We start from the raw sequence: 64,212 nt of genomic DNA on the forward strand, positions 1-64,212 counted from the left end.
TATTAAAAATCAGAGACATCACTTTGCTGACAAAGGTCCATGTAGTCAAAGCTGTGCTTTTTCCAGTAGCCATGTACAGATGTGAGAGTGGGTCCATAAAAAATGCTGAGTGCTAAAGAATTGATGCCTTGAATTATGATGCTGGAGAAGACTCTTGAGAGTCCATTAGGCTGCAAGGAGATCAAACCAGTTAATCCTAAGGGAAATGAATCCTGAATATTCATTGCAAGGACTGATGCTGAAGCTGAAGCTCCAATACTTTGGCTACCTGATGACAGGAGCTGACTTATTGGAAAATACCCTGATGCTGGGAAAGATTGAAGGCAGGAGGAGAAGGGGACGACAGAGGATGAGGTGGTTGGATGGCATCACCAACTCGACGGACATGAGTTTGAGTAAACTTTGGGAGTTGGTGATGGACAAAGAGGCCTGGCGTGCTGCAGTCCATGGGGTCGCAAAGAATCAGACACGACTTAGTGATTGAACAACAACAACATGTTCAGGAGACTGAAGGCCAGAATGTTTGGAGAAGCAACAGGTGAGGCTACATTAGGGATCAGAAGTGGCAAAGAGCAATTTTAACTAAAAAATGCTGTAGAAAGACATTGCAAATTTATAAATAAGGGATTACATGCCATTTAATAATGCATATATTTTCTCTCTCGAAGCTTGCATAGTTGGTACTACTGTATTTGCTGTCTTCCTTTTTCCAAGTGATAAGCTACTTTTGTGCTAAGGCCTGGTCATTACCTACAAGGTCTTTTTCTAGTCTATAGAAAATAGATGTTTATGAAAGAGTTGCTGAATTGAAACAACTAATTTACTTATTTTTCTCAGCTCTATCCATTGTTTGATTGTATATTTTATCTTGTGCTATAAAACAGATCTTCCCAAAACTTAGTGCCTAAGCCAGCAATCAGTTCAGTTCAGTCACTTAGTCATGTCTGACTCTTTGTGGTCCCATGGACTACAGTGTGCCATGCTTCTCTGTCCATCATCGACTCCCAGAGCTTGCTCAAACTCATGTCCATTGAATTGGTGATGCCATCCAATGGTCTCATCCTCTGTACTCCCCTTCTCCTCCTGCCTTCAATCTTTCCCAGCATTAGGATCTTTTTAATGAGTTAGTTTTCACATCAGGTGGCCAAAGCATTGGAGTTATCAGTCCTTCCAATGAACATTTTAGGACTGATCTCCTCTAGAATGGACTGGTTTGATCTCCTCGCAGCCCAAGGGATTCTCAAGAGTCTTCTAAAACTCCACATTTCAAAAGCATCAGTTCTTTGGTGCTCTACTTTTTTATAGTCCAATTCTCACATCCAAGGAGCAAGCATCTTTTATTTCATGGCTGCAGTCACCATCTGCAGTGATTTTGGAACCAATAAAATACAGTCTGTCACTGTTTCCATTGTTTCTCCAATCTATTTGCTGTGAAGTGATAATCATTTATTATTTCCCACAGTTTCTGTGGATCAGGATTTCAGTAGCAGCTCGTTTGAGAAATTCTGGCATGGAGTCTCTCATTAGGATGTGGTGGACTGGGGCTGCAGTCATCTGAAGGCTTGCTTGGGACGGAAGCATCTATTTATAAGATGGCTTATGTGTGGGGCTGCAAAGTCGATGCTGATTGCCAGTGCAATGTCACAGTTTCTCTTCATCCGAGCCTCTCACAGGATGCTTTAGTGTTCTCCAGTCATTGCTTGGTTTTCCTGGTTGAGCAATTCTAGAGACCAAGGTGGAAGTTGCAGTCGTTTTTAAGAATTAGTTCTGATTCATTGTAAATAAACAATCACAAGAATATGGATTTGAGGAAATAAAGCTACCTGGTATCTAGAAGCCACCTTGGAGGCTGGGTACGACAAGATGTAAGTACTTTGTACAAAATTTGTTTGCCGTAGATTGCTCAGGACTCTTCATACCTTGTTCTCTCTTTGCTTCATTGGCTATGCCCCAGTAGTGCGTGCATGCTAAGTCACTTCTGTAGTGTCCAACTCTTTGCAACCCTATGGACTGTAGCCTGCCAGGCTCCTCTGTCCATTGGATTCTCCAGGTAAGAATACTGGAGTGGGTTGGCATGCCCTCCTCCAGGGGATCTTCCTGACCCAGGGATCAAACCTGGATCTCCTGCGTAACAAGTGAATTCTTTACTGCTGAGCCACCAGGGAAGCCCATACGTCAGCAGGGAGACAAGCAAAACTAAATTCTCCGTTGCAAAGATGATCTAGAGATTATAATTGATGCTCTATTCTGTGCAGAAGTTGACCTCTGGCTGCTGAATCCAATTTAGTCACCCTTCTGCTCTCAGTTCCACTTCCTTTTTGCCACCACGAGAGCCTCTCAGGAGCACTGGTGACTTTTAAACCATGTTTAGAAGATTACATCAGACAGCATGTCTTTAATTTGCTACTTAGCTGAAGAGTAATACATTTCTCTATTTGGAAAATGGTCTCAAGGTATCAGAACAAGGGATAAGAAGTTAGGATTTCTAGAATCCACTTGCTAACTGACTTAGGAGTTGTATGTGTACCCTTCAGCATAGCACCTAATGTGCTTGTCTGTAAAACAGGGATATGAAGAATAAATCCCTACATCAAGGGAATATATCACAGTTGAATTCATATTAATGTAATAGGCTTTGAAAATTTTCACAAGAAAAATGCTATGGAATGCAAATTATTATGGTGTAAAGCACTGTGGAATACAAGTTGCCATATGCTAGCAAAATACTAAATCTCTGTTTTATTTGCGTTATGATATGATTTTTTAACTTCAAAAAATATTCCATTTTCTTAAATTTTGACAGGACAAAGGGCACATGCAAATCTCATTTTGTTAGTGATATATTGTTTGGGTAGCTATCTTTCATATAAACGGCTTTGTCATTCTCATATAGAACTCATCCTTATAATCAAATAACACAATTCAAAGATGATAATTGCCTTCTATTTCTGATGCTAACAATAAAGGTATATCATGTAATGCCTACTTTCTAATTTTACTATTTTAAGTGTAATTTTAATAGTTATGGAAGTCTGGGTCAGGAAAATCCCCTGGAGGAGAAAATGGTAACCCACTCCAGTATTCTTTTTTTTTTTTTAATTTTATTTTATTTTTAAGCTTTACATAATTGTATTAGTTTTGCCAAACCTGGAAAATTCCATGGGTAGAGGAGTCTGGCGGGCTATAGTCCACTGAGTCACAAAAGAGTCAGACATGACTTAGCAACTAAACAACAACAATATAATAGGTTCTCATCATGTTCTTGTCAATTATTTTGAGGTTATCTTGTCTTAGAAAAAGAAAGAACAAATGGTTGACATATAATATTATAGAAGTTTTACACACAATTCAATCATAGGAAATGTCCACAGTATTTATGTGATATGAACATATCAAAATTCACTGCTGTCAAAATTTAGAATAGTTGGATTTTTCTTTTAGAGTTCTCTCCCTTCCCCAATACAATTTCCTATTTCTAATCAGTTTTACTGACACTCTCTACCTTTAAGCAACCATTAGTCTCACACTGTTTCACTATTAAAATCCCCTTTTGAGAATGGAGCTAAGAGTTCTCATGAAAAGCAAAAGTGACAGAAAACCATTTAAAATATGACCTCCACCTCGGGAATTTGCAATTTAAACAAGCATGAAGGTCCTCCGGTAGAAGTTGACAAATGATCCTAAAGTGTTTCTTAGCGACAAGGAAGTTTCTTTACCCATACCAAATATCACTGGCTCTGCCCAGGGCCAATTGGGAATCCTGGGAAGAAAGGGATGAGGGAGAAATCATGAAGAGGACATCAGATTAAGAAAAGAGCTGGAGTGAGAGCATCTCAAACAATTCTTTTCATCTTCCATGTATTCTTGTCACCTCTAACATGTATGCATTATTTTTCTTTTCTTTTTTTTAGCAAGAAGGCAAAAACTCTACTAACAGGAAAAAAAATGTGTTTCATTTATCAGATATTTTTGGATACACACCAAATCATTCCAAGACCTTGTATTTAAGACAACAAACATTTATATTGTTTTTCATGGTTTTGTGGATCAACCATGTGTCTTCTGGTCTGGGTCAAGTTACTTGAGATGGGAGGATTTTGGATCTCTTCATGAACATATCTGGTGGCTGGCAGTGGTTAGTCGAGGGAAACTGTACTTACCTGTCTGATAGCTGGCTTAAATTACAAGGGACAAGTCCACATTGATCTCATCATTATTCAGCAGACTAGCCCAGATTCACTTTTACAGAGGTGGAAAGCCCCCCAACAACAAGAATAGATAAGCCGCCAATGCACACGACTTTGCCTACATTACCCTTGCATATACCCCACTGTACCAAGTAAGACAATGGCTAGGTCTTGGACGAAGGGGTTGAGAAATTGACTACTTTTTGATGAAAGGAGTCTCAAAGAATTTGTGGCCAGTTTTTTTTTTTCTTCAATCTGCACAGATTGTAAATTCTATTAACATATCCCAAATCATTCCTTTCTTATTGGTCCTCTCAATATGGAATATATATTTCTTCACTGTTTCCCAGTGGATACCCAGTACCAAAGATTGAAGGCAAAAGGAGAAGAGGGCCATAGAGGAAAGCATCACTGACTCAGTGGACATCAATTTGAGCAAACTCAAGGAGACAGTGGAGGACAGAGGAACCTGCTTACTGTCCATGGGGTCACAGAGTTGGGCACAACATAGTGACTGAACAATAATAACCTGGTACCAAAGTTCTCTCCTTTGGTCCTCTCAAATAAAACTATTTTCTTGAAAAGGGGTATATAATTTTTGTTTACACTGAGGTGAGTCATTGTCTTCTTCCTTAGTGGCCTATCAACTTCCTAGGTTTTTCATATGAAAATGTGTATTGAAAGTAATGTCATCACTTTATGAATAGAATCATAGATTTCTACAGACTGATCTGGAGAGAGAGATTTGAGTGTAAACCTAGGATTTCCTTTGGATTCTGAAATACTATCATATATGTTCAAAGTGGTAACAAGCAGTGTTTTTAAAGAGTTACTGCTTGTCTTGAGAAGCCAGACTCATGCCTATTCTTTGAAAGTAGTCCTGGCAAAGAAAGACACCATCTACTGGAAATCAACTCCTGTAATATCAATTTGTCATTTTCCCTATGTCTTTTTGCCTTATCTATTTGTGTTTTTCCCGATGCGTAGCTACATATCTTTAATCTCCAATATGTCCAACCATCAATACAGTCATTGATCCCTCTGTGTGTTTGTGGCTCAGTCGTGTCCGACTCTTTGCGACCCCAAGGACTGTAGCTCACCAGGCTCCTCTGTCTATGTGATTCTCCAGGCAAGAATACTGGAGTGGGGTGCCATTTCCTTCTCCAGGGGATCTTCCCAACCCAGGGATTGAACCCAGGTCTCCTTCACTACAGGCAGATGCTTTACCATCTGAGCTACGAGGGAAGCCCTATACAACAATATTCATGTAGCGTATACCACATGGCCATTACCATTCACGTGTTTGGATATATCGGGGAAGCCAATAGACAATATCGCTGCCATCATGCAGCTCACCGTCTAATTGGTGAAGCTTTTTCCTTTTGCTGTTCCAGATTAACTCCCTATCCTTTCTCACCCTGCTCTGTACTCCAGACTCTGTCAATGTGATCTATTAACCTTTGGCTTTCAGAGACGTTTGAACTGTGAGAGGCATTAGCAAGAAATCAACGGGCATCATTCCTGGGACTCAATTTTTGCTAGAGTGCCACAGGTTGCCTCACCTTTCCACCAAAGGTTCAGAGGCAGCATTTATCATTAAGGAGAAAGGTGGGCACAATTATCATGATAAGCCACTGGGCAAAGTGGTATTCAGAGATTTTGGACCCAGCAGAGTCTGTTGTGACAGCTAACTTATCATAGAGTCCTGAAGAATCAGATAGATGGGAAGCCTCCTGAGATACTGCTTGACATGTATGTAAACAGACATTGCCTAAGTCTGATAGAAAGAACCCAATTCGAGCCCCTTTCTTAGAGATCATTAGAAATTAGTCTCTCAGTTGTCTCTGACTCTTTGCGACATCATGGACTGTAGCCCACCAGGCTCCCCTGTCCATTGAATTCTCCAGGCAAGAATACTGGAGGGGGTAGCCATTCCCTTCTCCAGGGATCTTCCTGACCCAGGGATCAAACCCGAGTCTCCTGCATACCAGCAGATACTTTACCATCTGAACCACCAGGGCAGCCTTCAGTAGAGATCATGGTCCTTCCCAAAAGACATAAACCAGTTAATAGCTCTAGATTGCTTGATGTAAAACTCTGGTCCCTTTGAGGAAGACCCTGTACGTGGTCACAGATATACACTCTGCATCTTCCCTTAAGACTTCCCCAAAGTAGTCCATGGCCGTTTCCAGAGTGACAGTGACCTTAAAAAGTAAATTCTTGGTCTTTGTTGTTGTTTTTGTTGGTATTACATAGTGGCTTTGAACTTATAAAAAGCATCAGACCTGAAACACCACTCTGGCCCACTGGCTGTAGTGGTTTATGAAGATTATGTGGTAATTGGAGTCTTATAAATCTCATAATCTCTCCAGTGCCACTGAGGGTCCATTCATTGTTTCCTTATGTTTCTCAGATTCAGACTACATGGTAAAAATAAATACACTAAGTACATACTTAAAGTAATCTCCTCAATTATTCTCTGAACTATATTCTTTTATAGTAGGAAAGCTTGTGGAAATCCCTAAGACATTCCCCTCACAAGACAGTGATCCAAAAGCTATATAGGATTTTAAGGAGAAGAGCAAATTAGTACTTTTATGAAAGTCTTGATAGATGTAAAAGTCTTGATTACCATCTCATCACTGTTTAACATGCACATTTTGGTCAGTAAAGAAGCTGGATTGTTCATGAAAAGTGAGTTAGATTATTATGGACATAACGAGGTCATGCTATAATTCACAGTTATAAATCCAAATGTGGTGCTCTTACTGAAGCAAATAAACAGAAACTTTAGAACCTAGTACATGCAATTATTGGCCTAGAAAATTATTTTCTCTCATCCCTAGTGTCAAAGATAATCAGAAATAATCTTCAACAGGCAAGGACTCTAATATACCCCTGCTCTCGTGCCTCTGGGTTATGGCAGCTCTCTTGTTATCTCGTTTTACAATCTGGATGGGATTTGGTAAATTCTTCCCCCTCAGCTTTTGTAGGTATAATTGATAAATAAAAATTGTATATATTTATAGTGTACTACCTGATGTTTCGATATATGTATACATTGGGAAATGATTACCACAATCAAGATAATCAGCATGTTTATCATTTTTTTATTTACCATTTATTTGTATGTGTGGTGAGAATGCTTAAAATATACTCTGTTAACAAGTGAATAATACATTATTACTAACAACGGGTCACAATGCTATATATTAGGTCTCCAGAACATATTCATCTTAGAACTGGAAGATTGCACCCTTTAGCCAGTAATATCTCCCCATTTCTCCTACCTGGTTATGTCCTTGTACGAACTGTTGTAAACTGTTTCTATGAATTAACATTCAACTCTTTTTGATTCCACATATCAGTGAAATCACGCAGTAAGTCTTTCTGAGCCTGGTTTAGTTTACTTCACATAATGTCCTCCAGGTTAATCCCTGCTGCGACAAATGACAGGATGTCTTCCTTTTAAAAGGCTGGATAGTACTCCATTGTGTTTATATACTGCATTTTCCATATATCCACCGACAGTTTGTTTCTATGTCTTGGCAATGAACATGGCAGTGCAGATATCTCTTTAACATAGTGACTTTATTTTCTTTAGGGCTTCCATAGGGCTTAGTGGTAAACAACCTACTTGCCAATGCAGGAGACTTAAGAGATGAGGGTTCAATCCCTGGGTAACTGAGCATGCACTCATCATGAAATACAGTTGCTTCTTTTTCACAAATATCAGCCTGATAGTCTCTGCCTTTAGTGAAGGTCTATTCAATTTATATTTAACATAATTTTTATATACTTTTACTTATGGCTACCATTTCAAATTTTTCTTTTATTCTTTTTCTGCATTTCTAAAAAATTAATCAAGCATATTTAGGATTCCAATTCTCTTTTAGTAACTAGCAGTTATCTAGAAATTATATGCTACTTCAAATCATTACATTTACTTAGTGGCAATAGTGATCTTATAGAGTTCATAAGCTCGACAAATCAGGGTTACAAGTGTTGCTTCATACAGCCATGTTTTATTTAACTGAGATAAAAAGAAGAAATATATATATATATATATATACACAAATATATATTCTTATGTAGCCTTTTATATACCAATTTAATCTTCGTTGTTTCCTAGAGCTTTGAATTGTCCTAAGCGCACTTGAGACTGAAAAACTCCATCATTCCTGGCTTGTTGGAAATGCTGTTATTCTGTCTTCATCTCTAGTGGATCGTTTTATTTGATAGAATTTCGGGGTGCAGGTCTTTCTTCTTCTCCCATCACTTTGTAAATGTTGTTCCAGTTTCTTCTGGTCTTCTTGGTTTCTGATGATAAATCAATCATTTACTATAATTATTGTTCCTTTATATAAAAAGTGTCTGTGTTTGGCTACTTTGGGGATTGTCATTTAATTTTTGACTTTCAGCATTCTGAATATGTTGTGCTTAGAACTGGTATTTATCTTGTCAGAGTTTTCTGCCACTCTTGGGTGTGGAAGTATTCACTTAGTTTTCCGCCAAATTTGACAGTTTTGTTCATTATGTCTTTTTCCTGCCCTTTTCAATCCTCTCCTTCTGGAACTCAAATTATGTTTTTGATTAATCCTTTTGAAAATGTCCACAGGTTGGATTGCAAGGCTTCAAGTCTCTGAGCCTCTCTGTTTATCTTTACTTTTAATTTTACCGATTTTTCTCTTTTCTTTGAATTGGTACTTTCTATTCATGTCTCTTAAGTTTTCTGGGATTATTTTTTCTGCTATCTCCAATTTGTTATTAAGATCATCTAGTGAACTTCTGGGAGTCTCAGGTGACTCAGTGGTAAAGAGTTCACCAGCCAATGCAGGAAATGCAGGAGACATGGGCTTGATCCCTGGGTGGGGAAGATCCCTTGGAGAAGGAAATGGCAACCCACTCCATATTCTTGCCTGAACAATTCTGTGGATAGACGAGTTTGGCGGACGACAGTCTGTGGGGTTGCAAAGAGTCAGACATGACTGAGCGTGCAGGGACGGGGAGCTTTTATTGTCAGTTATTTTACTTTTCACCAAGCTTATTTCCACTTTTGATGTTTTACATTTCCCTGTTGAGATTTCCTGTTTGTTAATACTTTGATATCACATGTTCCTTTAATTGTTTCATCATATTTAAAATAACTGCTATGAAGTTGTTGCCTGTTAAAGTTCACATCTAGTTCCCCTTAGATTCAGATTATTTTAATTGGTTTTCTTCCTCACTAACAGAATTATTTTCTGAGCTTCTTTTTCCCCATATCTAGCTTTCATTCGAAAGGTGGATATTGTCAATAACATATTGTAACATCACTGAATTTTGTTGTATTCTGAGAATTACTGTTTTTTGACTACAAAGCAATTAATTTGCTTGAGTTGATACTAAAAACATTGTCTCCTTCACAGTATACAGCAGCTCATATTTCTGTTGTGTTTTTGTCTTCCAATTCCTACCTTTCTATTGTCTTGTCTATGTTTGCACAGTTTGATGGTCAACCAAAATTTTGGGCAGAGGTTATTCTCAGATGAAAGGATTTAATGCCTGTGGTTTTCTGCTTCCAGGAATTCTCCCCACATTTCCAGATTCTCTGTCAGCCTTGGGCTGTATTCTTTAATGCCTCAGGCTGGTAAGCTCAAACTTTATCCTAATTACGCTGCAGACAACTGCAAATTCTCTCAGTTAAAAAAGCCACAAATTTGAAGAATTTGCCTAAGTGTTTCTTAAGCTACTGGAAGCAAATTAATCTTTCATCACTGTCTTTGTCCATAACCCTGGGACCTTTGTGCATGGGTATTTTCTTTATGAGCTATTGATTTGAGCAGAGTATTCTTGGTTTCATGATTGTTATCTGTGGGGTGGGGGGGGCGGTTCGCATGCCCATTTCATGCCACCACTTTCATCCAGGGTTCTTCTTTCCCTTGTGAATTTGCCTCAATTTCCCCAAGATCATCCTACTGAAGATGTAATATTAAGCCTAGTAGAAGTTTCCAGGACCCTGTTATAGCACTATGGTGTTTATTTTAATTGCCCATTCTTCTGTCATACCCATCGCTAAATCTTAATGTCATTCCTGGTCATATAAATGCCATGAAATGCCCCCCTCCAATAGGAAGAGCTAGAAAAAATAAATGTCACTCTTATCATTGTAAAAAAATTATTGTTAAAGTGAATATTTTAAAATACACCTTGTCAAATTACTTTGCTACATGAAATTTATCTATAGCTTTCTAATTTCCATTATATGCAGAGTACATCATGAGAAACGCTATACTGGAAGAAACACAAGCTGGAATCAAGATTGCCAGGAGAAATATCAATAACCTCAGATATGCAGATGATACCACCTTTATGGCAGAAAGTGAAGAGGAACTCAAAAGCCTCTTGATGAAAGTGAAAGAGGAGAGTGAAAAAGTTGGCTTAAAGCTCAACATTCAGAAAACAAAGATCATGGCATCTGGTCCCATTACTCCATGGCAAATAGATGGGGAAACAGTGGAGACAGTGTCAGACTTTATTTTTCTGGGCTCCAAAATCACTGCAGATGGTGACTGCAGCCATGAAATTAAAAGATGCTTACTCCTTGGAAGGAAAGTTAAGACCAATCTAGATAGCATATTCAAAAGCAGAGACATTACTTTGCCAACAAAGGTCTGTCTAATCAAGGCTATGGTTTTTCCTGTGGTCATGTATGGATGTGAGAGTTGGACTGTGAAGAAAGCTGAGCACTGAAGAATTGATGCTTTTGAACTGTGGTGTTGGAGAAGACTCTTGAGAGTCCCTTGGGCTGCAAGGAGATCCAACCAGTTCTTTCTGAAGGAGATCAGCCCTGGGATTTCTTTGGAAGGAATGATGCTAAAGCTGAAACTCCAGTACTTTGGCCACCTCATGCGAAGAGTTGACTCATTGGAAAAGACTCTGATGCTGGGAGGGATTGGGTGCAGGAGAAGAAGGGGACAACAGAGGATGAGATGGCTGGATGGCATCACTGACTCGATGGATGTGAGTCTGAGTGAACTCCGGGAGTTGGTGATGGAGAGGGAGGCCTGGCGTGCTGCAATTCATGGGGTCGCAAAGAATCAGACACGACTGAGCGACTGAACTGAACTGAACTGAACTGAAAGTCTATATCATATAAGACTTAGAAGGTCTCTATCATATAATGTGAAGTATACGTTGTATTGATGCGTATTCGCTGTTTATAATGATGGACTAGGTTCAATGCACAGTGTACGACATGGTGGAACCTCAGTAAATTCCTGACCAGAGTTGTGCACAGAATTTGGATGGTACTACTCACTTCCTAGCAAGAAGAAGAAATGCAAAATGGCAAAATGGTTGTCTGAGGAGTCCTTACAAATGAGAAGTGAAAGGCAAAGGAGAAAAAAAAAGGATACATCCTTCAGAATGTAGAGTTCCAAAGAATAGTGAGCAGAGATAAGAAAACCTTTCTAGGTGATCAGTACAAAGAAATAGAGGAAAACAATAGAATGGGAAAGACTAAAGATCTCTTCAAGAAAATTAGAGATACCAAGGGAACATTTTGTGCAAAGATGGGTACAGTAAAGGACAGAAATGGTTAGGGACCTAACAGAAGCAGAATATATTAAGAGGTGGCAAAAATATGTAGAAGAACTATACAAAAAATATCTTAATGACCCAGAAAACCACAATGGTGTGATCACAAACCTACAGTCAGATATTCTGAAATGTGAAGTCAAGTGGGCCTTAGGAAGCATCACTACGGACAAAGGTAGTGGAGATGATGGAATTCCAGTTGAACTATTTCAAGTCCTAAAAGATGATGTTGTGAAAGTGCTGCACTCAATATGCCAGCAAATTTGGAAAACCCAGCAGTGGTCGCAGGATTGGAAAAAATCAGTTTTCATTCCAATCACAAAGAAATGCAATGCCAATAATTTTTCAAACTACCACAAAATTGCACTCGTCTCACACGCTAGCAAAGTAATGCTCAAAATTCTCCAAGCTAGGTTTCAACAGTACATGAATCAAGAACTTCCAGATGTTCAAGCTGGATTTAGGAAAGGCAGAGGAACCGGAGGTCAAATTGCCAAGATCCGTTGGATCATTGAAAAGGCAAGAGAGTTCCAGAAAAACATCTACTTCTGCTTTATTGATTACAAAAAGCCTTTACTGTGTAGATCACAACAAACTGTGGAAAATTCTTAAAAAGATGGGATACCAGACCACCTTACCTGCCTCCTGAGAAATGTATATAAGTTTAGGAAGCAACAGTTAGAACTGGACATGGACCAATGGACTGGTTCCAAATTGGAAAAGGAGTATGTCAAGGCTGTATATTGTCACTTTGCTTACTTAACGTATTTGTAGAGTACATCGTGTGAAATTACAGGCTGGGTGAAGGACCAGCTGGAATTAAGATTTCAGGGAGAACTATCAGTAACCCCAGATATGCAGATGACGCCATTCTTGTCAGAAAGCGAAGAGAAACTAAAGAGCCTCTTGGTGAAAATGAAAGAGGAGAGTGAAAAAGCTGGCTTAAAACTCAGCATTCAGAAAACAAAGATCATGGCATCTGGTCCCACTACTTCATGGCAAATAGATGGGGAAACAATGGAAACAGTGACAGACTTTATTTTGGGGGCTCCAAAATCACTGCAGATCGTGACTGCAGCCATGACATTAAATGACACTTGCTCCTTGGAAGATGAGCTATGTCAAATCTAGACAGCATAGTAAAAAGCATAGATATTACTTTACCAACAAAGTCCATCCAGTCAAAGCTATCGCTTTTCCAGTAGTCATGTATGAATGTGAGAATTGGACCATAAATAAAGCTGAGTGCTGAAGAATTGATGCTTTTAAACTGTGGTGTTGGAGAAGACTCTTGAGAGTCCCTTGGAGTTCAAGAAGATCAAACCAATCAATCCTAAAGGAAATCAGTCCTGAATATTCACTGGAAGGGCTGATACTGAAGCTGAAGCTCCAATACTTTGGCCACCTGATGTGAAGAACTGACTCATTGGAAAAGACTCTGATGCTGGGAAAGTTTGAAGGCAGGAGGAGAAGGAGACGACAGAGGATGAGATGGTTGGATGGCATCACCAACTCGATGGACATGAATTTAAGCTGGTGATGGACAGGGGAGCCTGGCATGCTATAGTCCATTGTGATGCAAAAATTCATATATGACTGAGCACCTGATCTGAACTGACTTGGAAATTAACACTATATATGTCATATCATTATCGAGCCACCTAGGAAGCTTATATCAGTTATATAAGCTTTACATTTTTTTTTCTTGTCTCTAACTAGATTGGAACATTTAGAATATAGTGGTTATATCAGCTTGACTAGACCACAGGGTACCCAAATATTTGGTCAAAATATAATTATGGGTGTGGTTGTGAGGGTGTTTGTGAGTGAAGTTAACATTTGAATCAGTAGGCTAAATAAAGCAGATTGCCCTTCCTAACTTGGATGGGCCTCTTTAAATCAGTGCAAGACTTGAATAGAACAAAAAGTGGATGCTATCAAGTGAAAGAATTCTTTCTGCCCTATTGCTGTTAAACTGGGACATTGCATTTTTTTTTTTCTGCCTTCAGATTCAGAGAAACCTTGACTTTTCCTAGGTTTCAAGTCTGCTGGTTTGACCAGAACTACATCAATGGCTCTCCTTCAACCCTTCAACCACATATGGAGCTATCGCACTGCTTCTCCTAGACCTCCAACTTGACTTACTCTGCAGATCTTGGAACTTGTCCACATCTATAATTGCATGAGCCAATTCCTTATAAGAAATCTGTTTATATATCTCTATTATCTCTATCTATTGATCTAGTTTCTAATTGGATCTATTTCTCTGGAAAACCCTGGTACATAGGAGTAATGAATATTGAAAAAGTATTCACTCACTGAAAGAAGAAACCATAATAAAAAAACAAACAGTCACTGATTTGGATTCTTCTTCTCCATGTAACTACACATTTCTAGTTAGCATAATTCAATCACTGATATGTCATTGCTCTAACTTATTTCTTTAATCCCCATTACTGAATTAATATCATTAAGGTCTTGGTATATTAATGGTAATAATAAAAATAGCTAATAAAATTTTAAAAAGAGCACCAGTAGTGTCAGAGTTCATTTTAAAAGCTTTATCTACTAATTCATTTAGTCCTGACAACAATTACTAGGTGGATGTTAATGTTACCCTGGAAAAAGCAAATGAAATCTGTTAGGCATGTCCTCCATGCCAGCTCTTATGCTAGATGTTTTATATAAAGTGTATCATTAAAATTCCTCTATAAACCTATAAGTTATAGATGAAGCACTAACACTCATTGATTTTAATAATCTGTTCAGATTCAAACAATGGGAAAGATATCAGTTTGAATGTCTATGTAATTCTAAGGATCTTTCCCCCACATTATTCTCAAGGCAACATGCTCTTTTCAGCTAACTAACCACTATAGAATTTAGTTTTTTGAGGCCATGACAACTTTTTCAGGACATTTCTAGGTTCTTTTTGGAGAGAACATTATTATAAGCTTGTACAAGAGGCTACAAAAGTACTGAGTGTGTTTCAGGGAAGATTGGTGAATAGTGAAGAATGGGAACACGTAGATCTTAGCAAGCAGTAGTCTTGGATATTCACTAAAAAATTGAGTTTGAGCTGCAACCAAAGTGAATCTAAAGCAAGTATAAAAATGAAACACATTCAAACCTGAATATCTATCATTTCATAAACTTCTAAAGCTTTTTTCTCTCTTGAGTACATTGTGCATTTATTTGCTTCTGAACCAATACAGAATGTCTTTCTTGGCTCTAAATGGAGTCACCATCCTTAATAACACAGTGACATGTCTATTAGATTATATTTCATCAATGTACAATTTCATCCATTGTGTGCTTTATCCAATTCTCCAATTAATTCAATGCTGTGTTTTTCTATCTAATCATGTTTCCAAATATTAGTAGAAATAGAAATTGTCTGCCTCCCGAGGAAAAGACAAGACTTCCTAGTGTTGTAAGTCTTTTTTAAAGGAACAGTCCTGCTGGGTTTAGTCCTGAGGCATTTTCATTGCCTGTTGTCTGCTCGAAGGCCAGGTGATCTTTGCAGATGGAAGACGTCCCCCTCCCTGAAGGACCACACATTCAGGAGTTGCTATTTAGTTTATAATTCAAAGAACAGATCTAGTTCCAGTAAGTCTGTGTCAGAAGGTTTAGCAGATGTTTCAGCTGTATAAGCCATAGCAGGTGTCTTCCCCTGTATGTGGACTTTTCAAACCAGATTTTATGACCCAACCACTTATAATGTTTTATTAGAAGAGAATTTCTAAACAGAGCTCAGAACTATCATTCTTTTAAAGTTATTTGAAATAACAGAGATCTGTCTTGAACTCTTTAGCAGGGATTTAAATTGCACATTAAGTAAAAGTAAGCTGGCATAGAATATGATGCTGAAGATACTGTTTCTTAGAGGTATTGACTTTGTATATGAGAATAACAATAATATTGTTGTTATAAATGTATGTGAAGTTCTCAAAATAGTTTTACATTTTCTTCAATAATATTATCCCAGTTATGCTGAATCATTGTCTTTTGCTCGTTGTTTGGGCTTCCCAGGTGACTCAGTGGTAAAGAATCCACCTGCAATGCAGGAGACATAAGAGAGGTGGTTTGATCCCTGGATTGGGAAGATTCTCTGGAGTAGGAAATGGCAGCCCACTCCAGTATTCTTGCCTGGAAAATTCTGTGGACAGAGGAGCCTGGTAGATGACAGTCCAGGGGGTTGCAAAGAGTCAGACAGGACTGAGCACACGGCATAGGCTAGTTGTTTTGACTGCAGCTGAGGCAGATTTAAGTGACTGGATATCATTATTAAAACATAGGATAGGAAGATTTGGCATAGTTCAGGAGGTCTTAAAGAGGTATTCATATTCCTCCAAAGGCAGGTAAATCTGAAAATGTCCTACTCTCCTTTCTGTGGACAAAAATAGACAAGTTTGGGGATATGTTCTAAATATAATAATTATTTCCTGCTGATGACCATATTATTTGATGACGGTGAAAAATAATTCTGAATTTTCACTTATATTCTTGGCATCTACATAAGTTTGTGTATTTGTATGATGCATGATCATGACTTAGGAATGTTTTTGAAACTATTCTTGGAGAGAAAATTATCAACATAACTCTAGCATCAGGATATATGATGCAGGGTTAAGGCTATGAACAAATTATTCCAAATAATAGGAAACTTTATTCCAACTTGTATTTGGTCATTTTTAAAACAAAATTCAAAGTCAAGGGTGAATTCTTGGTCTTCCTTCAAAAATTGTTAATGAGTATTTAGGATCAGATTTATAAAACAGAGTTTTGGGAGTCAAGAGAATTTGGGGAGTCAAGAGAGCTTCAGGGGAAAACTAAACCTGGTGTAAACCACCTGTTTCATATCTACATCTCTTTGTAATAACTCTAACCAAAGTAGCAAATGATGTGAAAACTATTTTTTATAAACATAGTTACATGAAAATTAAAAACCATAGTTACATGTATTAGTCAAAACATAAACACCATATTTGCACCATAATAAACTAGGTGATTTGATGACAAAAAAAGGTAACAGCTGAAAACGTTAAGTTGGGGTATAAATATTTCCTTAAGAAGAGGGGATGATTACAATAATATAAACACTGTTTCTCAAGACGGTATCTGGAGTATGGGGAAAAATGATGGAACATCCCCTATGCAGGTAGGAGACACTGGGACTCAATCTATACAAGAGTGTAAAAGTTTATAAATTGATAGTCTGACAACTTCTATCAAACCCACCAAGATAGAAGCCTCCTTTTTTGAAAACAGAGGTTGAAATTCTATGGGCGGCACCATAAGTTGCTCACTCTTTTATGTATAACTACTGGCGATCTGTTGGGGCTTGGTACAGCAGTTGTGAATTGTGGGTGGGAGATAGGTACTGAAGATAGCATTTCAATGTTTTTATTTTTCTTTAAGACAAGATCCAGGAACACAAAGTTTCCATACCCTTCTCTTTCCTGTCATTTTCATCTCCCTTGAAAAAGTTGATTTCCTGGAAAAAGGATATGAAACATACTAATCAGGGTCCTGGCAGGAAGCAGATGGCACAGTTAAACGAGTAATTTGAAGAAATTTAGTAAAGAGATGATTTAAAAGGGCTTTGGCAGAATTCAGAAAAATCAGTAAGTAAAAGTGGAAGACCCTGGGGCTAGAAACAGTTCTGGAGGAGCAAAATGTTGAAGAAGTGGCTCAGATGGTAAAGAATCTGCCTGCAATGCAGGGGACCTGGGTTCTACCCCTGAGTCAGGAACATCCTCTGGAGAAGGGAATGGCTACCCGCTCCCATATTCCTACCTGGGAAATCCCACAGACAGAGGAGCCTGGTGGGCTACAGTCCCCAGGGTCTTAAAGAGTTGGACATGACTGAGCAGATAACAATATGACGAGAGCTCAGGTTGAGGAATGAGGACAGATATCATTCATCTGGCCGGGAGGAAGCTGACCTCTCACTCCTCTTGCTTTCTCATCTATTTCTACCTCCTGTTGGCTAAAATCACACAGTGACAGAGGGCAGGGATCCTCTAAAGTATTCCAAAAGGCTCATCCTCCCAGGGTCCAGAGTAGAGTGGAAGAGAGAGGTGAAGATTTGCCAGGGCAAAAGTGACTTTTAGCACATAAGGGTAGAAGACCCTGATGCTGGGAAAGTTTGAAGGCAGGAGGAGAAGGGGATGACAGAGGATGAGATGGTTGGATGGCATCGCCAACTCAATGGACATGAGTTTGAGTAAACTCCAGGAGTTGGTGATGGACAGGGAGGCTTGATGTGCTGTAGTCCATGAGGTTGCAAAGAGTCAGACACGACTGAGCCACTGAACTGAACTGAAACCACCTTAGAATTTTCACCCCTGCCTTGAGGCAAAACTATTTGATGTGAACATGATTAATAATTGTTCTTTAGATTTTTGGAATTTTATTGTAGTCAATAACAATATTCAAGATAGAATCAAATATAAAAAAGTTTTCTAGAATTAAAAAGGGAGAAATCCACAATGTAGAAGGAGTTCGGAGATGCTGGAATAAAGCAGAAAAACCCCTGCAGATTTAGAAACAGGTTACATAGGTCTACAGAGTGAATTAGACCCTGGCTACCCAATGTAGAATTCTCTGAAATCTTGTCTAGCTTTGAGGGTTGACTTCTGTTTGACCTTGCTAGTCTTTTCCTCTTTGAGTATCCTTAAGGATTTGTTAAATGTTTTCTGACATTATAGCACATGGTCAGTTCATTTGAATTCTTTCTCCGCTTAGGTTTCTTTATTTTTTCTGTGTAAAACCTGGTGGTGACTTTAAATCTCGTCACAGTCTTTATCTCGCCTTTTCTTATCCCTCTGAGTGTAACTTAGCAAAGACTTCTGATATGATCTTCATGGAGAAGTGACTTTCTTAGAGGAGGCAGAGTGAGTTCTTGTGGTATTTGTTCTCTCCACTCACAGCTTTTGAGATAGTCCTGTGCTGGAAGTTGCTTTAAGACGAGCACAGAGGGTTAGGTGGATACACAAACACTATGCAGGCATCTCGTTGAGACTGTAAGGGAGGTGTACCGGGTAAGCACCTAGCACAAATAGGAAGGGCATTATAAAAAATCCATTTGGGGGACTCTATGAAGATCTTTACAACAAGCTCAATTCAACAATATGTTTTGATATTGTACCATGAATTTTCTCCTGGAGAATTATTAGTTGTTACAGAGGGAAAATGTAATAAGCCATCTGTCCCTCTAGAACCTTTCTACCTAGTTAAGAAGATATGAAAATCCATTAAAAAATAAATTACACACTGTATAGCATGGCTGTTTACATAGCCATGAAGTGGGAATGGCATTTAGTATTGAAGCAGAACTCTACATAATAAGAAAGCCTTGACAAGATGAAGGTCAGACCATGAGCTCAGCAAGAGGGACAGTAAAGATTGTAAAAGGAGACGATTTTCCAAAGGAAATATAAGCATCTTCCTTTACCACTTTCAAACTCAAATGATAAGGAATTACAGCAGCAGCGGAATTGGCAAGAGCAACAAGATTCTTGACCTCCAAAATCTTCCCTATCTATAATTCTCGTGGATTTCCATCTGTCTCAGCAAAGATAAGAATATGAATTCTTTTGCAGTGTGGTCTTCTTTATCTGATATGTGTTATAGTTTATAATGTCTAAGAAATCTGAAACAATGGCCATTTGTAGTTTAACAGTTAATCTAGAAGGCTTGCACTTCATCTGTTTGTGTATCTGTATATGTGTGTGTATGTATATGAAGTATTGTATTTATAAATATAAATATATGTACACACAAACACTGCTATATCTACAGAACTATTAAGTGTTCTGACTGTCTGGTTATGAATAATGTACTGTTAAACATATAAATACAACTTAGGTGTTAAAAGTCTAATCAATTTTATATAATCATTTAAAAATATTTTAGGAGAAGCATTCAGTTTTCCTTTGCTTTTTAACTCTTCATTCATATTCAGTTCTCATAAAAGAATAGTATGTTTTCCCTGCTTGGATTTAGCATAATTTCTCTCCTCAAGCTTGATTATTTAATTCACTATCAGAATTGCTTGGTTTGGCAAGATCTTTCAGCATCCAGGAAGTTAAAACTGTGCATAGCAAACTACATTCTGATTCATTATGGGGGCAGGCCTTATTTTTATATGTTGTCTCTATTATAACACACAGTAAAATACAGTCTTCCTTTTTGAAAGCACATGCAGATAACATTATTTATATTCTTTGGGGCCTCCAACAAAAATGTGAAGTCACCAGAGTTAGAAGTCAGATTTCATATGTTCTTTGTTTATTAGTATTCACTGCCCGAGTTCAGGTCCATGTTACTTTTGTCATGAATTTTTGAAGACACTTCCCATCCACCCCACCTCTAAGAGTTTGTGAAGCGTAAAACCCCATTGTTTTATACTAATGTTAAAGCAAATTTCTGAAAATCCGCCCACCTCTCTCAAAAATGCTTAAGTGGCTCTTGAATGCCTGCTGTTTTAATTTCCTAACATGGAATTGGAAACCTTTTCACAATAAAGTCCAACATCTCTTTTTACATTCTTATTTTTCAGTATACCCATTCCTTTGCGAAACCACATAGACTTGCCATATTGACTATACAGCTGCAGATCAACATATCTTGGTTTTTATATGTATGTATTTAGTTATCTGGGCTTTCCTGGGAGTTCAGTAGTGAGGAAGCCACCTGCCAATGCAGGAAACCCTGGGTCAGGAAGATCACTTGGAGAAGAATATGGCAACCCACTATATTATTCTTGCCTGGGAAATCCCATGGACAGAGGATCCTGGTGGGTTACAGTCCATAGGGTTGCAAATAGTCTGACATGACTTAGTGACTAAACAAAAACAACAAATTTAGTTATATTGTACCTGTTTCCTAAAATGAGATATCTCTTCTTCTGCTTTTGTTGCAGATAACTTTTTAGGCTAATACCAAATCTCCTTGACTTCAATGTTTTTCTCCTCTATATAATCGTGTTCCATTTATATTCCAATAGAACTTATGTCTTTTTTGGTCCTGTGTTATTATAATTTCTGTGCATCTCTCTTTTTACTATCGAGTACATCACTCAAAATATTCAATATGTTTCTACTGAAGATCATGCTCTTTTTAAAGAAATTTTAGAAGCAACATAGAACAAAACAGAATCTTTGTTCTAATAGAGTTTATATTGAATGTAGTGGATTAAAAGCTAAACACAGTTAGAAGATGATATACGTGATCATAAAAGAATATATGAAATATTACATAAAAAGAGAAGAAAAGATACCTAAGTTGGCCTGTGAGATTAAAGGAAGTTTTCATTAATGATTCAGTTCAACTGAATCATGTCACTCAGTCCTGTCCAACTCTTCATGACCCCATGGACTGCAGAATGCCAGGCCTGCCTGTCCATCACCAACTCCCAGAGCATCCTCAAACTCATGTCCATTGAGTCTGTGATGCCATCCAACCATCTCATCCTCTGTCGTCCCCTTCTCCTCCTACCTTCATCTTTCCCAGCATAAGGGTATTTTTCAAGAGTGACTTCTAGGCATCAGGTGGCCAAAGTATTGGAGTTTCAGTTTCAGCATCAGTCTTTCCAATTCAGGACTGATTTCCTTTAAGATGGACTGGTTGGATCTCCTTACTGTCCAAGGGACACTAAAGAGTTTCCTCCAACACCACAATTCAAAAGCATCAATTCTTTGGTGCTCAGCTTTCTTTATAGTCCAATTCTCACATCCATACATGAGATCAGATCAGATCAGTCACTCAGTCGTGTCCGACTCTTTGCGACCCCATGAATCGCAGCACGCCAGGCCTCCCTGTCCATCACCAACTCCCGGAGTTCACTGAGACTTACATCCATCGAGTCAGTGATGCCATCCAGCCATCTCATTCTATGTTGTCCCCTTCTCCTCTTGCACCCAAACCCTCCCAGCATCAGAGTCTTTTCCAATGAGTCAACTCTTCGCATGAGGTGGCCAAAGTACTGGAGTTTCAGCTTTAGCATCATTCCTTCCAAAGAAATCCCAGGGATGATCTCCTTCAGAATGGACTGGTTGTATCTCCTTGCAGTCCATGGGACTCTCAAGAGTCTTCTCCAACACCACAGTTCAAAAGCATCAATTCTTCGGTGCTCAGCCTTCTTCACAGTCCAACTCACATCCATACATGACCACAGGAAAAACCATAGCCTTGACTAGACGAACCTTTGTTGGCAAAGTAATGTCTCTGCTTTTGAATATGCTATCTAGGTTGGTCATAACTTTCCTTCCAAGGAGTAAGCGTCTTTTAATTTCATGGCTGCAGTCACCATCTGTAGTGATTTTGGAGCCCAGAAAAATAAAGTCTGACACTGTTTTCACTGTTTCCCCATCTATTTCCCATGAAGTGATGGGACAGATGCCATGATCTTCGTTTTCTGAATGTTGAGCTTTAAGCCAACTTTTTCACTCTCCTCTTTCACTTTCATCAAGAGGCTTTTGAGTTCCTCTTCACTTTCTGCCATAAGGGTGGTGTCATCTGCATAGCTGAGGTGAATGATATTTCTCCCGGCAATCTTGATTCCAGCTTGTGTTTCTTCCAGTCCAGCGTTTCTCATGATGTACTCTGCATATAAGTTAAATAAACAGAGTGACAATATACAGCCTTGATGAACTCCTTTTCCTATTTGGAACCAGTCTGTTGTTTAATGTCCAGTTCTAACTGTTGCTTCCTGACCTGCATACAAATTTCTCAAAGGGAAGATCAGGTGGTCTGGTATTCCCATCTCTTTCAGAATTTTCCACAGTTTATTGTGATTCACACAGTCAAAGGCTTTGGCATAGTCAATAAAGCAGAAATAGATGTTTTTCTGGAACTCTCTTGCTTTTTCCATGATCCAGCGGATGTTGGCAATTTGATCTCTGGTTCCTCTGCCTTTTCTAAAACCAGCTTGAACATCAGGAAGTTCACATTCACATATTGCTGAAGCCTGGCTTGGAGAATTTTGAGCATTACTTTACTAGCGTGTGAGATGAGTGCAATTGTGCAGTAGTTTGAGCATTCTTTGGCATTGCCTTTCTTTGGGATTGGAATGAAAACTGACTTTTTCCAGTCCTGTGGCCACTGCTGAGTTTTACAAATTTGCTGGCATATTGAGTGCAGCACTTTCACAGCATCATCTTTCAGGTTTGGAATAGCTCAACTGGAATTGCATCACCTCCACTAGCTTTGTTCATAGTTATGCTTTCTAAGGCCCACTTGACTTCACATTCCAGGATGTCTGGCTCTAGGTCAGTGATCACACCATCATGATTATCTGGGTCATGAAGATCTTTTTTATACAGTTCTTCTGTGTATTCTTGCTATCTCTTCTTAATATCTTCTGCTTCTGTTAGGTCCATACCATTTCTGTCCTTTATCGAGCCCATCTTTGCATGAAATGTTCCTTTAGTATCTCTGATTTTCTTAGAGAGATCCCTAGGCTTTCCACTTCTGTTGTTTTCCTCTATTTCTTTGCATTGATCACTGAAGAAGGCTTTCTTATCTCTTCTTGCTATTCTTTGAAACTCTGCATTCAGATGTTTATATCTTTCCTTTTCTCCTTTGCTTTTTGCTTCTCTTCTTTTCACAGCTATTTGTAAGGCCTTCCCAGACAGCCATTTTGCTTTTTTGCATTTCTTTTCCATGGGTATGGTCTTGATCCCTGTTTCCTGTACAATGTCATGAACCTCATTCCATAGTTCATCAGGCACTAGATCATCAGATCTAGGCCCTTAAATCTATTTCTCACTTCCACTGTATAATTATAAGCGATTTGATTTAAGTCATACCTGAATGGTCTAGTGGATACACGACTACTGGAAAAACCATAGCTTCGACTAGACAGACTTTGTTGGCAATGTAATGTCTCTGCTTTTTAATAAGTTGTCTATGTTGGTCATAACTTTTCTTCCAAGGAGCAAGCGTCTTTTAATTTCATGGCTGCAGTCACCATCTGCAGTGATTTTGGAGGCCAAAAAAAATAAACTCTCACACTGTTTCCACTCTTTCCCCTGTTTCCCCATCTATTTCCCATGAAGTGATGGGACCAGATGCCATGATCTTAGTTTTCTGAACGTTGAGCTTTAAGCCAACTTTTCACTCTCTTCTTTCACTTACATCCAGAGGCTTTTTAGTTCTTCACTTTCTGCCATACGGGTGCTATCATCTGCATATCTGAGGTTATTGATATTCCCACAGCAATATGATTCCAGCTTGTGCTTCATCCAGCCTAGTGTTTCTCATGATGTACTCTGCATATAAATTAAATAAGCAGGGTGACAATATACAGACTTGATGTACTCCTTTTCCTATTTGGAGCCAGTCTGTTGTTTAATGTCCAGTTCTAAATGTTGCTTCCTGACCTGCATACAGATTTCTCAGGAGGCAGGTCAGGTGGTCTGGTATTCCCATCTCTTTCAGAATTTTTCACAGTTTGTTGTGATCCACACAGTCACAGGCTTTGGCATAGTCAGTAAACCAGAAGTAGATGTTTTTCTGTAACTCTCTTGTTTTTTCAATGATCCAGCAGATGTTGGCAATTTGATCTCTGGTTCCTCTGCCTTTTCTAAATCCAGCTTGAACATCTGGAAGTTTACGGTTCATGTACTGTTGAAATCTGGCCTGGCTAAAAAGCTTTTTGTGCTGGTAATGCTCAAAATTACTTTTTGTAATTTTGAGCATTACTTTGCTAACGTGTGAGATGAATGCAATTGTGCAGTAGTTTGAGCATTCTTTGGCATTGCCTTTCTTTGGGATTGGAATGAAAACTGACCTTTTCCAGTCCTGTGGCCACTGTTGAGTTTTCCATATTTGCTGGCATCTTGAGTTCAGCATTTTCACAGCATCATCTTTTAGGATTTGAAATAGCTCAACTGGAATCCCATCAGCTCCACTAGTTTGTTCGTAGTGATACTTCCTAAAGCCCACTTGACTTTACATTCCAGGATGTCTGACTCTAGGTAAATGATCACACCATCGTGATTATCTGGGTCATGAAGATATTTTTGTATAGTTCCTCTGTGTATTGTTGCCACCTCTTATTAATATCTTCTACTTCTGTTAGATTCATACCATTTCTGCCCTTTATTATGCCCAACTTTGCATGAAGTATTCCCTTGGTATCTCTAATTTTCTTGAAGAGATCTCTATTCTTTCCTATTCTATTGTTTTCCTTTATCTCTTTGCATTGATCACTAAGGAAGGCTTTCTTACCTCTATTTGCTATTCTTTGGAACTCTGCATTCAAATGGGTATATCTTTCCTTTTCTCTTTGCCTTTTGCTTCTCTTCTTTTCATAGCTGTGTAAGGCCTCCTCAGACAACACATTTTGCCCTTTTGCATTTACTTTTCTTGGGGATGGTCTTGATCCCAGCCTCCTGTACAGTATCACAAACCTCTGCCCAAAGTTCTTCAGACACTGTATTAGATCTAATCCCTTGAATCTATTTGTCACTTCCACTGTATAGTTATAAGGGATTTGATTTAGGGCATACCTGAGTGGTCTAGTGGTTTTCTCTACTTTATTCAATTTAAGTCTGAATTCGGTGTAGGTAGTTCATGATCTGATCCACAGTCAGCTCCCAGTCTTATTTCTGTTGACTGTACAGAGCTTCTCCATCTTTGGCTGCAAAGAATATAATCAATCTGATTTCAGTATTAACTATCTGGTGATTTCCATGTGTAGAGTCTTCTCTTGTGTTGTTGGAAGAGGGTGTTTGCTATATCCAGTGCAGTCTTTTGTCCAAACTCTGTTAACATTTGCACTGCTTCATTCTGTACTCCAAAGCCAAATTTTTCCATTACTCCAGGTATTTCTTGACTTCCTGCTTTTGCATTCTAGCCCCATACAATGAAAAGGACATCTTTTTGGGGTGTTAGTTCTAGAAGGTCTTGTAGGTCTTCACAGAACCATTCAACTTCAGCTTCTTCAGCATTACTGGCATCGACTTGGATTACCCTGATATCGAATGGTTTGCCTTGGAAATGAACAGAGATCATTCTGTCATTTTTGAGATTACATCAAAGTACAGCATTTCGGACTCTTTTTTTGACTATGGTGGCTACTCTATTTCTTCTAAGGGATTATTGCCCACAGTTGTAGATATAATGGTAATCTGAGTTAAATTCACCCATTCTAGTCCGTTCTAGCTCACTGCTTCCTAAAATGTTGATGTTCACTCTTGCCATCTCCTGTTTGACCACTTCCAATATGCCTTGTTTCATGGACCTAACATTCCCGGTTCTTATGCATTATTGCTCTTTACAGCATCGGACTTTACTTCCATCACCAGTCACATCCACAACTGGGTATTGTTTTGCTTTGGCTCTGTCTCTTCATTCTTTCTGGAGTTATTTCTCCACTGTTCTCCCATAGCATATTGGGCACCTACTGACCTGGTGTCCTATCTTTTTGCCTTTTCATACTGTTCATGGGGTTCTCAAGGCAAGAACACTGAAGTGGTTTGCCATTCCCTTCTCCAGTGGACCACACTTTGTCAGAACTCTCCACCATGAGCTATCCGTTTGGGTGGCCCTACATGGCATGGCTCATAGTTTCATTGAGTTAAACAAGGCTGTGGTCTATGTGATCAGAATGGGTAGTTTTCTGTGCTTGTTGTTTTCAGTCTGTCTGCCCTCTGATGGTGAAGGATAAGAGGCTTATGGAAGTTTCCTGATGGGAGAGACTGAGGGAGAAACTAGGTCTTATTGTGATGGGCAAGGCCATGGTCAGTAAATCTTTAATCCAAATTTCTGTTGATGGGCAGGACTGTGTTCCCTCCCTGTTATTTGACCTGAAGCCAAGTTATGATGGAGGTAATGAAGATAATGGCAACCTCCTTCAAATGATCCCATGCAGGCACTGCTACACTCAGTGCCCCCAACCCTGCAGCAGGCCATGGCCAGCCCAGACCTCCACCAGAGACTCCTGGAGACTCCTCGGCAAGTCTGGGTCAGTCTCTTGTGGGGGTCACTGCTCCTTTATCGTGGGTCCTGGTGCACACAAGGTTCTGTTTGTGCCCTCCAAGAGTCTGTTTTCCAGATCCTGTGTAGGTTCTGGTGGCTCTATTGTGAGTTAATGGCAACCTCCTCCAAGAGGGCTTATGCCATAACCAAGTCTGCTACACCCAGAGCCCCTGCCCCTGGGGCAAGCCACTGCTGACGCTGACCTCTCCCTCCACAGGAGATACTCAAACACAGTTTTGTCTCAGCCTCTGTGGGGTCTCTGCATCCTGGTGCACACAAGGTTTGTTTGCGCCCTCTGAGCATCTCTGGCAGGTATGGGGTTTGACTCTAAACATGATTTCGCCCCTCCTACTGTCTTTCTGGGGCTTCTCCTTTGCCCTTGGACCTGGGGTATCTCCCCAAAGTCACTGTAGCACCACACAGCTGCCACTCCAGTGTCCATCGTCTTGCTGGTGCTTCATTAATGATAGATTAGTATAAAACTGAGACTTTAAGAAGGAAGAAAAAGTTGCTTGTCGGGCAATAATGAGGAAAGACTCCAATAAACATTTACATTGGGAGAATCAGATTGTTGGATGGGCCCAAGGGATTCAGTAAATTTAGGTTTAGAGAGGAAAGGAAGGAGGAGTCATGTCATAAAAAGCCTTTTGTGTCCTACTAAGTCTGCAAGGGATAGGAAAGAACTGAAAAAACATCTGAACAGAGATTTGCTTATCTGAAATACTGCCCAGACTTTTAGGTAGAGAGAGGATGGCTTTAAATGCATTAGACCTGAGAAGGGGACTGAAATTAGATGATTGCTTCTGTGGTTCAAATGAGGCTTAATTCAATAATGAACCATGACGATGGCCTTGAACATGGAGAGGAAGGCAGATTTGATGATGGAAAGAGGTAGTCGGTAAAAATGGCAGGTTTTTGTGACTGATTCATTACAGGAATGATAGAGAAGAAGGATTGAAACCGCTCTCTGGTTTTGGCTAAGGCAGCTAGATAAGCTGGGTTTCTGTTCACCAAAACAGGAAATAAGAGAGGTGAGGCTGTTAGAAGATACAGGAGAGTGAGGTTGTTTTAGGACAAGTTAAGTCTGAGGTACATTGACTTTATGCTATGTTGTCAAGGTTTCAAAATTGGAAGCAGTGTGGAAGAGCTCAGGAGAGAGATGAAGAGAGAACTCAGGGAGTTTGAAAATGTTGATTCAGGACTTGGAAACAAAACAGGTAATTAAAATAGTTGAATGGAGTGGAGTGTCCAGGCTTAGATTATCAAGAGAATGGGGTCTCGGGGAAGTATGGTTTAGTGGAGTTGAGAAAGGAGAAAGGATTCAATGGAATTACATGCTAGTAAACAAAAGGTTAAATATTACCCTTCGGATTTGGGAATTAATGATCCCTGATTACTTCAGAAGGCTGTTTTCAATGAGGGCAATTCCAATCTTTGATTACTTGAGAAGTGAAGAAGTGGGAACATCATGCATTGTGTTCTGTTTGACAAGGTGAGAAATGAAGGACTGATGTGATAGGACAACAGTCAAAAAGGAACACAGTATTGGTGAGTTTTTATCTTTGTATTTTTTATAGGTTAGATATCTCAAGTATGTGTATATTCTTAGGAGAATGATCGAGTGGAAAGTAATAAAAACCCACTTGAGTAAGAGGGTACTTGATAGAAGTTACTTTCTGTCGAGAAGACTTGTAAGTCTTAGAAAAGGTGCTAGAATAGTCTTTGAATGGTGTATGAATGAAGACAAGATTTAGGTTGAGAAGTGAGACACAGATTTTTTTTTTTAATTGTGAATTAGGAAACTAGGTCATTTAGTAGGATATGGTGAGAGGAAAAGAACTTTGAAGAAATGGATATATATTTGAATTAACCACTGTGTAGATTTGGAGGACTTGACCAGGTACACATTGCAGGATGTCTGAGCAATGTGAAGAATCCATCTGAAGTCAGATGCTGTGAAGTATTAATGGTACCTTTATTAAGAGTTTTGAAGATCATGGCATCTGGTCCCATCACTTCATGGGAAATAGATGGGGAAACAGTGGAAACAGAGTCAGACTTTATCTTTTTGGGCTCCAAAATCACTGCAGATGGTGACTGCAGCCATGAAATTAAAAGACGCTTACTCCTTGGAAGGAAAGTTATGACCAACCTAGATAGCATATTGAAAAGCAGAGACATTACTTTGCCATCAAAAGTCCATCTAGTCAAGGCTATGGTTTTTCCTGTGGTCATGTATGGATGTGAGAGTTGGACTGTGAAGAAAGCTGAGTGCTGAAGAATTGATGCTTTTGAACTGTGGTGTTGGAGAAGACTCTTGAGAGTCCCTTGGACTGCAAAGAGATCCAACCAGTCCATTCTGAAGGAGATCAGCCCTGGGTGTTCTTTGGAAGGAATGATGCTAAAGCTGAAACTCCAGTACTTTGGCCACCTCATGCAGAGTTGACTCATTGGAAAAGCCTCTGATGCTGGGAGGGGTTGGGGGCAGGAGGAAAAGGGGATGACAGAGGATGAGGTGGCTGGATGGCACAACCGACTCAATGGACGTGAGTTTGAGTGAACTCTGGGAGATGGTGATGGACAGGGAGGCCTGGCATGCTACGATTCATGGGGTCGCAAAGAGTTGGACATGACTGAGTGAGTGAACTGAACTTGTGGCTCAGCTGGTAAAGAATCCGCCTGCAATGCGGGATACCTGGGTTCTATCCCTGGGTTGGGAAGATCCCCTGGAGAAGGGAAAGGCTACCCATGCCAGTATTCTAGCCTGGAGAATGCCATGGACAGTCCATGGGGTCGCAAAGAGTCAGACATGACTGAGCAACTTTTGCTTTTCACTTTCATTAAGAATTGGATGATTTTTTTCTTGCAGGTGCAGAGAGAAAGGATAGTTTGACACAGCTTGATCCCTGGGTTGGGAAGATTCCCTGGAGAAGCGAATGGCTACCCATTCTGGTATTCTGGCCTGGATGATTCCATGAACAGAGGAGTCTGGCAGGCTACAGTCCATGGGATTGCAGAGTCTGACATGACTGACTAAGCAACTCTCACTAACTAAAATTAAAGTATAGGTCTGAGGGATGTTGATGTGACACTATGAAAATTTGAAAGTAATGAACGATGAGGTCTTGAAGAGTAGATTTGATGGCCTTAAAATTGGTAGTAAGTTCAGGAAAAATGAGAATTTCCTTTTGACTCTTTCTTTTTGGCATGGTAGAGAAGCAGAGACACTTTGTTTTCAAACGCAAGGGTATATAAACATCACCAACAGCATCATGCTAAAAGTGCAGATGTTTTGGCTACCTCCACAGACTCTAGGGTATTTGGAACCCACATTTTAAAGCCATTCAGATGAGGATCCAGGGGGTCTTCAGTAACAACTCGAAAACAAACCATCCCTGGGAAACAATGTCAGTGAGAACAAAGATTGAGTCTGAAAAGGCAAATGGGGGTTGTGTTTAATGATCCTCAAACATTTTGTGCTGAGGAATGTAAAATTATTCCTTCAGTTAATATATTAGCTCAAGAAAAAAATCCAAGAAATCATAAGTGAGTGCAGAAAGGTTGAAGGTACAAGATCAACAAACAAAGGTCAGTAACACTTCCATATGTTGACAATGAACACGTAGAAAGTAAAATTTAAAAACCCAGTATCATTTGAAATTACTCCAAAGAAATGACATATCTAAGTATAAACTTAACAAAATACATACAGGATACATATGTTCAAAACTACAAATTGCTGATGAAAGAAGACCTAGATAGACAGAATGACATACTGTATTCATGGATTGAAATATGGTAAAGATGTCAGTTTTTCTCATATTGACTTGTAAATTTACAATCCGTATCAAAACATGAGCATTACTTTTGTAGACACAGCCAAGTATACTCTAAAATGTATTTTGAAAGGTACAGATCTTAGAACAGCTAAAACCAGTTTTGAAAAAGAAGAATAAAGTTGAAGAATTGCTCTACCCAATATTAAGACCTTCTATATAGCTCCAGTAATCAAAGAGAGTGTGGTCATGGTAGAAAAACAGACATTTAGGCCAATAGAATTCAACAGAGAACTCAGAAATAGACACATGCATGAATGACCAACAGGTTTTTAGCAAAGCTGCAAACCAGTTCAATGGAAGGAATTTTCAACACATGGTCAAAGAACAATTGGACATCCAAAAGAAAAAAAATGAAAAAAGGAATCTTGTCTAAACCTCACACTTTACACTTGACTCCATCAGCCAGTGTGATTTGAATTACTTTCATGGTTCTCCTGGGAAAGTAGATCTCAAAAATGAAAGTGAACCTGTATCACCTGGAATCTTTGTTTGGATACAGATTGCTGGGCCCCACCCTCAGAGTCTCAGATTATCTATAGGTCTATGGGAAGAGTAAACGATTTACATTTATGTCATTCCTAGGAAATATTGATGCTGCAGGTATGAAGACTCATCCCTAGGACCACTGTTCTAGAGCAAAGGTGAAAATTACTATTCAGGTTATAAAGAACCAAGAGAAAATTTTAAGCAAGTGACCAATTTAATGAAAACAATAATAATTTAGTCTGTATTTAGAAGATAATTCTAAGTGAGAAGAGATTGGGAGACCAGTGGAAAAAATGCTACAGTCGTCCAGAAAAGAGGAAGGAAGGGACATATATGAGAAGCCAGATGTCTAACTGGAAATAATTGGTGACAGATTGGAAGTCAGCAAAAAGAAGGGTGCTGGTTTAGTAAGGTATTGGAGCTTGAGAGAAGTTGCTGGAGAGAGGTTTCCTTTCTATGATGTAAGTGAGAAAATTTATCACCACCATTCAGCTATGCGAAAAGAAAATACAGTTATTTATTTTGCATAACTGATTTAACTTTTTCCTAAGCTCCTACTCTACTGAGTATCAAGGGATGACCAGAACGTTAAACTGCCAATTAGTGGAAATGAGTTTTTAGAGTGGGGAAAAAAAATTCTATTTCAAGAAACTCCACATTTTCAGGTAAATGCTTAGCATCTTGCACATTCTCTTTATTTCTACTCTTTTAAAAGTACGTCATTTTCCTATCACAGGAGGAGTGGGGATGCTGTGACTTAGAGGTCTCTGAGTGTCAGCAGCATTGCCACCTCGTGTTCTCAGATGTCATGTCCTCTGTGCTTGCTTTCTGCCATCATCCGTGGTTGTTGATGCTTATATCCATGATGGTCTCCTCTTTCTGATGCAGGTTGTTTTTGGTCCAGCTGTCCTCTCAGCATCCCTTGGTCTTACTAACGAGAGAGGCAGTAAATTCTGTTGCCCTGCATGTCATGGGTTGACCATGCACATTCAGCAGTGTAACTCAGCTCTCTACTTAAGCATCTTCTCCCAAATATGCTATTCAACTGCTCCCACACTGCGCTGGATGTCGATTTCAGCCAAGTCACTTCCTCTGGGAGGTTACCAACTTACCCCAAGCTTTTTCCCTAGGAAATTTCAACTGATACATTCTCAAGGTCTTCATATTTTATTCTTCATTTTTATAACTCTGCTGCTGCTAAGTCGCTTCAGTCATGTCCGACTCTGTGTGACCCCATTGACAGCAGCTCTAGGTGTAAGGAAAACAGAGTTAATGGGCTCTTCTCTTAGCAGTACTCTTCTTCTCACATGTCAGGGAAATAAAGGGGAGAGAGCTCTCCATTATCTATCAGTGTTGGGGAAGGAATTCCCTTGTATCACATCCGAGGTGGTGTTCATCCTGCCCCTTTTTCAGAAGCCAAAATCATAGATGAATGCAGGTGAAAAACAATTATGTTAATAATATAAGATATGTTAGAAGGCATGAAATATGCAAAATATCTCAGGTACAGGGAGATACAGAATATGAAAGAGGAGCTACTTTGTTAGAAAACATGACTTATCCTGTTTGAGAGGTACTGGATTTGTCTTGCTACCAGTCACCCCAGTGGAGATAATCCAACAGAATTTGGGGACATAAAGCTGAAGTTCAGACATAAGGCTGTGTTGAAAATATAGATATAATAATTCTTCAAGTAATCCTTCAGGTTTCCTGGCCATTTAATTAAAAGCAAAGCAATCAGTTAATTAAAAGTTAATCAGTTAGTATATTCCTGGGCTGGAATATATTCCTGCTAATTGAAGTGGTTTTACGGTCATGTTGTTTCTTCGGAATGTCAGACTAGTTAACTATTTTAACTATAACCCTAGAACACACTCTGTTTAAGAGCTAATTGTGACATTTTGAGAATTAATTTCACATTGTTAAATGACAGATAGTGTCAGAATATTGTAGAAATGACTATTTATTTACTACAAAGGCGATGTGATTTCAACTTATTTCTGAACTGTACCAGAGAAGGTACACATTTATAATCAGTCCTTCTCATAGTTATAGCTCAAACTTTCTATGTGATGGGGGGACTTGAAGAGGCAGTCTGAGTGCAGTGAAAGCCCTTCTGGACTCACCTGTGTCTGCTAAGCTTCCTTCTTTGCTCTCTCTCCTCACTGTTTCCTACTTCCAGCCCAAGTCAAGGTTTTGTTCTGGAATCCTTTTTTCTTTTCAGAATTTCCCCCTTAGTTTTCCCATGTATTCCTCTAGGCTTTGAATGTTGGAGTCTTCCAGAACTCCCAGCTGAGCCCACTTGCTTTTTTATTTTCTGGGCCATAAAGATCTCATCCTGTAGTCTAGTATAACTATTGTGTTAACCACCACAAATACTATCTTTCAACAGGTGACTGGAACAACAGACTGGTTCCAAATAGGAAAAGGAGTACATCAAGGCTGTATATTGTGACCCTGCTTATTTAACTTCTATACAGAGTACATCATGAGAAACGCTTTGCTGGAAGAAGCACAAGCTGGAATCAAGATTGCCGGGAGAAATATCAATAACCACAGATATGCAGATGACACCACCCTTATGGCAGAAAGTAAAGAGGAACTCAAAAGCCTCTTGATGAAAGTGAAAGAGGAGAGTGAAAAGTTAGCTTAAAGCTCAACATTCAGAAAATGAAGATCATGGCATCTGGTCCCAACACTTCATGGGAAATAGATGGGGAAACAGTGTCAGACTTTATTTTTCTGGGCTCCAAAATCACTGCAGGTGGTGATTGCAGCCATGAAATTAAAAGATGCTTACTCCTTCAAGGAAAGTTATGACCAACCTAGATAGCATATTCAAAAGCAGAGACATTACTTTGCCAACAAAGGTCCGTCTAGTCAAGGCTATGGTTTTTCCTGTGGTCATGTATGGATGTGAGAGTTGGACTGTGAAGAAAGCTGAGCACTGAAGAATTGATGCTTTTGAACTGTGGTGTTGGAGAAGACTCTTGAGAGTCCCATGGACTGCAAGGAGATCCAACCAGCCCATTCTAGAGATCAGTCCTGGGTGTTCTTTGGAAGGAATGATGCTAAAGCTGAAATTCCAGTACTTTGGCCACCTCATGCGAAGAGTTGACTCATTGGAAAAGACTGATTTTGGGAGGGATTGGGGGCAGGAGGAGAAGGGGACACCAGAGGATGAGATGGCTGGATGGCATCACCAACTCGATGGACGTGAGTTTGAAGAACTCCAGGAGTTGGTGATGGACAGGGAGGCCTGGCGTACTGCGATTCATGGGGTCGCAAAGAGTCAAACACGACTGAGCAACTGAACTGAACTGAACTGAACTGAGCTCTGACCGCTGTGAACCCCTGATATTCCAACACCTGCCATCTTGGCTCATAATCAGGTTTATAAGTAATTTCAAATTTTAAATGTCCAAAACAAAAGTCTTGTTACATTGCCTCTATTAGTCTACTCGGCTTGTAATAACAAAATACCACAGACAGCATGCCTTAAGCAACAGAATTTATTTTCTCCTAGTTGTAAAGACAGGAAGTCCAAGCTCAAGGTGCATCTGGTTGGTGTCTGGTGAGGTATCTTCCCTTGGGGGTGTAAGTAGCTGCCTTCTTGCTTTGTTCTCACCTGGCTTTTCCTTGGTGCATTTGTGGAGATGGAGAGAGAATGAGAGAGAGAGAGAGACAGAGAACTCTTCTTCTAAGGTCATCAATGTTATCATATCAGGATCCTATCCTCATGACATCAGCTAACTATTCCTAAAGCCCTGTCTCCAAACAGAATCACATTGAAGGTTCAAACTCCAATATGAAATTTGTGGGAGATACAATTCAGTTCATAACTCCATTGCAGGATTCTGAAACATTTATTGAAGGGGAAGTTGAAAGCAGATGCTGCCACAAAGCTAATTCCATTCTCTGGTGGCGTCTTCTTATAAGGACATGAATCCTATCAGACCAGAACCCTACCCTTATGATCTCTGTTTACCTTGATTTCTTCCTTTGAGACATTATCTACAAATGCAGCTACCCTGGGAAGTGGGGAGGCTTAGGGTTTCAACCTATATATTTTGGGGGACACAAATATTCGATCTATATCACCTTCCCACCTCGAATCTTCTCCCACAGTCTTGCATGTCTTGGTAAACAAAGGCACCTAGATTAACTCAAATTCACCAGTCAGGTTATTAGCTATGTCCTCAAAATCTGTGCTAAATAGGAATATATTTCACTTTTTCCACACTTGCCTCTGTATCTAGGTCTGATGCAACAGACTGCTAACTGGTCTACCTGCTTCCATGCATATTTGTCTACAGTCTCTTCTCCATGAACATAGATCATTCTGCTTCCCTGCTCAAAGCCTTTCCATACTTTTCATGCTAGTTAGAATTAGATCTAATGTTCTGATCCAAGCTATGATATCTTACATGATACGTGAGGCTACCAATTGCCACCTCTTCCTACTCTTGTTTCTTGTGTTACTGCAACCCTCTTACTCCTTGGAAGAAAAGTTACGGCCAACCTATACAGCACATTAAAAAAACAGAAACATTACTTTGTCATCAAAGGTCTGTCTCGTCAAGGCTATGGCTTTTCCAGTAGTCATGTATGGATGTGAGAGTTGGACCATAAAGAAAGTTGAGCACCGAAGAATTGATGCTTTTGAATTGTGGTGTCGGAGAAGACTCTTGAGAGTCCCTTGGACTGCAAGGAGATACAACTAGTCCATACTAAAGGAAATCATTGAATATTCATTGGAAGGACTGATGTTGAAGCTGAAACTCCAATACTTTGGCCACTTGATGAGAAGAGCTGACTCATTTGAAAAGACCTTGATACTGGGAAAGATTGAAGGCTGGAGGAGAAGGGAACGACAGAGGATGAGATGGTTGGATGGCATCGCCAACTCAATGGACATGAGTTTGGGTAAACTCCGGGGGTTGGTGATGGACAGGGAGGCCTGGTGTACTGTGGTTCATGGGGTCGCAAAGAGTTGGACATGACTGAGTGACTGAACTGAACTGAACTGAATCCACTTACATCAGCCTCCTTATGAGTGCCCATGCTTCTTCTCCACTTTTCTATCTGCTCCTTTCTCTTTCTGGAATATTCTTCCCTTGGCTCCATGTGTAGTTCAATGCCTTCATTCAAGTCCTCTGTGAAAGATGTCTGCTATTGCTTCCATGTCTCCATCCTCCACTCACTTTTTAATCCCTTGTAGCTGGGTACCACTTTGGAGAATCTGCTCTTCTTACCCAAGTTGCTCAATCTAACAGAGATATTTCAGCTTATGCATACCTGATGCTTGCTCTAGCACTTGACTCTTGGGTTCTCTCTTTCTTGAAATATTCTTATTTGCCTTTCATGATGCCACTGTATGAACTATTTATTTATTTAGGCATCTTCCAGGCTTCTTCTAGGTATGCAACATGCATGTCACTCATAAAACTGACATCCTACTGAGGGCAAAAGTAATGAATAAACAAGTGAATGTATAGCAGATCCCCTCTGTAGGAGAGGCCCTTTCTGACTACCTCACTTAAATAATAGTCCTCCCTTTACTTTTCACTTCGTGGCTCTGTACTTATCACAACCTTACATGCTATTATACAGTAAAATATAAGCTCTCTGAGGGCAGGAGGTCAAGACATTTTTTAGCTTATCCTTGCTATGACAGGTTTTCAAAACATTACTTAGCAAGTGGTCATAGTGGCTCAGTAAATATTTTCTGAATTACTAGATCAGTGTATGATTAAGCCAAACAATCTTTATTTGATGCTTTACATCTTGGTGTAATTTCAAGAAATGCTTGTTTTTGATGTGGACGATTCAAGTATTCACAAGTTTTTAGAAAGTGTGTACGGCATGCACATGGTCCTGAGGGAAGTTCGGTACAGTTTACACCATTACAGTAAAATTGGAAAGAGAATAGAGAGGTATGAGATCACTCCACTGCTTGTCCCCGGGGAGAGGTTTATAGTGCAAAAAGTAGATATGAAAACTATAGAATTATTTTTTCTTGATTTGAAGGAAAGGGTCAATGTGCCTGAACAATCTTGCATTTGTCTGTGGTTCGTTGAGCAAGAAGTCAAAGAAAGTTCACATCAGTTGATTGCCTCTTTTACAATTTCTAGAAATACTTTCAATATCTCCAGTTGTTCCTTCATTCTTGCTGTTCCTCAAGAATATTTTGGTCAACTAGTTTTGGGAAACAAATGTAATTCCTCAAGCTCCAAAATTTACTCTCAGGGGAGCTGAGAAGCTTATAAAGTTATAGAAAAGCATGGTAATGTAGGCTGAGTAAAAATCCAATGTGAAAATGGATGCATTTTTACTGTTTTTACTGCTAGAAATGTGTCTCTTAATGAACTGCAGTATGTACATATTTGATTTTGTATCCATAATGAAATCCTGTTTCAGAATGTAAGATTCACACACACACATGCACACTGATGCACGCACATATTTAGAAATGAAGGATTTTGAAGATCAAGCCCTGAAAATTGCATTTTTGTTGATTACAATAGACTAGGAGACTCAAGTTGCTACCTGATACCACACTCTTCTGTTCTTCTAGTGGCAAGTGGGAAATAAAACTTACTGTCTTTGCATTGATGGAAGCAGCAACCTCAGATTCATCAAGCCCTTGGCAGGATATTTCACGCAGCCTACCTTCTGCATTTGGCATTATATATGCCCCCGTGAGTAGCCTTTCCTCTAAAATAAGTTTGAGAACTTCTCTACCTCATCCTTTAATCCCATTGTGCACCCCCACAAAGAATCCTCCTAAATGTGTGGCCTTTCAGTTGTATGAATTGTGGCAAGAACTTCAAAGACAAAACTCATTTTTAAACAATCCAAATTTTGCTTCATCATGTGGGATACCTGGGTTTGACCCCTGGGTTGGGAAGATCCTCTGGAGATGGAAATGGCACCCCACTCCAGTACTTTTGCCTGGAAAATTCCATTGGTGGAGGAGCCTAGTAGGCTACAGTCCATGGGGTCACAAAGAGTCGGACATGACTGAGCAACTTCACTGGTCTATTCGGAGGTGGCTGATGGTAGTCATGAAAGTAGCAATCCCTGACTTGACCAGATGAGGTAGGCAGTATTTTGAGATGAACTCTAAGATTCCTGCTTATCCAGTGTGCATAATCTTGAATAATGCCTTCCCCTTGAGGATGGGAGAAACCTGGAATTTGTTCCTAACTAGTAGAATATGATCAGAGAAGGCAATGGCACCCCACTCCAGTACTCTTGCCTGGAAAATCCATGGACAGAAGAGCCTGGTAGGCTGCAGTCCATGGGGTCGCTGAGGGTCGGACACGACTGAGCGACTTCACTTTCACTTTTCACTTTCATGCATTGGAGAAGGAAATGGCAACCCACTCCAGTGTTCTTGCCTGGAGAATCCCAGGGGTCGGGAAGCCTGGTGGGCTGCCGTCTATGGGGTCACACAGAGTCAGACACGACTAAAGCAACGCAGCAGCAGCAACAGCAGCAGTAGAATATGATAATAGTGAAAAGATTTTTTTTTTTTTAGATGTGATTACTGTCCCTAATCATTTGACTCTGAGTTAGTCAAAAGTGAGATTATCCTGGATGGCTCAGACCTAATCAGTCAAGTCTTCCTCTGAACTTAGACCCTCTCTCTCTTGCTGACATTGAAAAAACAAGACACCTTGAATTCTAAAGCAGAAAAAAAATGAATTCTGCTAACAAACTGGGGGACCTGGGAAGCAGATCCTTTCCTTATCAAAACTCTATATAAGAACACAGCTCAGCTAACATCTTGGTTTAAGTTCTTGAGACCCTGAGCATGGCACGCATATAAGATATATATAGATCCTGATTTACAGAACCTGTGAAATAATAGACATGCACTTTTAAGCTGTTAAATTTGCAGTAATCTTTACACAGCATAGGAAACTGATACACAAGGGTACAGGAAGTTAAAAATGGTTCCTGATCAAAAGCAGGGATTCTAGGCATTAGATGTGCTGTGTATGCGTGCTCAGTCGCTTAGTCATTTCAGACTTTGCAACCCCATGGGATGTAGCCTGCCAAACTCTTCTGTTCATGGGATTTTTCAGGAAATTATACAGGAGAGGGTTGCTATTTTCTTTGCCACTCCTTGGTCTGTAGCCCACCAGGCTCTCCTGTCAATGGGATTTTTCAGGCAAGAATACTGGAATGGGTGGCCATTTCCTACTCCAGGAGATCTTCCTAACCCAGGAGTTGAACCTGTATCTCTTGCATCTTCTGCATTGGCAGGTGGGTTCTTTACCACTGCACCACCTGGGAAGCCCATTAGATAGGCTATCAGGGCAAAAAGGAATGAAGAATCCTGATGAAATTCTAGATTTGGAATTTCTGATAATATGAAACTCTAGATAGTGCTTTAAATGTGTCTACTCAACATATCATTTATATAAATTTCACATCCTCATTCTCTAAACCTCTGTTATTTTCCTTTGTAAACTCACCAGACTGAGCAGTTTCTTTGTTTGTCAAGTATAAAATGCACTACCATCTGGATAAGAACTAAAAAAAAAAATGAATGATTTGGAGAATTTCAAATATACAGATGTTTAGTGTTGAATGAACTAACAGTCTGGATGGTTGACTGATTTGAATTTCCTTTTATTTGAATGTTTGGGGACCAGGCGGATATACCACCTATAGTTGTGGATAATGATAAAAAGCCAGATGTGTTTGTTAGTGATGACAATATATAATTTCCTAACATGAATTAGAATCTTTCTAAGCCTTTGCCTGTGTGTGTTTGATAAAATGTTTCTATTTTTTCCATTATACTAAAGTTTAATATATACTTGAAGTGAATTATAATAATAGAGCTATTCAGATAATCAAATTTACATTTGTATTTCACCTCCCATAAATAGAGCTTCGTATTTCTTTCTCTCTTGTTCATTGCACCTCAGTTCCTTCTTAAGTGCCAGTCTTTTTGGCAATGATTTATTGTAATAGAAGAGTATCTCACATTAAAAAAGTGCTAGGGATTCATTTTGGTAGAATAGAGAAATTCTTGTTGGTTTAGCATAGAAAATACTGACCCTCCAGGATAGATAGTAGTCTCTGATATTCAGAAATATAATTGTTTTAATATGTAACAGGATTTTTTGTTAATGCTCCATTATTGGTCACTGAGAATAATTTGCAGAGAGTAACGCAAAATTCATGCTATCAAGTTTTTTTGAAAAAGTGGATGAGACAATGCTAACTTAAAGGACTGTAACAAGAATCTCCCTTTTATATGTATAGGGACTGTGGTAATTCAGATAAAGAAAGATAGGAAAGAAGGGGTTCTATTTGAGGGGATAGAGAATGTGTCATTGACCGATTTTAACTTTAATTTGTTATAAATATTTGATGTCAGGATTTCTCTGGCATATAGGAATTTTTTAAAACTGTATTGAGCACTGGAAGTTCTTTATAATTTTTAAAACTAAATATTGTGTCCATGTGTGTGTGCTAAGTTGCTTCAGTCATGTCCAACTCTTTGCAACCCTATAGACTGTAGCCTGCCAAGCTCCTCTGTCCATGGGATTCTCCAGGCAAGAATACTGAAGTTGGTTGCCATGCCCTCCTCCAGGGGGTCTTCCAGACAGGGATCAAACCCACATCTCTTATGTCTCCTGCACTGGCAGTCGGGTTCTTTACCACTAGCACCACCTGGAAAGTCCTAAAACTGAAGATTATTACTATTCAAATAAATTTTTAGTTTGCATGTTTATACTTTTATCTGGTAGATGAATAAGTGATCAGGTCCACTGTTGGTGAATTGCATTTTGGGAGACTGCCTTCTAGACAATCAGCCTAGTCATGTTCTGGGACTGTAGGACACTTGATTCTTAGAGTCTGTTGGTGGCAGGAGGCAAGGGGTGAGTAAGAGAATATTTCACTTTAAAAATTTCCTGGATTTATATTAATCTCTAAATGTATGGCCCTTTCAGACATTTCTCACTGCAAATAAAAACCGCTGTCTCACTATCAAGCGTGGCACGTCTTAATACAAAGAATACTTGAATTTTAAAGTGCTTCCATATATGTTATTTCAACAAGACATGACGTCTTTTAGGAGGAGAGAAACGTTGTTGTTTTTGTTTCTGCTGAAGGTCACCTTGGGCGATTGAAAAGAAAAGCATTCCTATGCATCCAGATTCATTTATTTTTTGGCTTGAATTTTGTAGCAGAGGAAAAAAGCACCAGGTTCCCACTGTTTCCTGTTCTTAACAGGTCCAAGTGCCTGCGTGGGGTCTGTGCACTGGTGGGAGCAAAAGCTTGTCGCTCGGAGAAAGGAGTTACCCTTGGTCTTTCAGCTTGTGATTTCTTAACTGGAATTTCTGAGATTTGGCACCAACTTCAGGTGCTGTGATTCATGGGGTCGCAAAGAGTCGGACACGACTGAGCGACTGAATTGAACTGAACTTAGGGAGTTTCGTTTGGAAAACTCCTCCCTTTAATTAATGATTGTGTCTGTATCTTAATATAATTTTCCCTTATTTGAAGCTAACCTTACATTTTTGTGTTAATTTTTATCATTGATTTCGTTGTGACATAACGTGACATTTCTACAAAAAAATTGTATTTCCTAGTTTTTGTTCCAAGGCAAAGTACAATGACTTCTGTCTGAATTAATGAATAGGTTGATACCATATGGAAATGAAAGGGTAGTTATTGCAACTTAATTTTTTTAATGGATAAAAAATTTCTAATCAAATATATAACTTAGAAAATAAAAAGTTAAATTTATGTCAAATTATTATGATTAATGGAAATTTAATACTTTTATATCTAGGCTACATATTTGAAATATTAATGCCAACTTTCAGGAAGTTTATTTCAGTAATACCAAGTTTTAGGAAGTAAATTGACATAATCTAGTCTTTGTGCTTTTTTTAAAATGAAACTTCTATCTCCAATATTATTTTATTCAACAATTGCTTGAGATATTTTGTGTTTCAGGAATGGTTCTATGTCCAGGGTATCCACAGATAAATATGATATACCTGATACTCACAGACTAATTAAGGAAAGTAGTGCATTCCACTAGGAGCAGAATGAAGGAAGAATAATGACTTTATAAGACCCACTGTTTTAATCTACCTTTTGCACCAATGTAGAAATGAGAAGGAATGATTCACTTACCAGCAGTTCATAATGTTCAGTAGACAGGTGTTGGTTGGTGGCCCTTCGGTGTCTGGATGACCATGCATGAGTTATCATCATATGGATGAGAGAGCAGAACATTGAAAGTGATGGGCTCCAGAGTCAGATGACTGAGTGTGAACTGCAACACTGCCCTTATCTCCTACCTCTGTGATCTTGGCTTGGACCTGGACCTGGACCTTGGACAAATGATGAGATCCCCCAGTATGCATGACTCCATTGCAAGAGCAAGACAAGAATCATACCTCCCTCATTGGATTGTGAGTATTAAAGAGGTGAAACACGTAAATCATTCAGAACCCTTTCTGAAATATTGATGATGGCCCTATGCCATGACTTTAGAACTGCGAATTCCTTGTAAATATCCCAAGTAGAAATTAAAGAAAAAATGTTGGATCATAGGACAAAATAATTTGATAAAAGAGTAACCCATTTGAAATCAAAATTAGATCAAGTATCCAGAATTTAGTGACATTACTCTAACCAATGAGTAATCTAGCAGGATACCAATGACAAGAAAAGATGAATGCACTCTGGCAAAAAAAATTGTAAACTTTAACCTTATAAGATCATTTTGTACACTTGAAACATGGCCTTTGATAGGTTCTTTAAATAATTTTATTTATTGTGCACAGGAATCTCAAGAGATTTAAATAACTATCCCCATTCTAAAGATGAGTCTATATAGCTAAATTGCACTGGTCATAGTTATACAGCTTGGCACATGCATTTTCTGGATTTGAGCCTATGACATCTGACTCTGAAACCTGAGTATTTAACTACTGCTTATCTCTTTTGGGGAGGTTGAGCATGGACTGTGCTTACACAGTATAGATTATGATAAGTCATAATTAAAGGGGCAGGCATCTCACACTGGAGAGCTAGCTGGAGCAAAAGCAGGGGGATGAGCAAGCTCTTACTGGGAGACTTTGAGAGACCCAGCTTGATCCACATGGTTGGGTTGAACCTGAGGTGGATATAGTTGGGGACGCAACAAAAAGCATATACTAAGAGACTCAAAGTAACTCAAACTAATCTGTTCTTTTATGCATAAGAATAAGTTTTGGGGTAAACGATTACTAGGTTGATAGGGATAGTTTTTCTGGGAGAAATATCAATAAGGTCAGATATGCAGATGACACCACCCTTAAGGCAGAAAGTGAAGAGGAACTAAAAAGACTCTTGATGAAAGTGAAAGAAAAGAGTGAAAAAGTTGGCTTAAAACTCAACATTCAGAAAATGAAGATCATGGCATCTGGTCCCATCATTTCATGGGAAATAGATGGGGAAACGGTGGAAACAGTGTCAGACTTTATTTTTCAGGGCTCCAAAATCAATGCAGATGGTGATTGCAGCCATGAAATTAAAAGACCCTTACTCCTTAGAAGGAACATTATGATCAACCTAGATAGCATATTCAAAAGCAGAGACATTACTTTGCCAAAAAAGTCCGTCTAGTCAAGGCTATGGTTTTTCCAGTGGTCATGTCTGGATGTGAGAGTTGGACTGTGAAGAAGGCTGAGCACCGAAGAATTGATGCTTTTGAACTCGGGTGTTGGAGAAGACTCTTGAGAGTACCTTGAACTGCAAGGAGATCCAACCAGCCCATTCTAAAGGAGATCAGCCCTGAGATTTCTTTGGAGGGAATGATGCTGAAGCTGAAACTCCAGTACACCTCATGCGAAGAGTTGACTCATTGGAAAAGACTGTGATGCTGGGAGGGATTGGGGGCAGGAGGAGAAGGGGACGACAGAGGATGAGATGGCTGGATGGCATCACGGACTCGATGGATGTGAGTCTGAGTGAACTCCGGGAGTTGGTGATGGACAGGGAGGCCTGGCGTGCTGCGATTCATGGGGTCACAAAGAGTCAGACACGACTGAACGACTGAACTGAACTGAACTGAGGGATAGTATAATGATGCTACAGGGCTTCCCTATTTAATTTTTATTCTCTTCTGCATCTGTAATGGAATAAATTTTTTTCATATGCATGTCATTTTATGGTTATATTTCAGTTCAAAGTAGAAAAATGGAAGAAACTTAAGGAAGAAGGCTTAAAGATCTATTTCAGCCACATCTTATTTGCCTTCTTTAGGGAATCCATAGGGCTCCCAGAATTACCACTACCCCAACTCCAACCAAGTGGACTCTCGCCTAAGTCTCACTGACCTGAAGGAGGTCACAGTCACCCTAAACTACCCGGGGAAACTTTTAGTATAATAATTAATTTGTGGGATACGTTAGGTTGCAGTAGCCCAGTCACTTCCCCTAAATCTTGGTGGCTTTAAGGACATGGAAAAAGACAGTATGAGGAACTAATAAGATATTTTAAAGCTTTGGTTTGAAAGTGATGCTTTCTATCCTTGGCGTGTGCATTTTACCTAATACAAAGGATTTTGTTTGTTCCAAAAAATTTAAAAATGAGGAGAAACTGTGTAAGGAGGCAAGAAAACTTGATCCAAATCTACCTCTGTCTTTTCCCAAGTTTGTGCTCTTATTTGCTTATTAATTTAGAGACAACTGTGATATGTTTTCTGAGTAAATCTTTGTGGCTTTGAGAGTCTAAAACATGGATTTAGATCACAACTTTACCATTCTCAAATTCATGACCCAATCAACTTCCCAAATTTCCTTAAAATTGATTTCTAACTCTGAAAAAGAAGGTAAACCCTCCCTTCTGGGTGATGTGGGAAAATTGATAAGAAGGGTGACTGGCAAGGCATGGTGACCGTTCTACTTTACTAGATCCCTGCAGTTTTCCGCTGCTGTGTTGCCTGCACATCACAGCCCAGGATCAACTTCAAAATGAATGTTCAACTGAGTGCAAAAGCTTAGAAGTCAGGAAACCAAGCTATGAAACGGACTCACAGTGTCTTACTCTGGTTTGAATAATCTACAGCCAATCTTGGAGATGGCTCTTCCATTGATTTCTGTGGGAATGCATTTGGTACCTGCATTTCCATCTCTTCCTCACATCGTTCACATTCACACCTGCTCCTGTAAGTGCTGATGACCACTGCCTTCTGCACTTCTGGTTTCTACTGATCAGAATAGTTTGACCCATGCTAGGATTAAAAGTTTGTTTCCTGGGGACTCCCCTGGCAGTCCAGTGGTTTAGACTCCACACCACCACTACAGGGGGTCTGGGTTCATTCCCTGGTCAGGCAACTGAGACCCCACATGCTGCAAGCGATGGCCAAAAGATACGAAGAATTAAAACAAACAAACAAAAAAAACATTTCTTCACAACTCACATGTTGAAACCTAATCTTCAGTGGGATGGTATTTGGAGGTGGGGTGTTCAGGCAGTAATCTGACTGTAAATTAAATGGAATTAATGCCCTTGTAAGAAGAGCTTTCAAAGAGTTTTCTTTCTCTGTCTCTCTCTCCAGCAAGTGAGGATACAGCAAGAAAGAATCCACCTGCAAACCAGGAAACATGCTCTCACCAAACTCAAACCTGCTGTTACCTTGATCTTGGACTTCCCAGCCTCCAGTACTGCATGAAGAGACCATGCTTTTTTTCCAAGGAGATTCCTCATATTAAGTATAATTTCCCATTCATATATAGTGTTATAGCAGTTGTATTTGTGGTTGCAGTTATTTTAAGACAGTTACAGAAGGGAAAATAGGTGGCCTTAGACCCGGGCAATGTAGGACCCTTCCCAAAGTCCTACACTTTAGATGTCCCTGGACCCTGGCACTCTTTAGCTTTGTCCCCTAGAACAAGAAGTGCCTGGGTACAAGGGCCTCATCTAGCTCATATTTACTTATTTAAAACCCTGAAGTTGCTTGAGCCATGTCCCTAAACCCAGTTCTAATCCTGCACAGACCTCTTAAGGGCCCAGAGGTATTCCTTTGTAACCTCTGGGAGGAGCAGGTAGATGGGACACGCGTTTTAGAGATGAATGTTCTCACACACGTAGGACATCCTTCAGGCTGAAGAACAGACCAGGAGGTGGGAAGGGAAGAGCTGAAGCTGAGGGTTCTCTAGTGGTACCCTTGTCTCAAACCTGCAAATTAAGGGTGAGCCTTATTGGGGGAGGGGGGAAGAGGGCATATGTGGGAGGGAGAAAAATGCAAACGTTCACTTGTCATTTCAGGCCTTTGTAACTGCATTCCTATTTCTCAGGGAGAAGGTAGCTGACGTTTCTGTAAAGAACGTGGTAGGGCCAGATCAGGGAGCTTTCTTTGGCTTTATTGTGCTCTGATTGGAAGGAAGCACGCATAGGCGCAGTGAAAGAAAAGAGACACTGGCTGACTGTGAAGGTGATGATAATTGTTCCTGGGAAACCAAAGCTGCTGTTGTGTCTTGACTTAAAGAAACGAAGCTGTCCAGTTCTGTGAGCCTTTAGATGTGGCCACTGAGGCGGCGCTATGCTTCCAATCCTCCCCAGTGTATCCCCTACAATTAACCCCGATTCCCTGGGGCTCCATTCAGTTTCTTGCAAATTCTGTTTCTTATAACCTAGAAGAGCTGGACTAACACAGCTGTCTAGGGCAATAATTATCCCCAGCATCAGTGCTGCTCTCCACAGGCCTCCAGAGACTCATCACTAGCATGTTATGAGAGATCCCTGTGTTTGGGTTTGAAGTTTGCAAAATCAAAGCACTTTAACAACCTATAAATTGGCTCCCTGTTCCCTTTGGCTGATTGGAGGTGAAAGCTATGAAAGCCCAGCCCATGACTATTTGCAGATGGAGAAATTGACCCGGAAGCAGTTTTACTGGCCCCAAGCAGTGGCTGAGACTCCATATTGTCCAAGGCAACCTGTCTGACCCTGCTTCCTTCCTCCATCTGCATGTTCCTTTCCCTTGACTGTACACTTTAAGTGAACAAGCTTTCCTTGCATGCGTGCATGGGAAGTTGCTTCAGTTGCATCCCACTCTTTGCAACACCATGGACTATAGCCTTCCAGGCTCCTCTGCCCATGGAATGCTCCAGGAAAGAATAGTGGAGTGGGTTTCCATGCCCTGCTCCAGGGGATCTTCCCAACCCAGGGATAAAACTTGCATTTCCTGGGGCTCCTACATTGCAGGTGGATTCTTCACCACGTAGCCACCAGGGAAGCCCAAGCTTTCCTTAGCCTATTTCAAATATTTGGTACCAAACTCAGTATCTAGTTTATAGGTTTCCCAGGTGGCACAGTGGTAAAGAACCTGCCTGCCAATGTACAAAACATAAGAAACCTGGGTTCAATCCCTGGGTGGGGAAGATCCTCTGGAGGAGGGCATGGAAACCCACCCCAGTATTCTTGCCTGGAGAATCCCATGGACAGAGGAGCCTAGTGGGCTACAGTTCATAGGGTCACAAAGAGTCAGACTCAACTAAAGTGACTTTGTATGAAAACTTGCCAACATAGGAGACACAAGAGACGTGAGTTCAATCTCTGGGTTGGAAAGTTACCCTGGAGTAGAAAATGGCAACCCACTCCAGTTTTCTTGCCTGGTAAACCCCATGGACAGAGGAGCCTGGCAGTCTACAGTCCCTGGGGTCACAAAAAGTTGAACAAAACTGAACACACACACACACACATACAACAACAACAACAGAGAGTGTCTAGTTCAAATCTTTTTCCTGCCTCCTTCCCCCCTTCTTTTTTTTTTTTTTTTTTGGTTGCTTTTGCAAAGTATTGAGAGATTCAGCTCATTGGTGCACAAGCCCATCCTTCTCTGCACAGTTCTAATGTCTAATTCGCGTGGAGAGCCATTGTGTGAAGGCACTGTTAGGCTTCCATGCCCACTCAATCCCCAGCCTTTCTTCTTAGACTGCCAACAGTGCCAATTAGTACCACATGTGGTGTGAGTTTGCACAGTGGCTCTTGCAGCCAAGTCCTTAAAATGTGGCCAAAATGCAAATTGGCCCGTAGACAAGTTCTTGGGTGTGAGTTGAGGGGGAATAAGTTTAAGTACCACAACATAAATGTCAGTCCTTTTCCCTGTCCCTCCTGGAATGCTTTATACCTTTTAAGAGTAATAGGCAAAACGTCTTGGAGTGCTCCAGAGAGAGAAAATAGGACAAAATACTTTAAAAATTTTTTTGAGAGTAAATCATTTAAAACTTAGCTGAGAAGCATGAAAAGAGTTTTGTGTCTGTAGCTGCTTATCATCATAGCAGAAGCCCCTGAACTTTCTCCGTCAGCCACACGTCCAGATCTCCATGCTCCTCCCAACCCCTTGTATCTTTGGCTAGTTATAAGAAATCCCAGTGTTAGAGTTAGATACCTTGCTTTTGGTGAATACAGACATCTAATCTTGATTGTCCTGTGTGCTTCTTGCCCATGGATGAGTTCTATCACTCCAAATTATAACAAATCTCCATTGAGATTTGGGTTTTTGTCACATTTTCTTCTGCTGCGGGGATAAGGAAATAGCAATCCACTCCAGTATTCTTGTCTGGAGAATCCCGTAGACAGAGGAGCCTGGTGGGCTGCTGTTCATGGGGTCGCACAGAACCAGACACGACTGAAGTGACTTAGCAGCAGCAGCAGCAGCTTCTACTGTGGTTCTGTCTTCATGTGGAACTCCAGTCTGGGTCTGTCTTCCTTGGAGAATTAACCAAGATTCTTGACAAATCTCCTTGCTCATCTTTGTCCTAATCTGGGGAAAATGTGGGACAGTAATGACATAATAAATGGACTCTGTTAAATGCTGGAGATGCTCATAGGCACTTTATTATAACATGGGTTTAATGATCAAATGATCTCTACAATGTAGTTGTTGCCCCCCCATTATAAAGATAAAGAAATTAAAGTTCAGTGAAGGAAAGACATATCTTCTAATTTATACATGTATGTGAGTTTCCCTGATGGCTCAGAGGGTAAAGAGTCTGCCTGCAATGCAGGAGACTCAGACTTTATTCCTGAGTCAGGAAGATACCCTGGAGAAGGGATTGGCTGCCCACTCCAGTATTCTTGCCTGGGGAATTCCATGAACACAGGAGTCTGGCAGGCTATAGATCATGGGTTGCAAAGAGTCACAAACAGCTGAGTGACCATCACTTTTCATCATGCACCTACGAGTGGGGGCATCTGGCGTTCAGACCTGGTAGTCTCGTTCACAAACACAAAACCTGAGTGATTGTAGCGATTACTGCTTATAAAGCACTCCCAAGCACCAAGCTTAATGTCAGGTGCTTTGCCCACATTTCCACCTAGCCTTCCCATAAAACTGAAAGTGTGCATCATAGGCACAGGGAAGCTAGCTGACTTGTTCAAGGCCACACAGCCAGAAGTTGTAGAAATCAAAGTCAAACCCAAGTCAGCTGACCTGCTAAGCATTCTGCTCCATTAAGAGGCCTCAGCTGTCTGTGAGACTCTTTAGTCACTGGGTCCTTTCGCCTCTCAAGAGGGACACTAGTGTGATGGGACATCACAGCTCCAAGGAGTTCTATCAAGGGTCTGTCTACAAGTCATCAGTTCTGTAGGTTCACTCACAAAATTAGTTCTCATTTTCCCCTTGTGGAGGGCCAGCCAATGCGCTCTTCACGAGCCCTGAAACATGATCCCATTTTTCTTAAAATAAGCAGAAGGCTCTTAGATCCTGAACAGTGGTTCCCACAGTGCTACAAGATCACGTTTCTTCAAGTTTCTCACTTACGTGAAATTGCTGGGGCAAATAGCACATTCCGGGGTGAATATTCCCATGCTCTCTTTCTATCTGATGCCAGGCCATCCCCTTTGAATAACCAGATGTGGGCTCACCTTGTTACATCACTGACATCACTCAATGAAACATATTTGGAGTTGTGCTGGCCATTTGGTATTTTGGGCAAATCAGAGTTGAATTATTTCTCTGTGTTTCTTCTGCTGAGCATGCCAAGTGCTTGTCCAGATCATAATTCGGGCCTTAGCAAAAAAAGAAAAATCTTGCTGACCAGATCAACTAATTTCCCTAATGTATCAAGCTTTCACCCCAAGATTAAAAATGATCATTCTTGATCCAGCTGGGTTTAGTCAGTGACCTGGGCTCTGTGCATATCTTATTACTAACACCCAGCAGCACAAACCACAGCCTCTCTAAGTATTTGTATGGAAAACAACCCTAAACAAAGATTACGCAGTTTGGGTTGGGAATAGCAATTCGTTCCACATACAGACATCTGCCGGAAAGGTCAGACATAGGCTGCCAATCCTTCGGCTTTGATTTTGGAGGCTATTTTGATTGCAAGTACTGTGTCCAAGTGAAATTAAAATTCAAAGAAAACCTAACTTCAGACAGAAATCTTTGACAGTTAACTCAAATTCATTCCAAACTAAGATTTCACAGTCTTATCCTAAAGGTGTTAGACCAGAGAAACATGTGATAGAATTTATTACTTTTATTCAAGTACATAGAATACTAGAGTGAATTTATTACTTTTATTCAAGTACATAGAAGAACAGTAGAGCCAAATTGTGTGTGTGTGTGTATGTATGTCTGTGTGTGTGTGCCTCAAAGAGAGAAGGATATTATTGTTAGTAAATCTTAAAGTCAGGATTTTGTTTCCTTGTTTGTAGAGAAGAAATTGTTTTCAGGTAACCAATATGCAGCTAACAAAATATGGGGCATTTGATTTAATTTTTTCATGGAAAGCTATGCAACCACTCAAGTTAATTTAAAATAAAGTCCCTCATAATAATGTGAAGGTTAAGCAATGAAAACAATAGAGACTATCAATTTCCATTTCAGAGAATTGGAATGAAGCGTTCTTTCAACTTGGGGTCAGTGAACACATACTGTTATAATTTCATACAAGCCTGTGCCCCCAAAGAGCTCGTTTCCCTGATCTGATCTGAGCAGGGATGTATCTGTCAGGGAAATTCATTACCAGTCTCCCAACAACGCCAAATGAAGTGAACCGCTCAGCAGGGCACACAGCACATGTACAAGAAGCAAAACCTACTACTATTTACTGGCTACTAAGAGATATTTCCTTTTAGGATCCACAAATATGGCTTTAATTTAGTGGGGTTGATTCTGAGGTTATGGGGAGAGATGGAGGGATAAAAAAGGAGGGGAAGTTTCAGAACATGTTTTTCTCATGTAAACGGAACAGCATGTTTCCACCAACGGGAGACAAACACCAATCTAGCAATCTTTCTGGCACATATCAAATCCCCATCTCAGCTCTGGGCTTGAGTGCGGTAAGGACTGAACCCAGAGAGTGCCTTATCCTCAATAGCTGGGAACAGTGTTTATCACATATCTCTTTATTTTAACTGTCTTTGCCGCTATGCTAATGACAACCTAGCAACTGCCTTTATCCAAGACAGTGAAGAGAAGAGACGTTGCATGCATGCTTGAGGTTGTCCTTGGGTTTGCATGGGTGTTTGTCAGAATGGTACTGTTTTCATCTGTATTAAGAATTTTAGTGCAGAGAGCTTTTGCCGATTTGTGATTTGAAACCTATTGTGATTTAAAGCTCAATGGGCTATGAGTAGATTAAAGACAGCTGCGAGTTCTTTAAGGGATGGAGTCTACTTCTACTCCCCTAGGTAGGTCTAAGTGACTTACTCAACTAATAGGATGTGAAGGAAGTGGCAGCTGGACAATCTAAGTTTAAGTTGTAAGAAGCCTAGTCGTTTCCTGCCAGGTCTCATGGAATGCTTTCTCTGTTAGCCCTGAACTGCCATGTGAGAAATTTGACAACCTCCCACCCAAAACAAGCTCATCATCCTGAAGGCTCTTGATCAGCATCTGAGCTGAGTCCAACAGTTGGCTCATCCCTGCCAAGGTGCCAGAGATGGTTTGGACCTGCTGAATACCAAGGTGACAACACTTATAACAAAAGAAAAAATTCGCAGCTCACCTGTCCATCCCCAGAACCTTGAGAGCTAGTAATAAATTGTTTTAAGCCATTCATCTGAGGACTATTTGTTAACAGTAATAGATTACTGAACAAAGCATGGTTTAGCAATGGAAGCATACTACTCTATACTCTAGGATAGTCATCTAGTTCTTGCTTTTTTGCCATATTTTCATTTCACTGAATCTCAGATTGTTTCTTATGCCCTCTTATAGCACCCCTGCCCCTACCCTTGCCCAGGATAGATTAGATCCTCATTGTCTTCATTAAGCCCTCATCCCTCAAATTCAGTGCCCTTAGGGGAGGTAATTTTTCAATTATTTATTTGTTTATGGAGGAAACATAAATTATATTTGTATCAAATGTAAGCAATCATGTTTGCTGCTGAAAAAAATTGGACAATCTCTCATTTCCTTTTCTATTCTCCTCAAACCTAGCATACAGGGAGTTGGAGCTTGATATATGCTAATTTTTTGTCTAAATTCAAACTGAGGGCATGCTCTTTTTGTCCAACTTAATTGATTTGATCTGAACTTTTGCATTTACTTTTGTAAAATAAGATAATGAACTTTAATAGCAAAGAGAACTAACTGCAAATCCTGGCTTGGCCAAATATATGTATGAATGAAGTGAAACTTCTTTTTCTTTCATGATGAAAGTAACCTGATGAAGCCAGAAGACCTGGGGATTAAAATCCCAATTTCACCCCATTTCAGAAATTCCTCAGTTTTCCCTGTTGGTAAAGTGGGAATAATATTATACAACTTTTAGGGTGGTTATGAGAATTAAGTAAACTAATGTTTATAAAAGTTGACTTAAACCTCAACATTCAGAAAACTAAGATCATGGCATCCAGTCCAATCACTTCATGGCAAATAGATGGGAAACAGTGGAAACATTGAGAGACTATTTTTGGGGGGGCTCCAAAATCACTGCAGATGGTGACTGCAGCCGTGACATTAAAAGACACTTGCTCCTTGGAAGAGAAGCTGAGACCAACCTAAACAGCATATTAAAAAGCAGAGACATTAACTTTTCCAACAAAGGTCCGTCTAGTCTAAACTATGGTTTTTCCAGTAGTCATGTATGGATGTGAGAGTTGGACTATAAAGAAAGCTGAGCACCAAAGAATTGATGCTATTGAACTGTGGTGTTGGAGAAGACTCTTGAGAGTCCCTTGGACTGGAAGGAGATCCAACCAGTCCATTCTAAAGGAAATCAGTCCTGAATATTCATTGGAAGAACTGATGCTGAAGCTGAAACTCCAATACTTTGGCCACCTGATGAGAAGAACTGACTCCTTGGAAAAGACCCTGATGCTGGGAAAGATTGAGGGCAGGAGGAGAAGGGGATGGCAGAGAATGAGAATGTTGGATGGTATCACCAACTGGCATCGAGATGGCATCACCAACTCGATGCACATGAGTTTGAGTAAGCTCTGAGAGTTGGTGAAGGACAGGGAAGCCTGGCATGCTGAAGTCCATGGGGTCACAAAAAGTTGGACACGACTGAGTGACTGAACTGAACTGAATGTGTATAAAGTGGCTTAAAACCACATCTTGTGCATAGTAAGCACTAGAAAAGTGTTTATGAAATAATGTTATTTTAAAATGTGACATTTAGAATAGTACATGGTATATAACAGATTTGATGACAAGTTTTTTTCTCATGCCATGTTCTTACTTTGCCCTTTTTTTTTGTCTATTAGCACTTTTAAAAAGTAGCAAATTTATACATTGTTTATCTTTAAAAAATATTAAGTGTGTGTGAGTTGGAAAATAATTTGATTCAATACTACATGCCAAAGGTATGTGGATAAGTCTAGCTGTTCATTGATCAAAGCACATACCTGTTAATCCATGATTGGCTCATGTGAGAAGTCTCCTAGATGAGCCTGAGCCTAGTGTTTTGATTTTCCATCTTTTTTTTTTAATCACCTCATTTATTGTTGGTTTTGAAAAATCCAATGTTACTGAATGGCATTGAGTGATACTTAGTTAAATTCTCACCAATGCATCTACTGTGTACATTTTTTCCTCGAAAATTATTTCAGTTACTTAATGTTTGCACCACTGCTGGGAAGAGATGTGGAGGCAAGAAAACAAAAAAGGGAGGTAGGAATACAGGCACATAAATTTCCTAGAAATTCAGTGTCATTGGATAGAGCTCATTCCTGTTTCATGCAGAGCTTTATACTAAAGTCATAGAAGTTTAATTACATTTAACCTGTTAATTATATTCTTTAATTTGGATAAAAATAGAAGTATGAACTTCTAACTTTTACAGTTACTTATGGGCAGTTAGGTATCCTTAGAGCTGGCAATCATACTGGCAAATTATACTCTTTGTGTATAGCTACATAAATATGAATATAAGCATACATGTATAGATTTATTTTTCTGCATATATAACTGGCATTCCAGGTTTTATTTAAGCTAGTCATGCCCCAGGTAAAATTTGACAGCCCATTGAGAAACATAAGGGCTTTTCAAAAACTATATTTATATCTAATGTCTAGTAGGCATCAAATGGTGATCGCCTAAAAATCAGAAAAATGAGAGTGAGCAGTTACAAAGGCATTGAATAAAATAAAACAACTACTGAACATTATATAAAACAAATATTAAAAGTAGTACAGATGATTATAATAAGTGAGAAGTCAGGGGCAGTCTTCTCAGGAGTCATTCTGACCTGTTGTTTTTTTCTCATATAGCATCTTACATTCTGTGCTCTAATGGTTCAGATTCTTAATTTATTTTCCATCATACTGGATTCCTTAGGAGATGACTCTCTATGTGACTTCATTTTAACTACATTGTGTTGAAATAATTTGTTTATCTAGCTGCATTCTGCACTTGCCTACGATCTCCTGGAGGATGTAGAATATATCTTTCTTTAACCCAGCTTATTATCTCAAATCTAGCACGTCACAGAATTTCAAGTGGAACTTTTCATCATGACTTAATTTGTCTAATGACCTAAAGATAAAAATATAATTGGTGACAAGAAATCCTGTGTTATAATGAAGGCTATTTTACATGACCGCATGAGATTTAATAAGAATTGGGGAAACTGGCTCCCATATGTCGAAGAAAAGGCTAGAAACTGAAAATTAAAAAAAAAAAAAACATTAAAAAATGAAAATACAGAGAAGAAAGTGCTATTGCTGCTTTCTGTCATCTAAAGGTGAGCAAGTATTTCCTTCTCCCCTTTTCCTCACCCCCATGCTCAATAAAGGGAAAAACCACAAGAATCACTCATAAACACTCGGTATTTTTTTTTTTTTTTCCAAAATGGTGACTGGCCTCTTCGTTCCCATGTAGACTTTTCCTGATATGTAGGTTGATCCCTTTACCATATGAGCCACCAAAAAAGCAAAGACATCACTTCATTGACAAAGGTCCATATAGTCAAAGCTATGGTTTTTCCAGTAGTCATGTATGGATGTGAGAGTTGGAACATAAGGAAGGCTGAACACCAAAGAACTGATGCTTTCAAACTGTGTTGCTGCCGAAGACTCTTGAGAGTCCCTTGGACTGCAAGGAGATCAAACCAGTCCATCCTAAAGGAAATGAATCCTGAATACTCATTGGAAGGACTGATTCTGGATATGAAGTTCCAATAGTTTGCTCACCTGTTGCAAAGAGTTGACTCATTGAAAAAGACCCAGGTGCTGGGAAAGACTGAGGGCAGGAGGAGAAGAGGGAGACAGAAGATAAGGTGATTGGATGGCATCACCTACTAAATGGACCTAAGTGTGAACAAACTCTGGGAGATAGTGAAGGACAGGGAGGCCTGGCGTGCTGCGGTCCATGGAGTTTCAAAGAGTCAGACACAGATGAGTGACTCAACAACAGTCTGATCCTTTGCTGTCATTGCAGCTGGCCGAGTATGAGAGTGTTCTCATGAGTATCTGATACGTATCTGTGAAAAGACTTGTGCTTGCATTTTACCTGGAAAAGTCAGAAAGATGGAGAATTTCTGGTGGTATATTTTAGAGCTGGACAAGAGGATAGAATAGGAAGAGTAATTATTTGTATTATTTATCAGGGCAAGAAGAGCTAGTTACTGGTGGCCAAGTTTGCTTCAGGAAGGAAGTTGGCTTCGAGGCCCAGTGGGTCAAATGGACCCTAGCAGATAGATACTCTAGGTGTACTGTCCGGGTCAGGAACTGAGGAGGGTGATGAAACATCAACCAGGGTTCATCACCTTGTCAGGAAAAAGTACAATTCAGTCATTGGAGGGGAGGTGAAGTCGGAAGTGCCTTGAAAACATCACCCACATGGACCCATTCTCAAGGGTCAGTATTCTGATACCTAACATAGAAGAGGTACTAGTCACCTGGCATTGCATCCAGGAGTTCACTCCTTTGCTTGTAAGGACTCCTAACCTAGGAAATCCCTGGCATCAGAAGACAAAGCACATGAGTGGGGGAAATGCAATGGAAAAACTAGACAGTGCTAAATATTTTACTAAAGAGCTGCTGCTGCTGCTGCTAAGTTGTTTCAGTCGGGTCCGACTCTGTGCGATCCCAGAGATGGCAGCCCACTGGGCTCCCCTGTCCCTGGGATTCTCCAGGCAAGAACACTGGACTGGGTGCCATTTCCTTCTCCAATGGATGAAAGTGAAAAGTGAAAGTGAAGTCGTTCAGTCATGTCCGACTCCTAGCGACCCCATGGACTGCAGCCTACCAGGCTCCTCCATCCATGGGATTTTCCAGGCAAGAGTACTGGAGTGAGGTTCCATTGCCTTCTCCTACTAAAGAGCACCTAGTTGTAAATGAACATTTTGATGACTTTTGACAAATGTATAACAATGTGGAAAATGTGGGTTCATTCCCTGGGTTGGGAAGACCCGTAGGAGAAGGAGATGGCAGCCCACTCTATTATTCTTGCCTGGAGAATCCCATTGACAGAGAAGCCTGGTGAGCTACAGTCCATAGGGTCGCACAGAGTCAGATATGACTGAGCAACTGAACTCACATATACATGGGTGTAACAGTGTCCAAGCAAAACACAGAACCTCATGGTCACCTCGAGGAGAAAATCCCGTGTGCCTTTTCACAGGTTATTGCTTTCTAGTTTCATTCCTGGCTCTAGGCAACCACTCATATATAATATTCTCTGTCACTATAGTCTTTTATTTTTTCCCCAAATCTCAATTAAATAAGGATGATAGAGTATGTGCTTTTGTATTTTGCTTCATTAATTCATTTGGCATTTTTTGAAATCTATACACACCTGTTGATGAATTGATACTTTTTTCCCTTTTCATTCTGAGTGGTATTCTATGACATGGATACACCATGATTTGTCCATTCATCTACTGCTGAGAATTTGAGGGCTTTTTTTTTTTTTTTTTTTTTTCAGTTTGGGCTACAAACTTGTGAGTACAGCTGTTATGAACAGTAAAACCTGTGTGTAAACTTAAGTTTCCTTTTCCTGAGTTAATAACTAGGATAGCAATTTCTGAATTATATGCTGCTGCTAAGTCGCTTCATTCGTGTCCGACTCTGTGCCACCCATAGACGGCAGCCCACCAGGCTTCCCGTCCCTGGGATTCTCCAGGCAAGAACACTGGAGTGGGTTGCCATTTCCTTCTCCAATGCATGAAAGTGAAAAGTGAAAATGAAGTCTCTCAGTCGTGTCCAACTCTAGCGACCCCATGGACTGCAGCCTACCAGGCTCCTCTGTCCATGGGATTTTCTAGGCATAAGTACTGGAGTGGGATGCCAATGCCTTCTCTGGAATTATATGCTACGTATATGTATTTAACTTTTAAGAAGTTGTGAAACTATTTTCCAAGTTGTCATTGTTGCTGTTTAGTTTCTAAGTTGTGTCTGACTCTTTGTGGCCCCATGGACTGCAGCACTCCAGGTTTCCCTGTCCTTCACCATCTCCCAGAGTTAGCTCAAACTCATGCCCATTGAGTCAGTGATGTCCTCCAACCATCTCATCCTCCGTGGCCAAGCTGTACCATTTTGCAAAACCATCAGCAAATGTCTGAGAGTTCTGCTTACTTGGTGTTGTGTTTCTAAAACTAGCTAATTTAGTAAGTGTGCAGTGGCATTTCATGTAGGCTTATTTTTCATGTAGGTGTTATTTTTTTGACTTGATTTTGAGCATTTTTAATGTTTTTGTTGCCATCAATGAATTTTCTTTTGGGAGTTGTTCAAACTTTTGCCTTGGGTTATCTTGTTATTGAGTTGGAGACAACTTCCCTGGTGGATCAGATGGTAAAGAATCCACCTGCAATGTGGGAGACTCAGGTTCAATCCCCAGGTTGGAAAGATTCCTTGGAGAAAGGCATGGCAACCCACTCCAGGGTTCTTGCCTAGAGATTCCAGAACAGAGGAGCCTAGAGGGCTATGCAGTCTAGGGGTCACAAAGAGCCGGACAGGACTGAGTGACTAGCACTTTCACTTTTCATCTTATTATTGAGTTGCAAGTTCTAGTATCCAGTTTATATTAGATACAAATCTTTTGTGAGACAAATGTATCACAAACACTTTATTTTTCCAAGACTGTGGCTTGCCTTTTCATTTTTAAAATCCATATCTTACCTTCCCTCGTAGCTCAGTGGGTAAAGAATCTGCCTTCAATGCAGGAGATCTGGGTTCAATCCCTGAATCGGGAAGATCCCCTAGAGAAGGAAATGGCAACCCACCCCAGTATTCTTGCCTGGAGAATACCATGGACAGAGGAGCCTGGCAGGCTAAACTCTGTGGAGTCACAAGAGTCAGACACAACTTAGTAACTAAACTACTATATCTTACAGAAAGAATATTTTACTTTTGTAGAGGCCAAATTATCACATTTTCTTTTCTGTTTCATGTTTTTGGGGTTCCAATTTAAGAAATTTATCCCAAAGTTATAAAAATGTTTTCTTATGATTTCTTCCAGAATTTTTACAGTTTTACATTTTAGTTAGCTCTATGATCTGTTTCAGGAGCTACCCCACGCCCCTACATGTGAACCGTGAACTTCCTGATGTTCAAGCTGGTTTTAGAAAAGGCAGAGGAGCCAGAGATCAAATTGCCAACATCCGCTGGATCATAGAAAAAACAAGAGAGTTCCAGAAAAACATCTATTTCTGCTTTAATGAATATGCCAAAGCCTTTGAGTGTGTGGATCACAATAAACTGTGGAAAATTCTTCAAGAGATGGGAATGCCAGACCACTTGATCTGCCTCTTGAGAAATGTGTATGCAGGTCAGGAAGCAACAGTTAGAACTGGACATGGAACAACAGACTGGTTCCAAATAAGAAAAGGAGTTCATCAAGGCTGTATATTGTCACCCTGTTTATTTAACTTCTATGCAGAGTACATCATGAGAAACGCTGGACTGGAAGAAACACAAGCTGGAATCAAGATTTCGGGGAGAAATATCAATAACCTCAGATATGCAGATGACACCACCCTTATGGCAGAAAGTGAAGAGGAACTCAAAAGCCTCTTGATGAAAGTGAAAGAGGAGAGTGAAAAAGTTGCTTAAAGCTCAACATTCAGAAAATGAAGATCATGGCATCCGGTCCCATCACTTCATGGGAAATAGATGGGGAAACAGTGGAAACAGTGTCAGACTTTATTTTTCTGGGCTCCAAAATCACTACAGATGGTGACTGCAGCCATGAAATTAAAAGACGCTTACTCCTTGGAAGGGAAGTTATGAGCAACCTAGATAGCATATTCAAAAGCAGAGACATTACTTTGCCAACAAAGGTTCGTCTAGTCAAGGCTATGGTTTTTCCTGTGGTCATGTCTGGATGTGAGAGTTGGACTGTGAAGAAGGCTGAGCACTGAAAAATTGATGCTTTTGAACTGTGGTGTTGGAGAAGACTCTTGAGAGTCCCATGGACTGCAAGGAGATCCAACCAGTCCATTCTGAAGGAGATCAGCCCTGGGGTTTCTTTGGAAGGAATGATGCTAAAGCTGAAACTCCAGTACTTTGGCCACCTCATGCGAAGAGTTGACTTATTGGAAAAGACTCTGATGCTGGGGAGGGATTGGGGGCAGGAGGAAAAGGGGACGACAGAGGATGAGATGGCTGGATGGCATCACTGACTCGATGGACGTGAGTCTGGATGAACTCCGGGAGTTGGTGATGGACAGGGAGGCCTGGCATGCTGCGATTCATGGGGTTGCAAAGAGTCGGACATGACTGAGCGACTGATCTGATCTGATCTTATCTGATGATCTGTTTCCAGTTAATTTCTGTATACGCCAAGAGACAAAGTCCTAGTTTTACTTTTTGTTTCAAATTAATACCTATGTTGTTCCAAACACATTTGTTTAAAAAAAAAAAAAAAAAGCTGTCTTACCTCACCTGGGTACCACTGTTGTATAAAATTTGGCTATACATGAATGGGTTTATTTATGTACTGTCTGCCTATATACTTATCCTTACAAAGATATCAAAAGGTCTTGATTATGGTAGCAGTATGTAAGTCCTCCTATTTGCTCTGCTTTTTCAAAATTATTTGACCATCCTAGGTCTTTTGCATTTCCACATACACCTAAACAAGATTTTTATTTTTTTAATAGATTTTAGAATTTTCATTTGAATTGTGTTGAATGTGTAGATTAGCTTGGGGAGAATTAACATCTTACTAACATTGAACCTTCCAATTGGTTGACCTAGAATATTTCTTAACTTATTTGGATTCATTTAAAAATTTCCCCCACAGTCAATCTCTCCCATCCAGAAGCTTCCATAAGCCTCTTATCCTTATCCATCAGAGGGCAGACAGAATGAAAACTACAATCACAGGAAACTAACCAAACTGACCACAGGGATCACAGCCTCGTCTAACTCAATGAAACTGTGAGCCATGCCATGTAGGGCCACCCAAGAGGGACAAGTCATAGTGGAGAGTTCTGACAAAACATGGTCCACTGGAGAAGGGAATAGCAAACCACTTCAGTATTCTTGCCCTGAGAACCCCATGAACAGTATGAAAAGTCAAAAAGATATGTCACAGAAAGATGAGCTCCCCAGGTTGGTAGGTGCCCAATATGCTACTGGAGAAGAGTGGAGAAATAGCTCCAAAGAATGAATAGGCTGAACCAAAGCAAAAATAATGCCCAGTTGTGGATGTGACTGGTGATGAAAGTAAGGTCCAATGCTGTAAAGAACAATATTGCATAGGAATTTGGAATGTTAGGTCCATGAAGGTAAATTGCAAGTGGTCAAACAGGAGATGGCAAGAGTGAACATCAACATTTTACAAATCAGTGAATTAAAATGCACTGGAATAGGTGAATTTAACTCAGATGACCATTATATCTACTACTGTGGGCAAGAATCCCTTAAAAGAAATGGAGTAGCCCTCATAGTCAAAAAAAGAGTCCAAAATGCAGTACTTGGGTGCAATCTTAAAAATGACAAAATCATCTTTGTTTGTTTCCAAGGCAAACCATTCAATATCATAGTAATCCAATTCTATGCCCCAACCACTAATGCTGAAGAAGCTGAAGTTGAACGGTTCTATGAAGACTTACAAGACCCTATAGAACTAACACCAAATAAAGATGTCCTTTTCATGATAGGGGACTGGAATGCAAAAGTAGGAAGTCAAGAGATTCCTGGAGGAAAAGGCAAGCTTGGCTTTGGAGTAAAAAATGAAGAAGGGCAAAGGCTAATAGAGTTTTGCCAAGAGAATGCACTGGTCATAGCAAACACCCACTTCAAGCAACAAAAGAGAAGGCTCTACACATGGACATCACCAGATGGTCAATACCGAGATAAGATTGATTATATTATTTGCAGCTGAAGATAGAGAAGCTCTATACATTCAGCAAAAACAAGACCAGGAGCTGACTGTGGTTCAGATTATGAATTTCTTATTGTAAAATTAAAACTGAAATTGAAGAAAATAGGGAAAACCACTAGAGTATTCAGGTATGCATTAAAAAAAAATCCCTTATGATTATACAGTGGAAGTGACAAATAGATTCAAGGGATTATATCTGATAGACAGAGTGCCTGAAGAAATATGGACAGAGGTTTGTGACATTGTACAGAGGGCAGTGATCAAACCATTCCCCTCCCCCCCCCCAAAAAAAAAACAAAAAAACAAATGCAGAAAGGCAAAATGGTTGTTTGAGGAGGCATAGCTGAGAAAAGAAGAGAAACTAAAGGCAGAGGAGAAAAGGAAAGATATAAGCATCTGAATGCAGAGTTCCAAAGAATAGCAAGGAAAGATAAGAAAGCCTTTCTCAGTGATCAATGCAAAGAAATAGAGGAAAACAATAGAATGGGAAAGACTAGAGATTTCTTCAAGGAAATTAGAGATATCAAGGGAACATTTCATGCAAAGATGGGCACAATAAAGGACAGATATGGTATGGACCTAACAGAAGCAGAAGATACTAAGAAGAGGTAGCCAGAATCCACAGAAGAACTATACAAAAAAGATCTTCATGACCCAGATAATCACAATGGTGTGATCACTCACCTAGAGCCAGACAGCCTGGAATGTGCAGTCAAGTGGGCCTTAGGAAGCATCACTACAAACAAAGCAAGTGGAGGTAATGGAAGTCCAGTTGAGCTATTTCAAATCCTAAAAATGATTCTGTGAAAGTGCTGCCCTCAATATGCCAGCAGTGGACACAGGACTGGAAAAGATCAGTTTTCATTCCAATCCCAAAGAAAGACAATGCCAAAGGATGCTCAAACTACCACATAATTGCACTTATCTCACACACTAGCAAAGTAATGCTCAAAATTCTCCAAGCTAGGCTTTAACAGTATGTGAACTGAAAACTTTCAGATATTCAAGCTCAATTTAGAAAAGTCAGAGGAACCAGAGATCAAATTGCCAACATCCGTTGGATCATTGCAAAAGCAAGAGAGTTCCAAGAAAACATCTACTTCTGCTTTACTGACTATGCCAAAGCCTTTGACTGTGTGTATCACAACAAACTGTGGAAAATTCTTAAAGAGATGGAAATACCACACCACCTGACCTGTCTCCTGAGAAATCTGTATGCATTTCAGGAAGCAATAGTTAGAATGGGACATGGAACAAGGTACTGATTTCAGTTTGGGAAAGGAGTACATCAAGGCTGTATACTGTCACCCTGCTTATTTAACTTATATGCAGAATATATCATGTGAAGTGCTAGGCTGGATGAAGTACAAGCTGGAATCATGATTTGCAGGAGAAATATCAATAACCTCAGATATACAGATGACACCACCCTTAGGGCAGCAAATGAAGAGGAACTAAAGAGCCTCTTGATGAACGTAAAAGAAGAAAGTGAAAAAGTTGGCTTAAAACTCAACAATTAAAAAAACAAAACAAAACAAAACAAAACAAAAAACAACTAAGATTATGGCATCTGGTCCCATCACTTCATGGCAAATAGATGGGGAAATAGTGGAAACAGTTGGAGACTTTTATTTCCTTGGGCTCCAAAATCACTGCAGATTGTTGCTGTAGCCTTCAAATTAAAAGATGCTTCCTCCTTGACAGAAAAGCTATGACCAGCCTAGACAGCATATTTAAAAGCAGAGACATTGCTTTGCCGACAAAGGTCCATCCAGTCAAATCAATGCTTTTTCCAGTAGTCATGCATGGATGTGAGAGTTGGACCATAAAGAAAGCTGAGTGCCAAAGAATTGATGCTTTTGATATGTGGTGTTGAAGACTCCTGAGAGTCCCTTGGACTGCAAGGAGATCCAACCAGTCCATCCTAAAGGTGATCAGTCCTGAGTGTTCATTGGAAGGACTGATGCTAAAGCTGAAACTCCAATACTTTGGCCACCTGATACAAAGAAGAGAATCATTGGAAAAAACCCTGATGCTGGGAAGATTGAAGGCAGGAGGAGAAGGGTACGACAGAGAATGAGATTGTTAGATGGCCTCACTGTCTCAATGGACATGAGTTTGAGCAAGCTCCGGGAGTTGGTGATGGACAGAGAAGCCTGGCATGGCTGCAGTCCATGGGGTTGCAAAGAATTTGTCATGATTGAGTGACTGAACTGAACTGAAAACTTTCTCCCTCCAATATTTTACAGTTTTAATTATAAAGCTTTATACATGTTTTATTAAATTTTATCCTAAGAATTTTTTATTTTGAAATTATTATAAATGATAATAACTTTGAAAAGTTGATTTTTAGTGTTTATTTGCTAGTTTATAGGAA

The 64,212-nt window shown here is 39.9% G+C and overlaps 1 long non-coding RNA gene across 2 annotated transcripts; it reads right to left on the reverse strand.

Annotated features, from left to right (window-relative positions):
- Positions 1–31,680: 31,680 nt before the first annotated feature.
- On the reverse strand, positions 31,681–46,233 carry LOC129620697 (uncharacterized). 2 transcript variants are annotated; one of them, XR_008698676.1, is made up of 4 exons: positions 46,109–46,233; positions 42,254–42,453; positions 32,194–32,329; positions 31,681–32,012 (listed from the first exon to the last, which is right to left on the reverse strand). It is a non-coding gene; the product is annotated as an uncharacterized LOC129620697 (long non-coding RNA). The 2 variants fall into 2 exon arrangements; XR_008698675.1 differs by having other exon boundaries at positions 31,681–32,329.
- Between the last annotated feature and the right edge of the window lie 17,979 nt (positions 46,234–64,212).

Source organism: Bubalus kerabau, chromosome 10 (assembly GCF_029407905.1).
Source record: "Bubalus kerabau isolate K-KA32 ecotype Philippines breed swamp buffalo chromosome 10, PCC_UOA_SB_1v2, whole genome shotgun sequence".
Classification (NCBI taxonomy): Eukaryota; Metazoa; Chordata; class Mammalia; order Artiodactyla; family Bovidae; genus Bubalus; species Bubalus kerabau.